A 72,089-nucleotide genomic window follows, 5' to 3' on the forward strand; every position below is an offset into this window, starting at 1 on the left:
AAGTCTAATTTTCTCAAAATTTAAGCTATTTCTTCAGTGCAAATAGATTTGACTTAGACAAGGTTGACTGTAGTTTATATCTGTCAGAATACCTTTACCTCTGTGTCTACAAACATTGCAAAGGATTAGAGTTGTTTAACAGGAAAATAACACTGTAACAGGCTTGTTTACCAGCAAGGTACCTGGGAGATTGTAACACTGCAAATGCATTGTATATGTCTATGCATTACACTTTATATTGTTTACTCAAATTATTGCATGCACAAGGGACAGAACAGCTGTGGCGTTAGATTTGTTTTTGTTTTATTGTCTAATCTATAACAAGAAAGGAATAAATTGTTGGATTATTATAACTGTTGTACATAGTGCAGTGCATACATTTGGTCGGAGTAGATTTGTGGTAAGTCGTTGCTATCAAATTAGTGGGGTTGGGGTGGGGTTGAGGTTTATTTTAATGGCCATCAAGTTGTTACTAAACCAAACTAACAGATGAGATGTACATAATTATGATGTGTGAATGGTGTAGTTGCTGCGATTTGCATAATAATTTATACCTGCAGAACATGTCCAGAAAAAAAAAAAAAAGATTGGTAGGAGATCTGAGTGAGGGCCAAAGAAAATTAAAGACGGCTAGCCGCCATACCTCCGTAAGTAATTCAATTTCAAATCAATATTGATATATAATGGCGGATAACTTTTTTTTTTTTTTTTGATGTTATGGCTTCGTTCGTGTGACTGACTTAGTGTGAGTCTGTGAACTATTTTTTATACCTGTACGTTAATATGGCTGTGCATGTGGTGTGGGCTACAGCTCCTTACTTCACGCGTTTCACAGCACAGTGCAGTTGGAGGTAGGCCTTATAAACGTTGGAAGTAACTAACGTTAGAAGTTCACGGATCTACATGCAGTGTATAGACTCCTGAGTGACCACAATTGCCGCAGAAATATGCTATTATTATTAAGTAAAGTTTAGACATGTTCTATTTTCTGCTAGGGTCTAGTGTGGTCACTCAGGAGTCAGGTAGGTTGCCTAGGCCTAGATATTATAGACGCTATATTAATCATTATCAAGTCAATGTTCCTATGACTTATATGTCAGTCCCTCGTGGACACAGCAAGACTCCAAGAGCCTTCCAGCACAGAGCAGAGGGTCTGAGCTAACCATTAGTAGTCGGTACTTAATAGCAGAATTCTAATAGACTCTCCCCCTTTAGCTGTGTAAATTTACAAAGAGGAGAGCCCCGGGCAATGCGGTCGGGTAAGCTCAGACTCATGAGATCTCACAGACACTGATAAGAAACCCCTCTAACGTTAGTCTACACTGTAACGTATAGTTACTTCTAACGTTTAACGTTAAAAGGCCTACCTCCAACTGCACTGTGCTGTGAAACGCGTGAAGTATGAAGGAGCTGTAGCCCACACCACATGCACAGCCATATGAACGTACATGTATATAAATTAGTTCACAGACTCACACTCACTCAGTCACACGAACGAAGCCATAACGGCCAAAAAAAAAAGGTTATCCGCCATTATATATCAGCATTCATTTGAATTACTTACGGAGGTATCGCGGCTAGCCGTTCTTTGGCCCTTACTCAGATCTCCTACCAATCTTGGAAAAACTGCCGGTGGAAGTATCTATAGATCTACCAAGAGTAGGCCTACTTCCAGGCGCTGCGCACGTACTTCGTAACTGTGTAGCACGCACCGCGCAGCCGCCGCAGATCGAGAGATCGCATGCATACAGCAAGTTCCCCATTGGCCCATGCGGCCCCGCCCTAAGCCAAATGAAAAGTGGCAACGGAATGAAAAGTGGCAACCGAATGAAAAGTGACCATCAAATGAAAAGTGATGATCGATTCACACAGTGACAATCAATCTAAAGTCAAATGAAAAGTGACGATGAAAAAATTTGAAGTGACCACCAAATGGATAGAAACAACCACATCAAAAGCAACGGCAAAAATGAATAGTGACAATCAAAGCTAGAAGAGGTACGTTTCAATCAAATCAAGTGATGATCACATCAATGTGACCACCGATCAAATCAAAAGTGAAGGCAATCAAATGAAAAGTGCTCATCATCAAATGAAAAGTGACCACCATCAAATTAAAAACGACGGCGAACGAATGAAAAGTGACCATCATCACATGAAAAGTGGCCATCATCAAATAAAAAGTGGCTGCAATCAAATAAAAAGTGACCATCATCAAATGAAAAGTGGCCACTATCAAATGAAAAGTGGCTCCGATCGAATGAAAAGTGGCCATTATCAAATGAAAAGTGGCCACCATCAAATTAAAAATGGCTGCGATCGAATGAAAAGTGGCCATTATCAAATGAAAAGTGGCCACCATTAAATTAAAAGTGGCTGCGATGAAATGAAAAGTGACCATCAAATGAAAAGTGACCACCATCAAATCAAAAGTGACCATCATCAAGTGAAAAGTGGCCATCATCGAATAAAAAAGTGGCTGCGATCAAAAAAAAGTGACCATCATCAAATGAAAAGTGGCCACCATCAAATGAAAACTGGCTCCGATCAAATTAAAAGTGGCTGCAATTAAATAAAAAGTGGCCATCATCAAATGAAAAGTGGCCACCAACAAATAAAAAGTGGCTGCGATTAAATAAAAAGTGACTATCATCAAATTAAAAGTGGCCACCATAAAATTAAAAGTGGCTCCGATCAAATGAAAAGTGGCCATCATCAAATAAAAAGTGGCCACCATCAAATTAAAAGTGGCTGCGATCAAATTCAAACTGTCCCTTTCGCGAGCACACTACGAACACGGAAAGGGCAACTTTAATTTGATGGCCAGAACTGATTTGATCGCTGCCAGAAACCATTTGATGGCTGGTGCTATCGAGAGCCACCACATAAAAAGTGACGGTGATCAAATGAAAAGTGACGGTGATCAAACGAAAAGTAGCGGTGATAAAACCGTGTAGGCGACCAAATCAAGGTTGTCATTTCCGCGTTCCATACTTTCCAGACCAATATTAAAGCACTCCAACAGTATTCTTACTTCGTTTCGTACATTCAGACCACAAGATATCAGCTCTTTGCCAGTCACTGACGAAAAAGCTGAAAGTATTTAGGAGAGGGCAACATTTCTTTCTATTGAAGGAAGTGAAAATAAAGTCTGAATTGAATTGAATTGAAAGCCTTCTGGAAATTTCTTAGATTTCAAAAAGGAACACAACTTCTTGGGCCTTCCCAGTAGGACAATAAATACGGAATAATTCCCTGTTTTACACGTGACGCCAACATGGCCACTCGAGTTTTCTTGGGGCCTCTTTGCCTACTTCCTGTCTCTACTGATCTCTCAGAGCTCAGGGCATAATATCCTGGTCAACGTAGTGGGGTTAGGCCAAAGAGGTTCTATATAGAACCTCTTTGGGTTAGGCAAACTGGGAATCAGACCATCTGATAGTACTCCAAGTGGCAATAAACCATAGCGTTCTTAGGGCGGCTAAACTCATTTGGTCTACTATCAATTTCGTCTAATGCTCATTTGGTCTAATCCTCACTTGATCTCATGCCCAGTTGGGCTAATTATCATTTCGTCTAATGACCAGATGGTCTAAGTGTCACTTCGTCTACGTGGATTTTTTCCCACTTCGTCTATTATATCATTGGTCTGTTGTCAGTTCATCTAGATTCCATTTAGTCTATCTATCATAGGTCTACAGACATTTAGGTTAATATCACTTGGTCCACTGCCCGCTTGGTCTATATTTCAATAGACAGTTAGTCTACTTCCATTTCGTCTAATTTCCGGTTAGTCCATTAACCATTTCGTCCAATTAGCATTTCGTCTAATCACCGTTTAATTTGATGTTCATATGGTCCAATTTCCAATAGGGCTACTCTCGTTTAGTCTACAGACAAGATACAAATAGGGCCTATCACAAAATATTTATATTACCAACATTGCAGTGATTGATGTGTAACTAAATTGTAATTTCTTCTGTCTATTCTACATTGTGTCTGTGTAGTTTGTGCTCCCGTGCCTGAATTGTGGAAAGTTTCAGCGCAATCGTATAATCATGGAATCTATGGAATCATGCATAGTGACTGTCGATGAGCTTCAAACAAAAGAGTGAAACTGTAAGTTAATATCAGTCTTACGATTTAGGCCTAATCCTCAATGAGTGATATAAAAATGAAATACTCGTACTAGTGTGTGACCATGGTAGGGTCTATGACCAAGGCGGTTCTAGACGCGAAATATCATACATGCGCGGTAACTGCGGGAGCAAATTTAGCTTTGGAGTCCTGCCACTTGATTTTCTTTGACGAAAACACTTGGGCGCTATCAATTTCAGCCCTGCAAGATCTTATTAAGGAGGAGGTAGAAAGAAAGTATCTCTTGAACCACGTCGCTATAGAAACGAAAACTTCTCATTTCAACCTTTATTGTCGCTGGATTTTATTATCACCTCTATATGTATATCTCTTATGTAGGTATATAGCAACCAGTGTACAGAAATCATGAAAGGGGGGTTATGAAAATGCTATATGCCCAACTTATAGGGCCTAAGCAGTTTTAGCTGCTCGCCATCAAATCACCAACTTAATCCAACCGAACTACAGAGACTCCAACTCTCCCGTTTTCGACGGGAGATCTCCCGCCGAAAACCCATTTTTGCAAAATCTCCCGTTCTCCCGTTTGAGATTTAATTTCTCCCGCCCTGGCTCAATGTCTCCCGTTGTAAAGGATTTCTTACTTATTGCTATCGTATGTTGCAAAAATGAGCCTAAGAAAGCACCAGAGAGCATCTATAACCCTAGGAACTTCGCACTTGGCACACATAAACTTGGAGTCTCCCGTTTGCTAGGGGTTTCAGGCGGGAGAATCTCCAGATCAGAAGGTGCTTGGGGTTGTAGTCTCTGGAACTAGATTCTACAGATGGTGACAGATAATAATATCTCCCTGTGACTTGCAATCTGAATGCAACGTATCTCAAGGAGATCAATTAGTATTGAGTATAGGGCCTATACTACTATATTCAATTTGAAAAACGCAACCGCTCAAATTTGGCCGGATATGCATATTAGTTAGCCCATGTGAACATCGGACGTAGTGTAAATGGTAGTAGACCAGTCGGGCATTAAACTAAGTGGTCATAATTGGGATTATAGACTAAATGGTGGTAGACCAGTTAGGTATTAGACTAAATGGTCACATTCATGAGTAGCCCAACTGGTTATTTATAGACTAATCGATAAATTACCGAAGTGGATATACTCTAATTGGGTGGAACCCAAGTGCAAATTACTATAAAGTAGACGAAATTATATTAGACAAAGTGGATATTAGACGAAATGGAAATAGACGAATCGAGTAGACGAATAGGTGATGAGACCATGTGGTATATAGACCAAATGTAATAGACCAAATGGATATTAGACGAAATGGGCATACCCTATCTGGTAAGTAGACGGACTGGTCATTAGACTAAGTGGCAATTGGACGATAGATGGTAACTATATTATAGACGAACTGATTGTAGACGAACTAGGATTAGACCATGTGGGTTGAGACGAAACGGGTATTGAGACGAAACGGGTAAGAAGTGGAAGTAGACCAAGTGATAGATTCCCGGGGTCAATAATTAGGCTTTGAAACGCGTGTGTTCGAAAACATGTCCCTAACTCATTCGGATAAGGCACGAAAAGATGCGCTTATGCAATCGCCGAGTATCCATGCATAAACACGTAAAATGGGGAAGCATATTAAAAATAAACGCAAAATCGCGTTACGCTTGGCGATCCATGATATCAAAACGGGAAAGCATAAACATAAATCACGAAATTACCATACCTGCATTTTTACACTCAAATATAAGATTATCAATAAATGATTACGTTAGTAGGCCCTAATGGAGAAAATCATACGAGAATTAAAGAATGGTTGCTTTTGTATTTTTGTGTTTGTTATTGCGTTTCTTACAGTATATCTCGTTAGGCCTATCCTATATAGATGTAAGTGTGACACAATAATTATTATGTTTGGTATTATCGTGATAGTCAACAGTCCATGAATCATTTACTGCCGTTTGTAATAATATGCTGGTTCCATTTGCTCCTGCGACAATTGCTCCCATCAATTATCTGCACGCTAAGCCTAACATGATTTCCACCCACAATTATAACCGTCACCCTAATCCTAATCCTCACATCAAACTGAATTTAACCTAGAACCCTATCACAACCCTAACCCTAGGCACTGCTAAGTCCTAGGATAAAAATAAGACTGGAGCAAAAGTCGCAGGAGCGATAATGTCTTGTCACTCCATAGGCGATACACGTGCACAATGAAAATAAAATGTATAGGCACATTCTACGATTAGGCATTCATTTGTACCTTATTTCTTTTTTATTAGTGGAAAATGGAGCAAAGAAAATGGGATTCCATCGGGATTCGAGCCCGAGACCTCCGGATTGCTAGCCCGGTGCTCTACCGACTGAGCTATAGAAAGCCCTAGTTCAGTGTTCGTCTCAGAAACCCTAAATTCTCAATGCTCGAATGGTCAGAAGCTATAGTTAGTGTGTTTGTGTGTGACACACACGTACACACTTGAACCTGGCATAAACCCGAAGGATAATTCAACTTGGGGATAGATGCGAGGGATCACCGAAGTGATGCAGCTTTTTGAGTTGTCTACATCGATTTCAGAATTTGATATAGATTCATCTAACCATGTTTCGGACATACAGATTAAATCAAATGGGTTTTCATAAAAATTATGTCTCAAGTGATCTATTTTTCCTCTTACACTTTTAATATTTATATGGGCGAGTTTCAGACCATTTTCTTTAATCTCGGAAAATAACATATTAGGTTGTATATCTTCTCTGAAAATGGGTGATTTACCGTAGTCAACAGGTTGAAAGTCTCTCACAGAGTCATTCTCACCATTGTAAAAGGGCAATTCTCGAAAAATACAAGTATCACAAATCCAGTCATTATTGCTTTGGAATATTTCAAATGGAACACCGCATCCTACATGACACCACTGTGTGCATTGCACGCATAGTATAGCATTCTGGTTGTGTTTAGCAGATGATTTGCAAATAATACATGGAAAACGAATTGACATAAAGATATATAGCTAGCTTCATTTTATTATATCATTTATTCAAGTTCAGTCAGTGGTGTGCACCAGATTAGTGAATGAATAATATCAGTCAGTTCTGAAAATATAAAGCTCCCTCGTAGAAGGTTAGAGGGAGATACTCCCTCCCATCCCTTCCCTATATAGCAGACAAGTTGTCAGTCTCTGACAAGTACATGTATTATCACGACTCAGTCAGTGACGATCTTCTCAGCCAATCATGCGAAACCAAGGATTGAACTGAAATTAAAATCGACAACTTTCGTGAACGGTGCCCAGATTGTTTACTTTTTTATATAATGATGAAAAGTTGGGAAGATTTGAGGCTTTTATAGAGAATTTTCAAGGTGTTGAATTTGAATTTGGATGAGGCCAGCTCTGCATCCCTGACAGTTTTGAAATATCAAAAATGGCCTCCAAAGATTGACTTTTCATTAGAAGTATTTCCACACAAATGGGACAAAAAGTGAAAATATTATTAATCGTTTTTATCCTTTTTCGAGGGTGCTGTATCCGAATTTACATGGTTAATGCAAGTTATGCATCCTTGAGAGTTTTTGAGATATCAACGACGGCTCCCCAAAAGACATTAAAAAATCATAAAATCTGAAATCCCTCAAAAATGCAAGAGTTGCATCAACCAGATTCGGATTAAGCACTCTCGAAAAAAAAAGGTAAAACCATCATTTGTTTTTATTACGTCAATCCTCATTTTCCTCTTAATTTCTTCAGCGTCATCGAAATCTGTTATAATCGTCAATCTTATTAACTTTTCATTATTCAAAAGCAAAAATGTATCAGCCAGATTTGGATTTGTCAGCACCCAAAAATAGGGGATAATTCAATCGTGTGCCCTTTTCACCATTCATAGGGACATGCATATGAATTTCAGATATTTGCGGCTATTTTGAGGTCATCTTGCATTTGACACAAACAAACAAACGAACAAACAAACAAACCAAACTCAAAGAGGCGGGAGTTGCATCAGCCAGATTCGAATTCAGCTCCTTCTAAATAGGGTTACACCATGAAAAATAAAAGTGAAACAATTACCCCTATAAAGCCCGGGGGCACATTGTGCCTCCACCAGATTTTCATTCGCCACTCCTTCGCCCTCAATCCAATTTTGACCAAATTTGGTGTCTTTTCCTAAAATCTTATTCCGAACATTTTGATATATAATTTACCTATATTTTATATTGCTGGTTGCCATGGTAACCATAAACTGACAACCTTGTCAGTCAGATTTTGTGTATTTTTCTGTTCCAATTCCAATTAACAATATTATAATGTATGAAATAAGCATTTCTTGGCTGAAATTTGCTGAAGAAGCAAAATGTGAAGTAATTATGGCCCTGAAATGTTTTCCCTATTATTTCCTTTGTTTTTCTGTGACAAATGCATAAAACAATAGACATAATAGAGATACTTGAAAATAACAGTATTTTCCAAAGATTGCCGTTCTATTTTGTGCCATTTTGATTCCTTCACCTAAGTTATACCTCTAATCATGGGCGTAAATCCCGGGGGGGGGGGGGATGGGGGATATATCCCCCCCTGAAATGGAGGAGGGGGGATGGCCTGTACAATCATCCCCCCCCCCCTGAATTTTGAAAAAAAAATGGAGGAAGCAGAAATGTGATTGTATCAATTTTGGCATATTGCATGAAGTTTGAGAAGAGAGTAAAGCCTTTATAGCAAGGCAAGTGTGACTTCCGGCCTATTACTGCATACACCGGAAAAAGCAGAGGCAAGTGTGACTTCCGGCCTATTACTGCATACACCGGAAAAAGCAGAGGCAAGTGTGATATCCGCCATACTGCATACACTGGAAAAAAGCAAAGGCAAGTGTGATTGCCAGCATAATGCATACAGCAGAGAGCAAAAATTGGGCTAAGTGTGATTTCTGGTATACTGCATACACTGGAAGAGGGGTAATTAGTGCATCTTCCTGTATATGTTTTGGAAGAGGGGGTAATTAGCGCATCTTCATGTACACTGTTGTATATGATGGAAGGGGGGTAATTAGCGCATCTTCAAGAGTTTGTTTGTGGAGGAGTGAAAGAAAAAGAAAACAATGAGAGTGAATACCAACAAAATACGAATGTGTAAATGAACGATTCCTTTGAGCAAAAAAAACAATGGAAGAGGTAATTAATGAATCTCCCGGATGTTATGATTCGCAAGTCTGTGTCATTGTCTTAGATAGAAAAAAAACAAAAACAAAACATGAGGTATACAAGAGAGTGTGTATATGTAAGCGTGTGCGTGTGCGTGTGCGTGTGTGTGTGTGTGTGTTTGAGCATTGTTTTAGCCTGTACTTTTTGACCAATGAGAAAAGCGCAAGGACAAAATGTCGGAATGTTACGTGGTTTTGATTGGTGGAGAGGAGGAGGGGGGGGGGGGGTTGGGGGGAATGGCGCATGCGTGATTTTAGTGGGAGGAGTTTTGGTGAGTTGGATGGTATAAAGTTCGACGCGTTTGGCCCACTATTTCATCATAGCCACTTGTGCAATTGACTAGTGCTAGCTTACTCCAGCGTTCCTACGAATTGGAAACATGATGGCCACATCATCACCATCTTCGGAATTTGATCTTGCAACCATGTCGACACCACTGAATACACCGTGTGTGAGAAGAATTCCTAAGGACGACTTTGTTTCTGCCAGTAGGCCCATCAGCTATAGGCCTAAACGTGTCGCGGAGAGTCCATCACCGCCTACTTCTGTACCAGAGAACTTCTTGGCATTGAAGGTATGTACAATGAATCTCTTATATTATTATCTTTGTGTGTGTCGTTACAAGTATTGATTTCTTATCACTTAGAAAAAAAGAAAAAAAAAAGCATGAAGCGGACAAACTTTAAAAAAAGAAAGAAAAAAAAAACAGAAACAAAGGCATGTGGCATATATCATAGATTTGCTTTTTGCTGTAATTACGTTAAATATAATTTCTTTTCAATTCTTTTTTTTTTTATATCTTTGATATGTGCAGGATGTAACCTTCGAGAGTAAAGGCAAGAGGTTAAAGGTGCAGGAAGAGGCAGGGTGTCATTATAGTCATGAAGAGAGTTTGGATTTGTGTGAATTCGAATCGGGTTCAAAACCTTTCCATTTGGGTAAGAATCGTTTTGCTGTGGTTAAAACGTACAGAGGAGTAACGTACGTTGCCATACGTGAATACTACAAAAACAAGGACAGAAAGGACAATAGGATGTTACCCGGTATCAGGGGGATCAATCTAACCGCTGATGAATGGTGGAAATTAAGCAGATCTCTGAAGGGGATCAGCGATGCTGTGCGGGTGAAAGAAATGTCCAAGGAAAATGCTACCCGTTAGGGAGGGGTGTTTTAAGAACAGTTTGGGGGTGGGGGGGGGGGGGGATACGTTTCACAAACACAAGTTCAAAAAACAAAACAAAACAAAACAAAACAAATCTTGACTATTTGACACTCATACCCTGCCGTCTTTATACCACCTCTAGTCTGCCATTTCACAATTGGAGGGAGAGTTGGACAACAAACACCCAACCCCGGATGCCGCATCACCCAAGGCTAGCACCTGGGCCCCTCTGCGTCGGACGTACCGTCGGCTGACCCGCAACGAACTGGACCCGGTGAGGAAGACCCTCAATTACGACGAGGGTGATGCAGAGCAACAACAACAGCAGCAGCAGCAGCAGCAAGAAGTTATCGTCATTGAGGATGGGGAAATGGAGGAGGAGGGAGAACTGCCTATCATCAATGTCGAGGATGGGGAGTTGGATGAACTTGCGCAGAAGGACAAGGAGGATGACATCAGCGCCTCACTCCCCGCTGCTCCCATCTTGATGGCAGTGCGGGCACTGTCGTTTAATATGCACAACCTTGCTGTAGAGAACTGCATAGGGTGTATCATGGATTACGGAGGTCAGATGGACCACCCGGAGTGCTTGCTGCTACCATGGGAGGAAAAAGTGGACAGATACTTTCAGAGAGCGGTTGACAATATGAAAGAGCAAGATTTCCTCTCTTTCTTCGACGCTGTGTACAAAGTAGAGGAAATGTTCGATGATGAGCAAGACTTAGCCGTGGGAGAAGCGGTTGAGTTCTTCCACTTCAACATGAAAGAAGACAGAGTAGTAAATCACCTCAAACGGAAACTTTTGGAGCGATAATAACGGACAATTTACCCCCCCCCACCCTTGCAATACTTTTATTAGTCTATGTATCTCTGTCACACATTCTACATCGGTGCCTCTAAATTTTGAAATGAAATTGTCATTTTTTTTTCTTCCGAATGCTACAGAATTGAATTAAATTATGTTGGAGTGAAATGTAAACTTATACTGTCTGATGTTTATTTATTTTTTTTTTTTGCGTAAGAGCATGCGTATTGATAATTTCCGCGGATGTCTGAGGATTGATTAGTGATAGTGATGACGGTTAATGTGAATGAATATATGTATATATATAATAATAATATATACATATTATATGTTTGTGTGTGTGTGTGTGTGTGTGTGTGTGCGTGCGTGATAATGCGTGTGTGTCTGCGTGTGTGTCTGCGTGTGTGTGTGTTTGCGTGTGTGTTTGCGTGTGTGTGTGTGTGTGTGTGTGTGTGTACATGCGTGTGTGATTGTGGATGTTGCGTATAAAATGATGGGGTAAGAGATAGAATATCGTCATTTAGTTTTAAAAAAGTGGTGATAGTGGAGTGGTCAAGTATGGATGAATATTTGAGTAATATTTATGGAGATCCAAACCACGAGGCTGGATTTAGTGGAGCTGAAAAGTTGTACCGATACGTGAAGAAAGAAGGAGTGTACAATTTGACGCGAAGACAGGTGCGAGAGTGGTTGGCCGGTAATGAAACGTACACCCTTCATCGTCCCGTACGCAGAAAATTTGCAAAGAGTCGGGTCATGGCCTATGCTATGGATGAATTATGGCAACTTGATTTGGTGGATATGGCTTCTTTATCGAGATATAACTCGGGGTACAAGTACCTATTGACATGTATCGATGTGTTGTCCAAATATGCATGGGTCGTTCCACTTAAAGATAAAAAAGGAAAAAGTCTGGTGAAGGCGCTCAAGAAAATACTGGAATCTAAACGAGAGCCAATGTACATCCAGACGGATAAAGGGACGGAATTCACCAACAGGGTTTTTCAGTCATTTTTGAAGAAAAAGGGCATATACTTTTACACGACTCACAATACCACCAAAGCATCGGTGATTGAACGGTTTAACCGCACGTTAAAGGAAAAGAGGTACAAGTACTTTACCCATCGTGATACCTCTAAATACATAAACGTGCTACCCAGTTTTGTGAGAGCTTACAATCACTCATTCCACCGATCCATCCAAACCAAACCCATACTCGTGACAAAAGACAATGAAGGGGACGTTTGGAAAACTTTGTACATGAAAAAAAGTCGTGAGAAGACGATTAAGAAACCACGGTATAAAGCGGGAGATCGCGTTCGCATCAGTAGAGCCAAGCAAATTTTTGAGAAAGGGTATCGTCCGAATTGGACGAGAGAGGTATTCAATGTCACGAAGAAAAAGATGCGCGACGTACCCGTGTATAATTTGGAGGATGATCTTGGGGAGAAAGTAACAGGCACATTTTATGAGCCAGAGTTGCAAAGGGTGAAGAAAGACAAAGAGGGTCTATTTAGAGTTGAGAAAATATTAAAGAGTAGAACCCGCAACGGTAAAAAAGAATACTTTGTCAAATTCTTGGGTTACCCACCATCCTTTAACCTTTGGGTAGATAATATTCAAAAGTCATACCACGGGCAGTAACATCCCCATTTCAACCAGCAATCATGGACAGTGAAGACCAAGTTTACATCACCCTACCGAGCAACAGCTCCATGGATTACTTTCCTCACAACACGTTGACCAGTTTTACGACAAAATTGGCAACCCCTCTAGTTTTACGCGGGGAATATGAAGTGGCATTGGTCGATATCATCTATCCACATTCATGGTCAAACGTCAACTTCACAAATAACAAATACAGCATTTCACTAGGGGACCAGGTCATCACGATAGGTCGCATTCCTGAAGGCCATTACAGAGATACGCAGAGCATATGTATGGCATTCAATGAATCTCTGCCACCCAATATGCGAGACAAAGCGCGTTTTAACGTCAATCCAGCAACGCACAAAGTCAGAGCCACGATACAACCCAACAGCGGCGTTTACTTGAGCGAGGGTCTGGGTCAATTGTTTGGGTTTCCGGAAGGAACCCTTTACTCCAGTGAGGAAGCCAAATTTCTTCCCGACATTAATGGTGGGTTATTCGCCTTGTACGTTTACACCGACATTATCGAAAACCAGAGAGTAGGGGACATCAGCGCCCCTCTGTTAAGGATTGTAGCGGTGGACCATAAACGAGCTGGAGAGGTCATCGACCGATCTTACCAAATGCCCCACTACCTCCCTGTGAAGAGTAAATACATCGACACCATACACATAGATATAAGGAGTGACTTTGGGGACAAAGTGCCATTTCAATGCGGGAAGGTGGTCCTGAAATTACATTTTCGTTCTGTACGGAGACATCCATTTAACCTGTGATTTTCACACTGTATTATGGAGTACAGAGGAGGAGGAGGAGGAGGAGGAGGAGGAGGTTTGCCCATCTTCCGTGGAACTCGAATGCAAAGGGGCTATGGATTGGGCAGTATGTTAAAAGGGCTTCTCCGATCAGCTATCCCTATTGTAAAATCAGGGGGGAAATTACTGGGGAAGAAAGCATTGCAGACAGGGGTAAATGTAATGCGTGACGTCGCAAATGGACAGACAATCGCATCCGCCACCACATCCAACCTAAAAAAGTTGGGTCGGGATTTGGCTTCCAAGACGACGGGCGGCCGGGTGAAAAAAAGGGGTAAAAGGAAGCGTCCCAAGAAAAAGACTGTCAGTTCGCTGCCAGCTAAGAGAAGGAGAAGAACTTCAGACATCTTTGACCGCTAGATCTCCCTCCCCATCTTACCACCCAACTTATAAAAGATGGAGAGAATACATCACATGTCGTGTGAATGCTCAAAGTCAGAAATTGACTTATTCAGCATCCCACCGACCCAGACGACGGTGGAGAAGGGGAAATGGGTGCAATTTTTCCCCCTAACAAACATATCGGATGCAACGCCAATCCAGTTCCATCTCCAAGGGTCGACGGAGGAATACACTGACCTCTCACAAAGTTTACTCCATGTACAGGCAAAAGTAGTCAATGGTGATGGCACCCCTTTGGCTCAAGATGCTCAAGTTGGGCCTACCAACATGTTTTTGCACTCCCTGTTTAGCGACGTGGACTTGACGCTGAACGACAGACTCGTCACGCCGTCAACCAACACTTACGCTTACAGAGCTGCCCTTGAAACGCTGCTTACCTACGGGCCCGAAGCCAAAGAATCTCAGCTCACCTCCGCTCTCTTTTACAAAGACACGCCCGGTCAGATGGATGATGGGAACCCCCTGCGCACGGATGGTGGTAACCAGGGTCTGAAGGAAAGGCATCGTTTTATACAAGAAAGCAAGACCGTGGACATGGTGGGTGTCCTCCATCTGGACATGGTCTTTCAAGACAGGCTGCTCCTCGGTGGTGTGGACATTAAACTTAAACTCAATCGCAACAAAAACAGCTTCAGTCTCATGTCAGCCGCCGAGAATGCCAATTACAAAGTTCTCATCACCAGTGCATCGCTGCATGTGAGACGAGTAAAACTAAGCCCCGAGGCAGCCCTCCTCCATGCCAAGACATTGGAAACGCAAACGGCCAAATACCCCATCCGACGTGCTGAGGTCAAAACATTTTCGATACCAAGAGGGAACTTGTCTTTCACCAGAGAAAGCCTCATACTTGGGCAGCTGCCAAAACGACTGGTGATTGGCTGCGTCAGTAACACGGCTTTCAACGGGGACTACACCAAAAATCCTTTCAACTTTCATCATTACGATCTGAACTTTCTGGCCTTGTACGCGGACTCGGAGCAAATACCTTGGAAACCTATCCGTCCAAACTTTTCGGGACGTGACTCAAACTACATCCTGGCATACCAGACACTCTTTTCGGGCATCAATTCCATGTTCCAAGACAAGGGAAATCAAATTACCCGCACCGATTACAACAAGGGTTACACGCTGTATGCGTTTGACATGACACCGGATCTTTCTACGGGAGATTGCTTCAACTTGCGTAAACATGGCAACGTCCGACTAGAGATGCAATTTGCTACAGCACTACCGGAAACTGTAAATGTAATGGTCTATGCAGAATACGAAAGCGTGATAGAAATAGACAGAAACCGCAACGTGATCGTAGATTTTGGAGGTTGAGACAGGGGGGAGTGAAAACAAGGGGTACATTGGTATTCGTTGTTTGTTTGTTTGTATTTTTTTTCTAAAGTGTATACCATGGACACCCAGCAATTGCAATACATAGGGATGTTGGATCCAGCATTAAGCTGCGTCTTTGTAGGCGTTTTCCCATCCAATCGTTTACCCTCGTTCGTGGAAACTTACCCCGCTGCATTGATCGCCAATGTAGATACGCATGACCAAGATGGAAGCCACTGGGTTGCCATCTATTTTACCAAAACCAAAATGGGAGAATTCTTCGATTCATACGGGAGACATCCATCTATGTGTTCTCCTCATTTCGAACCTTTTTTAAACAGGTTTTCCAAAGCGTGGACTTATAACCAAAGGTCCCTGCAGTCATTTTGGTCAGCTGTGTGTGGGCAATATAGTCTGAATTATTTGTTGCGTAGGGTCAGAGGAAATAGCATGGCCAGTATCGTATCTACATTCAATCAAAGTCGTGCTCAAAATGACAGAAAAGTTCACGCATCCATCCAACGACTCTACCCTCGAAACAATCCACCCATTCACGATCCAAATTTCATTCTTAATCAAATATCGAAATCTTTGAACGATTGTGCATGAATGTAATGTTAGTTTGCATGAAAAAAAAATGTGAATGCATGAAATGTAGTTGATAGACGATGTATCGTAGTTTCTCGTAACTTAAAGAAAAAAAAATATGTGAGACTTCCTTGTAATTTACTTTGAAAACAAGTGTGCAAGGTGGAAATTTTTTGTTTGTTTGTTTGTTTGTTTTGGCATCCTGATCATGCGTACGTAATTTTCTCATATTTAGTACTTTATGTATGTATAAAGTGTTTAAGCGTGTGTGTCTTGACAATCCACACACACACACACACACACACACACACACACACGGTCACATGCATGTATAGAGAAATATAACGCAGTCTGAAGAGATAGAAAAAGAAGTCGTTCTTATCGTGTATACATCGATGTCGTATTTATTGTATCGATATACATTTCAATAAAGTTTCTCGGTTACATCGTGAAAAAAAATATTTACATTCGTCTTTTGTCTTCTTTTGTTAACAGTTGTTGAGAGATTCTGGTATTACCATGGGGGGTATATACAATAATGGATAATGGATGCATTTTCCAGTTACACCAGTAGAGAGAATCATTTCATAAACATACACATATGCTGAAACGTACAATTACAGACTGTTTCATCACGTTAAACTTTACAAACACAGAGAAGAATCCAAGGGATACTCGAGATATACTCGACAGTACAACGCGTAGACGTACATTTTTTCTTTCTTAAAAAGAAACAAAAAAAAAACATTTCAACGCATGAAAACAGATGTACATGGATATGCGCGTTAATCATAATGATATCGTTGAAAAGAACAAAATGTAGCAAAAATACAAACAGTGTGACAATATGCATAGCCAAACGTTTCCATATCATTCACATATGCTCAGACCCGTACACAATCGGTCAAACGATATATGCATCGCAAAAACTTGTTGGTATCAATCACATATATACCTAAACCAACATTTTCTTCTTTTTTTTCAATCGTACAGAAGAATGTGGTAGCGATCTACATAAACGAACAAAGAAGATAGAAATAATGCAAGTATTGTTTTGTTGTTCTGAACAATTTCCATATGTTTGCGTACTCATCTCACAGAATTTGTCTAAAAGTTTTCCCATCTCAAAGAAGATTTCTTTGACTTTTTTGAGGGTGGGCGTAGAGGCGTTTTAGACCTCGTGGTAATGATGGGTGGTGTCTGAGGTAACACTCTGGGGGAATTCGCCGCTCTTGCACCCTTCAGTTTAATCTGCTGCAAGATTTCACGGCGTTCCTTATTCATGATCAAAGATTCAGGAACATTGGCATCTCGCAGAACGTGTAAAAAGTATTGCCAACCCGTAGGCTTGGCTACTTTGCGATCTTTCAACACGTCATACATCAAATCGATCACATTAGAACCTCCGATAACTCTACCATTGAAAATTAATTCTCCTCGTGTGTTCCAACTCCATAAAGCATCTTCCGACTTCTTTAAAACATGATCCATCAACAAATTAGCCTTGTTTTTCAATGTCACGGGTAACATCTTTAAAATCTGCTCCCTCACGGAGGTTGTCTTCTCCCTGTCACTCTTTGGGAGTGCATCTTGAACATCATTTTCTGGAGAGGGCTGTTCACTGACTTTAAGGTGAATAGGCGTAGGTCTCGCCTCATGTTCCCGCAATTGAAGATACTTTTGCAAAGCTTCGTGATACAGTACCACTTTATCTTTGTCCGATAAGTCATCTGACTCTAAAATAGATTGAATACTCTGGTCCAATTTGGATAATACCCTACGTGCTGGCTGAGCACTCCCACAGATGCCTGAACTGCGCGTGCCAATTCTTTGGGTACCAATGTCAATTTCTTTGTGTGCTCCATCTATCTAACCCCCCCCCCCCGTCAACAGCCTCAAGATTGGACCAAGTATCGCGCCTAAAAATCCACCCTTTTGTAAAAAGGTATCTCTCCTTGTTTTATGACTGCTCCGTTTATTGGCAGCTTGACGTATATGTTTCTTATACCGCGATAAAGTCTTCTTTTGAGATGCCGTTAGAGGTACATTGCCTTTTAAAGTATTGGCGCAGCATTCTGATAGGCAAGTAATTAAGGACTTGTTAGCGTGCTGCAAAAAAGCTTTCCTCTGCCGAGGAGTGCACTTGGCCAGGACACGCAGTTCAGGCAAATGGGTCTTCACCCTTTGAGTCATGGTGATAGAATGAATACAGAGATGAAATCACATCTTACCTTATACTTTTTGGTACGTATACCGTGGTAAACTCATTTGGAAATACATTTGTTCGTAACCTGTGAGATTCTGGGGTGTTTGCCTTTAAATCAACCAACAAATAACCGTAAGGATTTTTAGTAGCGTCATAGTAGGCCTCTTGTACATATTTAGATTGACCCGGATAGAGTTGACGCCCCAAGTGCGTAATCTGCGATTTGTCTCTGGGGTTTTTGTAAATGACCAAATACTGAGCATTTAAACTGATGGTACGTGTCTCCTTACCCCCGTGAAAAAGGTTTTGAACGATAAATATGACAGACAAATTGCGATGATGCGAACCCCGTGTAAACAGACTTGTCATGTTAGCGTCTTTGGTACATTCAGCCATCAAATCATCGACGACGATCAAGTTACGTACATTTGGATCGATGAGACTTTCGAAATTGCTCGGAAATCCATCGATGAATTCAATGCCTGGTATTTCGTTTAACATTTCTGTATAAGCACGTTGATAAACCCCGTAACACCAAATTATTTTCTGCGGTGGGTTTTCAATCATATCTTGATTGAATTTCAACAGCTTCCGCACAAATACAGTTTTGCCGCTCCCTGTAGGGCCTGCCACTATGCAGGTAAACGGATGCACAAATTTGATGGTCATGGTAACAGTCGTTGACAAACCGCCCACCCTCCTCGCAAGACCTTACCAACTACAAATGAAATGAATGTGGACTGTAAGGGGTTGATGTAGATGATGGCACGAGCGAGACACAGCGTGGTTCGACCAATCCACTCCATGAATTCCCTGCACATACGTACAGTATGGTTATAATAGATAGAGCAGAGGTGTAACCCTCTCCTGCGATTTGTACACAACCCCATCTTACGGTGCAGTTGATGCAAACGTCTTTCGCTGGGTCAAACCCTCTGGCGCTGCAGACGTTGCGATCAAAGGAAAGTCAGTTGGTATCGAGACGAGCAATTGTTCCGTTAAATAGATGACCAATGCGACATTGGCTGTGCACAAAATGAATGAATGAATGAATGATAGATGTTCTAAACCAAATTAGCTAAGCACTACTCCACAGTCAACGTGCTTCTCGCTCGACTGTTGTTGATAAAACTGACACAATGCCCGATTACCCGGGGAATAAATAACCTCCCCCAAAACAAAACAACAACAACAAGAAAGATTGGAGGGGGACTGAACGATAACGTAAGTAAAACAAAAACTCTTACCCCACATATCCGTATGGAACGGTAAAGAAATCTGGTCGGATAATGCGCTTGTCATACACGACTCTATAGTCTTTAGAACCGACACGAGTTTCAATGCGCTGTTTCTTACATTCCCTCGTAATTTGATGGGGATTGGTGACGGTGATTTTTTCCGACTTGTCAGATCCTACGTTTTTCACCATCTGTTTCATCGTGTCAAAGTTCAACAGCTGAGAATTACTGTAGTTCAACGTAATTCCTTTCACTTTGCACGATGTCTTTCCATTATCGAGCTTGTACGCGTAGTTCTTCGGTCCACCGGATATGAAGGTAGTAATGTACCTTCCATCCAATTCATCGGTGAGATCTCCCAAGAAATCTCCGAGAGGCGGACACCAGTCTTGGGGTTGGTTTGCTCGCTCGATGTAAATAACACTGTCTGTGTCGTAGTACAATACACGTTCCCCCAAACGATCCAAAACATTGTACAGCTTCAACCGTGCTTGGGCCGTCGTGAAAGCCGCAAGCACCACGTTGGACCGAGGACTCTGCTGTTCAAACTCATCCCTCTTGACTGAGCGAACTTCTACAACTTCATCGTTTACAAAGTTTAGATCGACCACTCTGATCTCATCCGAGATCAAAAGCTTATAGAGCTCAGCGGGGTCAGAAATCACCCTGATATCTGTCAGATTACTTCTCATTCCAAATCGTCCCCAAAACGAATTTAGCATCAGCTTACTTAGAGATCGTAGCCCCTTATTCTTCACAATCTTGTCTCGATCTAACTCAAAGCCCTCTCTGTCTCGATAATCACTGAGATACTTTTCGCGATCATTTTCAGTCTTGCACCAATCAGGCCAACCTGAGGCTTCCTGCTTTATCTTGAGGAACGTATTTATGTAGGAGGTAAACAAGCCATCGTACTTGCGAAGGTTGTTAAAATCTATTGGCATGTTTGGGATGTGCTGAGCCTTCTCAGGAAAGTGCCAGACGGACTCAATTTCAACCACCCTGTACCCCTTTTGCACAGCCTTCTCAACCTCTAAGGTAACCCACGTGCTGCGAATCACCCGCTCCTCCTCACTGTGCCTACAAGGCATCTGCTCGGCACGTTCGGCGCAAGCGTAGCAGAGTGGAAAGAGCAACTTACCATTGACCTTGCATGGTAGAACGGGATGCAGCAGGTCTTGGGGAGGCAACACTTTGCATCTTACAAGGCCGTAATATTGGGACACATCTTTGAAATTGTGGGTAATGATCTGGGGATGACCCAATGGGTAAGAACCATATTTATTGATGCTGGGGTACAGAGAGGTGAAATCCACGTATTTGATTTTCTCACCCATCTGACACTCGTAAAACAGACAGCTGGCATTGGTGCGACCGCCGTAAAAGGCATCTCGAGGATTCAGGGGGGTGGGATTGGGGAAGGTTTGTTTAATGCGTTGAGGAATGGACCCTTCAACTTTTGCCCACTCACACTCCCACATTGTGACGTACTTCCAATCCTTGAGTATGTTTTGTACGTACCTTTTCTTTTCGAGCGTGTCCAGGTACAGCTCTCCCATCGTCTTCTTGATGCCTGGCCTGATACTGTTTGTGTTGAAGGCATAGCAATTGGGGCATCCATGCCAGTAGCACCCATTGAATTCATACACCATTTTATTTTCCTGGCAATAGCCATCCAAATAGTACTTACCCACTTTCACTTCACCTTGATTCCTAGCGTGCTGAATGTAGACACCATTCTGTTCCGCGACATGTGCCAACCAGCGCAATGCTTTGTTAGACTGAATGTCTTTGGGGGGTGTATCCTAGAGGTGGAATAATACCGATGGTTTTTTCTCGAAGGAAATTCCTCCGAAAAACGAGATGACAGGCAGCGGCGATAGTGATGCAATTGGAGAATGGATCGACACCCCTATCCCCCGGGAAAGCTCTCGTTATCTCTCGAAACAAGTTTCTAAATTTTAGACAACATCGCCTCAAGATATCCACGTCACTCACGCAATAGGCATGGATTTCCTCCTCCATCACAAACTGTCTACCCAAAGCAACCTCCTTCTCATACCATTGAAGAAATTCTTCCCTCTTTTTCGATGACATACCGGATGGATGGTAGTACTTCGCATCCGGCATGGGTCCTCGATATTTGGCATTGGCTGTTGTATTGAAGAAGTGTGGGAAAAATCCCTTCTTCAATTCTTCTACACCAAACGTGGCTGGTAAAGCGGAAAGAGGCATGGCTAGAAAGTTCAAAGAGTCGATAAATTTGACACGATTGAAAGAAACATCCATACTCATAATTTTCCCTCCGGCAAGGACAAGCTTGGGGATGATGCAATTCCTATACAAGTAGTCTTGAATAAAAACGCCATCATAGCCCTTGAAATTATGAGCGATAAAGAGAGTGCGAGCATTCTTTTTGGATCCAAAAATCCACTTACAGAATTCATCGCCCGTATCTGGTCCTTTAAAAACCACTTGTTTTTCTTCAAACTTTCCACAGTATTTACAATCTTCTTCAAATGGCTTTTGCGCACAAGCAGTACACGCCCTTTGTGCCACGCAGTAGTTGGGCACGTGCTTACCCGTTTCCTGGGTGCACTCAAAATCGAAGAACACATATTTCTTGAGATTTCTTTGACCCTTGTATTTGTTGCCATCATCATCATCATCATTATCCACATATATTACCTCCCTTCTTGTCTTCTTCTTTTTTTTCTCCTTTCCCCTCTCTTTACCCCTTCTCTCACCCTTCCCACTTTCCATAGTTTCCTCCTCCTCTTCCTCCTCCCCATCATCATCATCATCCTCATCCTCATTATCAGACGGCTTATCCCGCGTTGAGTACTGGTACTCCGTTTGCATATAGCATTTATGTCCAGGATCAACAAACATGACGCATAATTTGCAAAACATTTGGCCACAAATGTGCTGGGTTTTGTGCTTCTTGAGTAGTTCTGTGCTACACAATGTCTGACACTCTACACATTGAAAATACAATTCACATACCCCATTTTGCTTGTGATTTATCAAGCACTGTTGATTCTTGAAGTTACGATCACAGTCGGTGCATCGTTCGTATGAATCAGATTCATTGGTGACTGGGCAATTTTTTCCTCGGCAGAGTTTGCAAGTGTGGATGCACTTGTGTTCGAGTCTGCCATCATATCCTTTCAAACACTTTTCGCAAAAGTAGGATTTATTGTAAAAAGCGCTCATTGATGTAATGAGGTCAAAATGATTGTCATGGATGTAGAGGTAGATGGTATGTTGCCTATCTTCAGGACCCGTATATGTGACAAAATTCAAGTGTTCCCTGGAAACAAGCACCACTCTGTAATTTGCCATGCGTGGCGTATTCTCAAAGAGTTTTATCTCTTCGATACCACATCTGGTGTTGACGGGAATCCCAGCCTGCTTGTACAGGTCAATGGCATATTCCCTCTGTTCTTTGTACCCCTGTCTAATAGAGTTCCAATTTGGGTGCTTTTCGATACGAGCAATCCCCGTCACTATGGCCCTAGGGCAGCACATGTTGTCTGCATTTTTCATCCTAATAATACATCTCTTCCTAAACAACATGTCGTCAATCGATAAACACCTCACCGACGACCCACGACCATTAGGCATTGCCATGTGTATGATGTTAAACGAGACATTTTCATCTAGAGTTACCTCTTCATTTGACTGAATGGTATTCTCAAGTTTTGTTGCAAAAGCCTCGTGGTTCAACTGATCCCTCCTTACGAATGGCATGCTTACGGGTCTATCTAACTGTGGCGTATTAAATACAAGTCTGACAAAATCCCTGTCGTTCACCCCTTGAACCATCTCTTCAATAATATTCTCAAACATCTCATTCACTCGTGGCATCATATTGATTATGGGAACACTATTCTCTATGGGTTGAAATGACACTGTATAATCAGTAACATTGGCATTGTACTTGCGTACATGTTTCTGGCTCACTTTGGTGATGTGATGGGTAGGCAGAGGGGCATCTCTCGCAGGGATAGCATCTGCAGCACGCTTCTTGGAAGCTACGGTGGAAGACCCACCAACGTGCACAGAGGAGGAGGAGGAGGGTCCGGCCACTGCCGCTGCCGGTGGTTGGCCTCGGGAGGGTCCGGCCACTACCGCTGCCGATGGTTGGTCGCGGGAGGGTCCAGCCACTGCCGCTACTGATGGTTGACCCCGGGAAGGTCCTGCCACTGCTGTTGGTGATTGGCAGCGGGAGGGACGGACTTCTACAGCTGCATAATTCTGATATCCATGCTGGCGTTGCTCTTCATGATTTTCCCAAAGCATTTCCAGCAAATGCTCATCTGGAATACCTGCGAATATGATTACACACACATACATACACTTAAAGCTGCATATAGATGAATACAGACCCATGTTCCCTCCATTAGATTTCCTTCATACAAAAAAAAATCAGAAAAAAAAAGAAAGAAAACAAATGCAAAGTGTGTATTTTGTAACTTACCATCATCATCAAAGTCTGGAGCAACTTCCTCGTTTGAACAACCATGCTGCAGCTTTGTTATTGGAGGAATGTGAGGCTGTGGTTCTGGCTGATTTTCAACGTCCACACGCACCTCCAGCAAATGCTCATCGGGGATGCCTGAGGATATAACAAAATCAAAGTTAATAACTTTTAGGCATTGCAAATGCACTATACGAAAGGTTTAATATATGTATATATTTCGTTTTAGTGGTGGACTAATGTTTGAACCAAATTGCTTTTTTTCCAGATGGTGATTTATATATATATATATATATATATATATATATATATATATTATATATATATAGTCATACAAATATCTATTTCATAGTGCAATAATATGTACATGTCCTAATACTTTAGAGAGAAGCAAACAAACAAACAAAACAAAAACCAAAGTGAAAATAAACACTTACCATCTTCAAAGTCCGGCAAACTTAAAAAGTACGCTGTTCTGGAAAATACCAATGCATGCTGCTCTGGTTCAAGGTCCTCGTAAAGTTCCTCTCGGAGATTCGACACATCTTCCAAACATGTACACGCTTGAAGCTTTTGTATCAATTCACACGTAGAAATCATGATGAAGTCCAAATAATTGTCAAACAAACATGTTGATTCAAGGACAGCTTGCTTGTAATATCATGCTTGTCCCGCCATGCCCTTTTATCCTACCTATTTCCTCTACCCCCATCACCCCTGCTCATATTCTCATTGGTCGAAATACACACATCCTCTACCCCCCCATCCTATCCCCTCCACCAATCAAAACCACGTAACATTCCGACATTTTGTCCTTGCGCTTTTCTCATTGGTCAAAAAGTACAGGCTAAAACAATGCTCAAACACAAACACACACACACACACACGCACACGCACACGCACACGCTTACATATACACACTCTCTTGTATACCTCATGTTTTGTTTTGTTTTTTTTTTCTATCTAAGACAATGACACAGACTTGCGAATCATAACATCCGGGAGATTCATTAATTACCTCTTCCATTGTTTTTTTGCTCAAAGGAATCGTTCATTTACACATTCGTATTTTGTTGGTATTCACTCTCATTGTTTTCTTTTTCTTTCACTCCTCCACAAACAAACTCTTGAAGATGCGCTAATTACCCCCCCCTTCCATCATATACAACAGTGTACACGAAGATGCGCTAATTACCCCCTCTTCCAAAACATATACAGGAAGATGCACTAATTACCCCTCTTCCAGTGTATGCAGTATACCAGAAATCACACTTAGCCCAATTTTTGCTCTCTGCTGTATGCATTATGCTGGCAATCACACTTGCCTTTGCTTTTTTCCAGTGTATGCAGTATGGCGGATATCACACTTGCCTCTGCTTTTTCCGGTGTACGCAGTAATAGGCCGGAAGTCACACTTGCCTCTGCTTTTTCCGGTGTATGCAGTAATAGGCCGGAAGTCACACTTGCCTTGCTATAAAGGCTTTACTCTCTTCTAGTTTGTACGCCGGCCTTCAGACAGGTAACAGAGCTGAACAGTATTCTATCTTGTAGGAAAATGTATACATCATTTTCTCAAGCGCTCGCTCGCTTCGCTCGCTCGCGAAGAAAGTAACATCGACATACACTGTAAGGTATGGCTCAGACGTTGACAACATCAAATAGTATAGGCCTATATGTAAACATGCTATGACGCGAGTAACTGGGGACCATTTGCAAAATATGTACGAAAACAAACAAACAAACCATAACAAAAACTATATCGCCATAATTGAACCCCTCTCCATTTCCTGAATCATTCCTGAGAAACGACAGTGACTGGTGACTCAGTCAGGATACATCTATGAGCATACCCATGGAAGATCAGGGGCGTCGAATCTATCTCGGGGGGGGGGGGGGGGGGGGCAAAGGGGCATTTGCCCCGCCCCTACGGAAGTGTTTAGGCAGACAAATCATTTATCCCCCAAGCAATTCCCAAGATAAGGACAAATCTCGAACTTTCTTAATGGAAAATCCAAATATCGCCAGAACTACGCACCAGATCGTTGTATTGCAGTCATAAACATGCAAAAGCTCCGCTATACAGGATCCCTTTCGATAGACTTTGTACACTTTTGAGATTGACGTATATTTCCCTAATTTATCAAAGAGTGTGCAGCAGATCTTTCACTTAACAAAAGCACCCTCATGCAGAGGCGTCGATGGGGGGGGGGGATGGTTCCCCCATAAAAGTGGGACAAACAAAAGCGAAAAAATAGCTACAAACGGCAGTGTTTGGAGTGTAAAATGTCAAAATTTTAAAGCTCGCTCGCATTCAATCGCTGTGCCATTCTCCTGATGCTGCTGCCAGTGAATGGCAGCAGTTGCGCCCGGTGCGCCCCGGCCCGCGATTTTTTTTTTTTTTTCCGTAACCCTAACGCGTCGAAATTGCCAATTGTGTCACTTGAGCAAAGGCTATCAGCGTACTGGCTGGTTTTGTACGCATGCGCTCGGACTTGGACGTTATGCATACTGTACTGATATACAGTATGTACACAACCAGTGGCATGGTCGTCTGCTAACACAGAGTCAGATTTGAATGTGAATGGCACGCCCTTCAAACATAACAACGGGTTTGTGTGTAGGTTTGTGCGTGCGTGTGTGTGTGTGTGTGTGTGTGTGTGTGTTTAAAAAAGAAGGTGATTCAGCAGCACAAGACAGTGTGTGCGTAAGGCAGATATGGATTGGCTTGAAGTTACTAAGTAGAGAAAGCCTTTTCTGAGATATTCATGCAGAATTCTATGTCAAGTAATACGCTACGCATGTGATAGGCCTATATTGTACTGTGTGTTAAGAAAAATATGATTTAGAAGCACAACAGATAAGAATTCAGCTGCTTATTTTTGTTCAAATTAATTTCATTGTAAACATGGGCCTGATATCGATGAAATTCTAATAAAGAATATCCTTTAAAAAAAAGTTTTTTCTTGTATTATTCTGTTCGCACTGCAAGTATACACTCAACAGTAACACGTTCCCATTAATCGAAGTTCCAGAGGAAAATGAGAAGTGAGGACACAGGTCGTACATGGTAAATTGGAGCTTTATTCAAAGATGTTTCACATGAGCAAGCCGTTTAGCAAGTATATCATTTTACAAAACTCAGCACTCGGTATATTGTGTACAACATAGAATAAGCAGGGAGGTGACTCACCTTGCTGGTATAATATTAGCAGGGAGGTGAGACTAAAATTTTCTCACCTCCCTGGTACACTGGTACACGGGAGGGTGCCTTTTTCAATTAAAGTTACAAAATCACTGGTCACTTTCACTGACAGCGATCACTTGTGTTCGGATTATTTATGGGCTGCCTTATACCAGGGAGGTGGAGTTCCTCTCACCTCCCTGCTTATACGCGGCAGCCTGAAAAGTGGAGTGAGCGTCAGGTGGTGTCCGTTGACAAGCCACGAATGATTTTTTTTTTTTTTTTTTTTTTTAGGGGGGGGGGGGAGTAGGATAATAGTGCTGCTTTAGATGTGTACATAGGCCGTGAGGTAAAAGAAATTTCATTTCAATTCAATTCAATTCGATTTTATTGTCCGTTTCTGGAAATTTGTTTTGTTAGCATGCATACAAGTTACATCGATACATACATATACAGAGTACACGTTTAACATGGATACATAGACATGATAAACACGCAAGAGATATACAGCAATACAATGTCAATGTCATTGTCAGAAATACATAACATTAAAGAAATATTAATCTGTTTAAATTATCGTTGTGTTGGGTGTGGTGTGCATTATACACAAGTGTGTAAATATGTATCAGATTTATGATAACTATATAAAACTTTTAAACAATATAAATTAATACATCTTTACGTCTAGTGATTGTATATATAAAAATCTCGAAGGCTATTTACGTGTGTGTGCGTGTATGTGTATACGTGTGTGAACGTACAAAAATGTAAGTCTATGTCTTTTGACAAAACCGTATAAATTGCATCCATACGATTGTTCTTTTGTTTTTGTTTTTTACAACAGCTAAGATACTGTATAATATAGTAATTTGCTAGTCAACTGTTAGGATGGCGTTAACAGCTGTCTGTGAAGGGTTAGTGTATAGGATCGCATTTGTATAACATCAAAAATCTACGGTTTAAAGATGTTAAAAGCAATGACAGTATTCAGTGAAACATTGTGCAGACATCCATGTGACATTTACATGAATGGTTAGTCCAGCGTGGCACGACATAACTATGTGCATGTATAAGGTTGACCTAACATTGGTTCGAAACCAAGATGTTGACTCCACTAGGAATTAAATGAATCTAAAATGGAATACAAACATGTATTTTAAAGGTCCGTTTACCGTTGAGAACAGTGATTTAAAAAATGTTCAAGATATCACTTTTGATGCATATTATGTGTATGTCATTTCGTTGTATCACAAAACATCCCACCATATAAAACGTTTTCAATAAAGCATGAAATATAAGGAGATATCACTATTTTTCTCACTAAACCATAACTGTAGACGGTTTAATCTGGAAACATTTTTTATTATAACTATTGTACACATTTTGTATATCTAAAAATACATAACATCGATGATAATGGTTCAAATATTTACATTGGTTGTTTCTATCCCTGACGCACATTTAAGAACTATTTTGAAGTACCAATGCTGGGTTTTTGTTTCATATGCAAAAGGTAAATGATGCCTTTACGTTAGAATATGAAATTTTGCATACAAGTATACATATACTTTCTTTTCTATTCTCTTGTATAGGAAGTCGCTGGAAACGTCATAGATTGCCTGATTTTCGTGATCGATTATAATTTGTTGAAAATTAGAATGATACCTTTTCCTCAAACTTTAACCAATAATATTTTCTTATTCGCCAAGGTTCTTTTTTTTTTTCTTAGAAGTTATCTTTAGTTTGGACTTCCCCTTACTTTAGGTTTCAAACACAGACCTGTAAATTCATCTATTTCAACGTTTGACGTTGTATCTCAGATCAGCAAAAGTTGTCGATTTCTACAGCCTGGATGCATTAGGATGCGTGCAGAAAATGCACAGAAATTGGTGAGGAAAAACATATAGCACTAATACTAAAGTAGTCATATGAGCGGTTGAATTGGCAGGAAGGGATGGAACAAACTTTATGAACATCCCAGCTAGCAGACGGAGGTCAAAAAGACGTCTCAATTTGGTCGCAACTACATGGTCAAAGTTTGTCGCAAGTCTGAAAATGACCAGAAAATGACGTGATTTCAACGTCTCTTTGAAACGAATTTATCACGTCATGTTGTGTACCTCCTCATGTGTTACGTCAGTTTTCCGACATATTTATTAACTAACATTGGCAATATATTGATGACGTAAAATTTACGTCAATTTTGCGACGTCATTTTTACGTCATAAACACGTATTAATGACGCAATCTACGTTGGTTTGCAACGTATTCATACCGTTATCTAAATGACGTCTTAATACCGTAATCTATACTTTGTTTTACAACGCATTTATGACGTCATATGAGCGACGTATTAACGTGAAATTTTCTTCAGTTTTGCTTCAAATTATAGCGACGAACTAAAGACGTAAAAATTCAAGTCAATTTTGTGACGTATTATTCACGTCATATTTACGACGCATAAGTGAAGTAAAATTTACGTTGCTTTGCAACGTATTTATCACGTCATATTAATGACGTATTATAACGTGAAATTTGGGCTACATTGTTTTGGGACGTATTTATGACGTTAGATTAGCAACATATGAACGTTATGTTCCCGTCAGTTTTGCGAGGTCTTTGTGACGTCATATAATTAGGCCTATGAATTATAGAGTTTTATTGTTATATCAGTTTGCTTTGCGACGTGATTATCACGTCATATTAATAACGTATTATAGCGTTAAATTTACGTTGTTTTGCGACGTATTTATGACGTTATATTAACGACATGTGAACGTTATGTTCACGTCAGTTTTGTGACATCTTTATGACGTCATATAATTAGGCCTACGAATTATAGTTTTGTAGAGTTATATCAGTTTGTTTTGCAACGTATATATCACGTCATATTAATGACGTATTATAACGTGAAATTTAGACTACATTGTTTTGGGACGTATTTATGACGTTATATTAGAGACATATGAACGTTATGTTCACGTCAGTTTTGCGACGTCTTTGTGACGTCATATAGGCCTACGAATTATAGAGTTTTATAGTTATATCAGTTTGCTTTGCGACGTGTTTATCACGTCATATTAATGACGTATTATAACGTTAGATTTACGTTGTTTTGCGACGTATCTATAACGTTGTATTAGCAACATATTAACGTTATGTTCACGTCAATTTTGCGATGTCTTTATGACGTCATTTTATTAGGCCTACGAATAGAGTTTATAGAGTTATATCGGTTTGCTTTGCAAGGTATTTATCACTTCATATTAATGACGTATTATAACGTTAAACTTACGTTGTTTTGCAACGTATTTATGACGTTATATTAACGACATATGAACGTTATGTTCACGTCAGTTTTGCGACGTCTTTATGACGTCATATAATTAGGCCTACGAATTATAGTATTGTAGAGTTATATAAGTTTGTTTTGCAACGTATTTATCACGTCATATCAATGACGTATTATGACGTTAAATTTACGTTGTTTTGCGACGTATTTAAGACGTTATATTAGCGACATATTAACGTTATATTTACGTAAGTTTTTCGACGTCTTTATGACGTCATATAATTAGGCCTACTAATTATAGTTTTATAGAGTTATAGCAGCTTGCTTTGCGACATACTGTCGTCAGAATGACGACATTTTCACGTCATTACTGTCGTCAGAAAGACGTCGAAACTGTCAACAATAAGACGATTTTTTGTTCAAATGGAAGATATAAAAATGACGTCATTATTTAGACTTCAGAAAGGCGCAATAATTGTCGTTTGTTTAACGTAAATAAGCAAAGAAAGCAGACGTCATTTACACGTCTTAAACTGACGCCAGAAAGTCGTATTTCTGCTCAAATGGATGACGTCTAAAAGACGACATATTTGTGACGTCTTTCTGACGTTTGGGTTGTTATACAAAGACGTCATAAAGACGTGTAAATTACTAATTTAAGGACGAGACTGACGTCAAAAAAGTCTTTTAGACGAAAATAAACAAAGATACTGGACGTCATATAAACGTTTCAAACTGACGTCAATATGTCATATTTTCGCTCAAATGGAAGTTTTCCAAAAGACGTCATTGGTGGTCATATAAGAGTCGTCTTAATGACGTGTAAATCACAACTCTTAAGACAAGATGTACGTCAGAACGTCATGAGCACGTCGTTTACACGTCAACTCATGACTTTTTAACGTATATTGGAAAAGAAAACAAGGAATACATCTGAGAGACGCCTTTTCTTCAAGAACAAGGGAAATGGACGTGATTTTGACGTGATTTTGAAGTCGTGGCCAATTGGTTTATCAGTATTTTGGTTTAAAATTTAATAAAGCGCTTGTGAGCATGCACCTCAAGGTACAATCATGATAAAAATCTAACCTACCCTACTCCTGCAAATGTCCTAAGCCTTATATCTACGTCTACCACCTATTCATATATAGTTGCTAGGACTGTTGTATCACGTTTAAGGGGGAAATTTGTAATGCTTTATGACATGGTTACTAAACTAGGTCACAGCAGGCTCAATCTTGAAATATATAAATATGTGTTCATAAATGATTTTATAATTATGACCAGAATCATGAGATTGTTTACTTTTTCAGACGTGAACAACGACCAGCTGTGACCTCGCTTTCATTTTCTTTCAGAATAAATCTTGATTACGTTTTTTTTACGTTAGCATACACGAAACGATATACTGCACACCTACCACACCCACACAAACACATAAACACACAAACACACAACACACATTGCACGCACTCGCACATACACACAAAGACACACACACAAAGTGCATGGAAGGTGCAATCATTGCACTTTCAGGCGCCCGCCCTCGAGTTTTCGGTGCAAAGAAAAAAAACAAAAACAAAAAACACACACACACATTGCAACATTGCTGATATATTCCGTACTTTTGTCCAGGCTTGGTATGGAGCTATATACTACGGACACCATAATATGATGGCTATCATCGTTTAAACGTATAGTGATATATCAGTTTCCTATAAATGCATACTATAAAAACGCGTAAATAGCGTCTGTGACTCTGAACAGATGCTTGATGTTCCAACTTAATGAAAAGACCTTAAATTTGGCTAACATCGGGTAGATTAATTTTCTTTTGGTTATCCTTCACCATTAGAATAAATGAAATTAATTTGTGCCAAATAACAACACATTATAAAACGATCGTTTCAAGTCGCTTCCACAATGTGTATTACTCATAAACTCATGAACCCACCTGGGAATCTGATACCAGTTAATGCCAGGTGATTGTTTCTATAATATATCGATCATGAAGTTTCATAAAAAGTTACGAGTATAACAAGAACTCGAGTTTTGGAGCGCGCTCGGTAACCAGCTAACACGTGTGAATGCGGCTAGCGTTCTTACAAACAAACAAACAAATCAGTGTTTTAATATTCAATCATTTATCTTCATCATTTCATTGAATCGACTTACAATAAGGGTGCTAGGCCATGTGGGCATTGAAAAGAGGGATCGAGTAGGAATATATTGATAGTCGCAATGCTTATTTGGACTATGATGAAGCTGAAAATATGCAAGAGATTTCGTGAAGTTGTTGATGGATTGGTGACATGAAAAAAAAAAGTATTGATAGTGCAATATGGTGGAGGATAGATTGCTTGTGTTAATAAGTATACGATGGTAAAACGAGTAGCAATCATGGTGATGATGATGATAAGATGATATCCAGTTGTGAAATGATAGTAATGATGTTTATGGTCGATCCCACAGAACTCTTTTCTGTGATCGATCCCTCAGTTTTATAATCTAATTGAAGCAATGATGGTAGTGATGACTGCTTGATATTAAAGGAAACCAAAACCCAAAAGAGCAATATGGATTGAGTGGACGCAGCAACATTAGTGAAAGTTTGAGGAAAATCCGACAATCGATGCAAAAAATATTCAATTTTATAGTTTTGGTGTTGTAATCACTGGATTGGACAACAATGAAAAGAAAACATGAAGAGAATTCCACAAAGAAATCATTTTTCATGAAAATTACACATTCCATCAACTTAATTGATACTGACATAAGTTATGCTAAAGGCAGTAATCATTCCCCCTACTTTCTGAAAACGGTTTTTATAGTCAAATGTTCTTTCATTACGCAAGAAAAGTGAAAACATGTTTTTATGATTTTCTTTATATTTTCTTTATGTTGTTGTCCACACATGAAATCATGAACTCAAGTATCACCTTATCCAGTTGTACCACCATCAAAACGTTAAAAATGCATAACTTTTGCATCTTTTACAATTGTGCGATTTCCTTTAACTGTCACTGATGTGTTTTACTAATGTTGCTGCTTTCACTCAATCCACATTTCTCTTTGGGTTTGGGTTTCCTTCACTGATGGTCGTTTTGATAGAGGTAACGAGGTACTTGATGAGGAGAACTATTAGTTTGCAGGCACAAACCCTTGTTGGTCGTAAAGGAGTCTGCGCCAAGACTACTACATGCACCACTTTGACACTGTCCCATAGGCCCTGTGTTGAAGCTTCTCCCAACAAGTTTGGAGAGGCTGCAGTGTAATGGTGCGTGTATTAGTCTTGGCGCATGCAGACTCCTATACGACCAACAAGGGTTTGTGCCTGCAAACTAGAGAACTATAGGGTTGGCAATGATAAAGTGAACATCAAAAAATATAGACCTATACATTTATATTGATAGATCAATTCAAACCGTACGTGATATTAGAATTTTAAATGAGAATGAGTTGCTGTTTGCTTTATAAATGCTATTTCAAAATGCCTTTATAAAGCTGATTGAATTTTATTGATATATTAATATAGAGATTTTATTGATAGAAATCGATGATTACTCTCCCCCAGCTTCTCTTCCCTCCCCCATCTTCATCTTGGATGTTAGTGCATGAGAATTTAATCATATATCTTGATCTACATGAACCTGAACTGAAAAGGAGCCTACTACGCCTTTCTGAATCATTTTTTAAAGCACAATCATCGTGAGGTTGGAGAAGTATAAACCCAAATTAACCAAGTAGTGTATGCCCACTTTGAATCTGATTCTGCGTGGCTTAATAAACATGACCAAACAAAACCACAGGAATACCAGTAGTGTAAGCAGACGGCAAAGCCGAACGCGATGCCGATGGCGAACTGGAAACACGCACACACACACAACACACACACACACACACACACACACACACCCCCCCCCACACACACACACACACACACACACACACACACGCACACACACACACACACACACACACACACACACACACACAAAGCCGTTGTTATGACAGTTCACAAGGCGGCGTGCTATTCTCACATTCTAATCTGATTCTGTGGTTAGCAGACGACCATGGTACTGTATACAAGAAAGCAACACAAGTATCGCAACCATGTACCAGTTGTTGTTTTGTTGTTGTTGTTTTTGTATTTGAGGCGCGTCATTCAAATGTGAATATTTACGCCTTTATCTTTATAATATGATTATTTTACATCTAATAAAAAAAAAAAAATCAGTGTACCAACGAGTACACTGATAGTCTTTGCTCAAGTGCCACAATTGGCAATTTCGACGCGTTAGGGTTACGGAAAAAAAAAATCGCGTCCCGTTTACCTTTGGGAGCGGTGAGATTAAAAAAAAAATGTTCAAGATATCATTTTTGATGCATATGTGTAGATCAGGTGTGTCAGACACAAAATATCCTACCATATATATATATATATATATTTTTTTTTTTTTTGCAATAAAGCCTAAGATATAAGAAGATATGTCACTGTTTTTCTCATTAACCCATAACTGTAGATGGTTTAGTGTAGAAACATTTTTATTATAATATTATTATATTAGGCCTATATTTTTTTTCTTCATATAATCAACAAGAGAGACATCCATTGTACTGGTTCATCTTTCTACATTGGTCTTGTTTCTATCCCTAACTCACATTTTAGAACTATTTTGAAGTACAAATTTAAATGCTTGGTTTTTGTTTCATCTTCAAATAGTAAATAATTGTTGTGCCCGTTAATGGTTACAGATATAGGCCTAAAAAACAAAGGAATCCTTTGTTATTTATTTCATCTTGTATTATCAATGGCTACATGAAAATAAAAGTCTCCAAAATCTTCATTTTCACTAGAAAGTTGTTAACATTGAAGACACACACAGCATGCCTTTTTTTTCCCCTGGATATTACTGACAAATGGCTATGAGCTCTCATGATGTACAAAATACACAATAATCTTACTCCTCTTTCAGCACAGAATAAACATGTTACTCAGTTGACGAGAGCCTCACAACCACATTCCTATCAGGCATAGGCGCCGGAAGTGGGGGGGGGGGCAGCCGCCCCCCCCAATCCAAAAAGTGGGGGGGCAAAACGCATTTTTGCCCCCCCAAAAAGCCCCCCCCCCCCCCAAAAAAAAAAGTAATAATAATAATGATAATAAAAATAAATGAATAAACAAAGAAAATAAAATAAATATGTATATATATATGAATAAAAGGGAAAAAATATGGCTACAAACGGCAGCTTTTGGACTGTAAAATGTCAAAATTTTCAAGCTCGCTCGCTTCGCTCGCTCGCACCCAGCAGTTGAGCCCGGTGCGCCTCCCCCTTAATTTCTAAAGCGAAAAACATAGCTACGACGGCAGTTGTTGGACTGCTTGATAGAATGTCAAAATTTTCAAGCTCGCTCGCTTCGCTCGCTCGCATTGAATCGTTATGCCATTCTCCTAATGTTGCTGACAGTAATTGCCAGTAGTTGCGCCCAATGCCCCCACCCCTTAATTTCCAAAGCGAAAGATGAATATAGCTACAAACGGGAGTTTTGGGATTGTAAAATGTCAAAATTTTCAAGCTCGCTCGCTTCGCTCGCTCGCATTGAATCGTTATGCCACTCTCCTAATGTTGCTGCCAGTAATTGCCAGCAGTTGCGTCCGATGCCCCCCCCCTTAATTTCCAAAGCGAAAGATATAGCTACAAACGGGAGTTTTGGGACTGTAAAATGTCAAAATTCTCAAGCTCGCTCGCTTTGCTCGCTCGCATTGAATCGTTATGCCATTCTCCTAATGTTGCTGCCAGTAATTGCCAGCAGTTGCGCCCGATGCGCCGCCCCATTAATTTCCAAAGTGAAAGATAAAGCTACAAACCCCAGTTTTGGGACTGTAGAATGTCAAAATTTTCAAGCTTCCTCGCTTCGCTCGCTCGCATTGAATCGTTATGCCATTCTCCTAATGTTGCTGTCAATAATTGCCAGCAGTTGCGCCCGATGCGCCCCCATTTATTTCAAAGCGAAATATGTAGCTACAATTAAAACTCCAGTTTTGGAACTGTAGAATATCAAAATTTTCAAGCTCGCTCGCTTCGCTCGCTCGCATTTTATTGTTATGCTATGCCATTCACCTTATGTTGCTGACAGTATATAATTTGTCGATCGTTTCACACCGTCATTCCATAATCCATGTAAGGAAAACTTACAATGTTCCTCAATGACTGCGTTGTTGAATTTATCACATTCCGTAATGTATTGTAGTCCCATTATTGCTCACGCACACACGCACAAGCATACAGACCGTCAAAATTACTTTATGGTTCCCCCCATGTTTCGACCCACCGTACGCCACTTTATATATATATATACACTGTATATATATAGTAGATGTGTGTGCGTGTGTGTGTGTGTGTGTGTGTGTGTGTATGTGTATATTGTGTAACATATGCATGGTCTAATCTTGAGCCCCCTCCAATGTTTGCCCCCCCAATCCAAAACTGCTTCCGGCGCGCCTGCTATCAGGTACCATACTCGAGAACTAAATCGCATCGCCATTCGTTCTTTCCAAGAACTGTAAGGAACTGGAATTCCCTTTCGTCAGAAATTGTGAAACAGTGGCTAGTTATTTTCTCCAAATTTTCTATGTGCTAGTAAATATCTGTAAATTAACTGTATTATAATGTAAATAGCACAGTCTGCAATAATCCTTCAGCCTATTCTGAAGGAGGCAGACTTAATCAGAAGAAGAAGAAGAAGAAGAAGAAGAAGAAGAAGAAGAAGAAAAGAACTCGGACAGACTGATACCAAAGACGCCTACTATCTTTGCTAATACAACTGTACATTTTTATGGACACTTTTTTTTTTTTTTTTTTTTTTTTAATCAGAGTAAAAGCGCACGCGCACGCAGTGTATTAAAGGGTGTGTACAGTTCTGGTCGAGGTGAGGATTTAGCTTTTTACGTTTTGTGAGATATCAATTCAGAAACCACTCTATGAGATGTCAAAGAGCATGCGATTCTAAGGGGTATCAAAAGTTTATTTGATGAAAATCAGTTTTGAAATGGCTGAGATATCCAAAAACAAGGTGAAACAAAGAGATCCTAATAAAGTTGTGGCATGTCGCCTTTTATTATTATCACTTTTTTGGATATCTCAGCCATTTGAAAACCATTATTTTCATCAAATAAACGTTGAATCCTTCTTAAAATTACATGCTCTTTCATAATTATTTCACAAGAGGTTTCTCATTATCTCACTTAAGAATGTTCAAAACAAGAATCCCCACCTCAACCAGTAACGACTCTTTGCTTTTTATCTATAAAGTTCGATCTTCGTGAAACACCCCCGCGCTGCATGAACGCCAGTGGCGAATGGAATGGTAATCTATCACATCACATCACATCACATCTGATACGGAAGTAGAGGACTGGTCCTGTTATTCCGGTCTCAACATTCCGAATTATCTTCAAGTTTGTTGCTTTATGTGCGTTGAGGAGCAGAGGTTTTGAATTTTTCCCCCCTCCATAATGTCTATCTAATAAATCTTTGAAATTATTAATCGAGGAAGCTTCAACAACACGTTACTAGTCTAGGCGGCAATCTGTTCCAATCGGCAACTAAACAGGTAAAACAGGGAAGAGTGATATTATCGATGTCTTTGATGAATTTGCAATTCATGTCCTGTAAGTATAGATGTTACGGGTGCATTATATAGCTCATGATCTATAAACGTGATATAAAGGGGCTGCTGCAACATTAATGAAGACTTCACAATCTGCTCAGTCGTGCATCAGTACATAGACCCGTCTACTATAATTTGTGTTGGAAAAAGAATGCCCACGGTCTGTAACACATGTGAATGTGATGTACTGTGCAAATGCTGTGTAGATTTAGTGTATCGTTTATACCTGCTGTGGCCTGTGCATTCGAGATCTAGGCCTAGACCTATTAGTATTACGTAAGAATACGATTCAAGACTGCCTCACCAATATTCACCACAAATAACAATCAATGCAAGTTCAAGTAGATCTAAATTTATTCATTGTGAAGGCAGCTACGGCAGGGTTATTCAACTGTTAAAAAAACCAAACTTTACTGTAACGTTAAAAGGAACTAGTAGTAGTGTCGTGAGTAGTGTAGTGTAAATTTACACAGCCAAGTCGCTACTGCACTGGGCTGTGTAAAATTTATAGTATTACTATTAACAGTAAGGTATAAAGGGTAAATTATCTTACCGCGTATTGGCAGGGTACCTTCACATTGACACCCTGCATATCATAGCTGTTACCATAGAACAATAAAGACAAAGTATGCATTGGATTAAGCGCTGTAAGCTATGAGAATAATGATATAAATTGAAGACACGAAAAACAAACTCATGGGGCTCTCTGGTAGGGCCTACAGTAAGCACCTACTACTAGATCAGACCTAACTTGTTATTATGTTAATTCCTCTCGAGTCTTAAATGTAATTTTTGGCGGAGGGGCACTAATGGGTTAGAGAGAGAAGTAAACCTCTATTTCCTAACATGCATTACAAGTACAGTAACATGTTAATACATTCAAGAAAAACATAAACTGTACAGAGAAGTTGGAAGCTAGAGTAGCGGACCCAATTTGCGACAGGTTAAGGCCTTTTCAAGGGTATTTTTTTTTTTTAGTATTCTGGTAAAACAGGCAACAGAAATTAAATAATTTTTTCTTTTATTGGAAGAAGTACCAAAGGCCTTTGACACTGCATCACAATTTTGTATGGTGGACAATTACCCTAGGGGTCTAGTCATAATAATCAATTTTATGCAAAAATTTTGCAACCACCAAGAGGACCTGGTTTGCGGCAGGGGGGTCCAGTTTGCAGCACCCCACACAAAAATGTCCCCTAGTTTCTTCAAACATTAAAATTTTGCAAAAACCAAATATTTTCTGATGGTCCAACTAGTTTTCAGCTTGTTAGAACACTTTATTTGGATGCATTATCTCGATCCTTCACGATTTCATAGTTTTTCAAGATCGCATGTATTTCATCAATTTCCACCCATTTTGACATGTAAAATAGCGCTATGTGTGTAAATCCCATAGGGGTGCCGCAAACCGGACCAATCCCCGACATTTTGGTCACTGTTGCAATCCTCAAAACTGACAAAGGAAATGAATTTTAGAATATTTAACACAGTTACACGAGGAGTCCTTACCATGCCAGGCCTCCTTTCATAGTAAGATTTTGTATAAGATACAAACAAGGGATGATGGTGGTTGCCTAGTAACTGAACAAAATCTTAACGTTTTGTTAAGAAAGTCATACTTTTTTAAAAACAGTGTGACACAGACGGTTTTAATTGGAATTATGAAGGCCACCATCCGAGTTATTTCATGATTCTGGTATCAAAAGAAAGCTCTTCAGTTGCTCTTCAAATAAAATAATTTAGAAAAAAAAAAAAAAAAAAAAACCTTCTACTTTTGAAGATATAGTTAGATATTCCTAGGGGTGCCGCAGACTGGACCCTAGCCTTTAAACAAGGCGACTCGCTCTGCGTGCCCCCGTATAGCGCGTTTACCCCACAAACCTGTTGGCCGGCGAGTGGAGCGAGCCGCCTTTATCCACTCGTTCATCAGGGATGTGTACTTTTGTCGTTGTTGTTGCTTTATATTCTTTGACAAATTTGTGTACAAATTTGACGCAGAAAATACACACGGCACCAAGGCAACCCGCACGCGCTTGCTAACAAATTTATATTCTTTGACAAATTTGCGTACAAATTTGTTAGCAAGCGCGCGCGGCTTGCCTTGGTGCCGTGTGTATTTTCTGCGTCAAATTTGTACGCAAATTTGTCAAAGAATATAAAGCAACAACAATGACAAAAGTACACATCCCTGAACGAGTGGATAAAGGCGGCTCGCTCCACTCGCCGGCCAACAGGTTTGTGGGGTAAACGCGCTATACGGGGGCACGCAGAGCGAGTCGCCTTGTTTAAAGGCTAACTGGACCCCTGCAGCAAACTGGTGCCCCGACTCTAGTACCATTCAAGAGCAAAACAACTAGAAAGGTTCTAGAACTCTAGTACCAGTAGTAGAGTTCAAGTTGTTTTGCTCTTGAATGTGTAAGGGTAATTCCGTGAAGTTGGGGCACAAAGTGTGACATTTTGGCATAACTCAATACTAATTATGCTATACATATATTGTTTATAGGCTTTACATTTGTATTGAGACCATACATTTTCCTGGAAATTTTGTGCCATTCAGACTCAATTTTGATGAAGTTATTAAAACGATATGTAACAGTGTCCTGTAGCATCGTGACGTGTCCATGTAGCATTGTGATAGTTAACCCTAACCAGGCCGGGCTATTTAGGTAGATGATAGAGCGGGGGGGGTCGATCACGACGAAAATTGGCAGACACATTGCCTATTATGTAATATAAAGTACGGTGAAGTACATTTTTAAAAAAATTATAATTTATGCTAAATTACGCTAATTTATGCATAATGATGCATGAAATCAGACAATTTGGTATAAATCACTCAACAAAACTCCAAACAGGCACATTTTTTTGTGTACATATTCTCTTAAATAGTGTCCTTAGCAAATGTAAGAGAAAAAAATTGTGCCATCAGATAAAATTTCTTTGAAGTATTTTATTGTTTTTTCGACTTTATGTTTTTCATTGTTTTTTCGATGAAATTTGTCCGCGACATTGTTCCGAACAAGAAAATATGTTATTTATTGATTTTAATCAATAAAACCCCAAAATAATCATGCTTTTATGAAATTTGCCTGTAAGCACAGTTTGCATTGAAATTGTACACAAATTCATGTTTTTGAGCAATTTTTGGTATGACATGCACGTACATATTTATGCACAACTTCGGAACCACGTGCCCGGGCATCGCAAATTTGGTGTCAAAAGATGCGGGAGACTCAAAAGAAAAAAGTCATGAAACGTCGCGGGGATAGCTTTTCGCGATAGTGATACATCGCGCGGAACGTTGAGGCCCCCCCCCCCCCCCCCCCCCGGCCTAGTTGGGGTTAAAATCTGGTCCTAAAAGACAAATTAATGCAATTAGCTTGACCAAAATTTGATATAGTATGCATAATTACTAGATTAGTCAGATAGCTAAATATCTTAACTCTCCTTTCCACAGTTTTACTTTTACAAGAAAATTACACAATGTGTCACTATGCTACGCGGTGTGCACCAAATGTCACAAAAAAGGACACCGCATAGCATTGTGATACATTTTGTATTTTTCTTAAAATTAAACTGTCTACAGGAAATTTGAAATATTTAGCTATCTCATTCGTACCTTGTAATTCTATATGCATATTGCATCAAATTTTGGTCAAGCTAATTGCCATAATTTGTCTCTTAGGACCAAATTTCAAAATATCACGATGCTACATGGACACGTCACGATGCTACAGGACACTGTTATATATTGTTTAGTAACTTCATCAAAATTGAGTCTGAATGGCACAAAATTTCCAGGAAAATGTGTGGCCTTAATGCAAATGTAAAGCCTACAAACAATAAATGTATAGCATTATTGATATTGAGTTGTGCTGAAATGTATTTTTTAAATATCACGATGCTACATGGACACTGCCCCAACTTCATGGAATTACCCATGAGCTTGCAGGTTCAGTGCATATATCACATTTCTTTGAGTACAACATGGTACTGCATCATACATCAGCATTGCATTGCACTACAATTTGTTAATGCAATCTGAAAGAAGAAAAATACAGTCCTTAATGTGTGACTGAATGTACAAGTCCATGCTGCAAGTTACATGTCATATTTTTGTGCAGACAGAGTTTAGCGCAGGTTTATCTCTTGCATTTCTTTTCTTCTGATCTTGTTTGTTAAAAGAATTCAAATCTCTCACCACAGATGTATTACAATTTGCATCGACAGAAAGATGGACCTTACATTTGTATCCATTCCATTTTTTTCGCCTTGGGTAATTAACGTGCAACTGTAATATGCAAGCAGTTGACATTAAAATAATTACAAAAAGTTATTAACCCCTCATAATGATATTCTTTTGAAGTGGCCCTGTATTTTCTTAGCTGAAAGTAAAATCACAAACATAATGTATCAAAATCTTTATAGGTTATGTTTAAAATGTTTGCACTGAGGCAGCTGTAACTGTGTTAATAAGAAAGTGTTCTGGAAGTCAGCTGTGGAAAGAGCAAAAGCCAAAACTCGTGCTGCAATTTGTATCATTTAAAAGTATCAGGTTACTTTTTCCCAGCAGATTTTTCCGTGTGTGGGATCCTCCAAGTTGGCCATCTGTTTGCAGGAATGAACATACAGTACATGCATCCGTTTACAATGCTGAGATCAACCGGGCAAGAAGATTAAGTGGTTGTGAGTCTCCGACAGGATTTGCTTTCTAACCGTACACTTGTCCATAATGGCAGACATTGATGCTGCCATTGGAGAGCTATTGGCTGGAAAACCTCCAAGTATACCTCTCACAAAGTAAGTATTCGTGACCCGCTACAACAAAAGGATCCTAAAGTTGCTCACGGGTGAGCTGAGGAAATCGAGTTTGAGGTCTGATCATCAAAATCCGTCAAAATGTTCGAATTTCTGTTTTTGACATAATTTTGTAGTCTAATGTATCTTCTATCATCTGTCAAAATTTCGAAGCTAAATGATCAAAAGAAAGGCAAGAAAATAGCGTTTTTCTGGGCCACAATTTTCCGACATTCATCGGAACACAAACGTGTCGGAAGATTTGGATTTAGCGCCGCAGCTAGACTCCGCCCCTAGCAACAAGGGAGTGATCTCATTGGTCAGTGCGTAGCATCCTGGTTACTGATTGGTCGAGCGTAGACCACTTGCGCTAAGCTTGAATGAACATCGCGAAGGTTGCTAGGAGTGTACCTTCTATTGTCAAACGGTGAAAACTGTCGTGCTTCCCCTTGATCATGATAGCGTCAGAAGGAAAACTTTGAAGGCTGTTTTCTCGAAACGCTGATTTCCTAAACCACTCAACATGCGCTAATAAAATCATTGATATCTCAGCAACCAAGTACTTTTATGAGTCAGGTTATGACATTAAAGTAGAAGAGAAAATTGTCCTCCCCCGACTTTCAGATCCTTTTGTTGCATCCGGTCACATTTAATGTCTTGAAGCCTGAAGGGGAATTTTCCCCAAATGTATGGGTTCAGTGAATGAGCAACTTTGATCCGGGAAACTCGGGGTTTCACTGAAAAGTGAAATGCATGCATAATGCTAACTATACACAGCCCTGTCGCTGTACACAAGTGTAAGGCGCTAGCGCATAGCTTCTGGTCGGGCTAGTATAATGCATGCATGATGCATGCAATTTTTGTTGATTTCATTGGCCATCCTTGCTGGCTGACAACTCTACAATCATTGGTTTTGTCACACTTAGTAGAACATTAAATGATTTTCATGGAAATCAGAAGGGAATTTCATACAAAATTTCTAGGACTTTGAAATACACTTGATTTCGCTCCTTCAGAAGGCAGATGTATGTGTACTTATATTTGCCATTACTGTTAAAGTTGAAAGTTGAAAGTAAAAGTTGCACATTTCGCACAACTAGAAACTAGTGCAGAAATAAAAGCACACAAATATTTTTGCTTGCCATATGTTCCAGTAGTTCATGTCTTGATTCCATGGAATTAAAAACATGCGAAACTCTTCTTACCAGGCCGAGTGCAAAAAAAAATTACATGTAGTCGCGCAAAAATATCAACCTTTACAGTATACATTCATAGCTCAGTAACAGATAGTGGGAATATAAAATCTCCCACTCATGATTCTGGACTATCTATTTCTGTCCTGTACACACACAAAAAAAAGAAAAAATACCTAGACACATTTCATAAATGTTGAATAAAACTCTATGAGGTGACAGTTTTTCGTGACTGAATTAATGAGAGTGTTGACAGTATCAAGTATTTTGAATTCTAGATATAGGCAATTGTACATCTGAAACCAGATCCTAAATGGAAAGAAAGAATCTTTATTTCCCAGATTTTCAATGGGACACTCACAAATGTGCTCTAATTTACTCTTAAGTGTACTTTACAGACAAATGTACTTTCGAATTCGTTTTGGAAATTTAGAAAGTTAAGAAAATGCATTTAAAGAAGCCTAATTTCATGATATAAGATATATTTCCCTCTGTGAGATTGCAGCTTTATGAACTACTTGCAACAGTTTCCGTTTATGGGGAGGGGAGTGAGAGAATCACACACAGAAAAACATGAATGAAATGTGTACTCATTCATGCATGACTCATCTGGACTTCTCAAATATTAAGTCTTTCATGACTAAAGACTCCAAAAACTTTGTTTTTTTTTTTTTTTACCATTGTAGTGTGTCTACTCCCTAGCTTTGGTACCTGTGAGATCTAACAAACATTTTCAGTTCTGTTTCTTTGTAGAAACAGATATAAATGACTGCAAGAGAGAGAGAGAGAGTATGAGAGACAAGACATTATTCGTACATTGCACAGCTGAAATGCCATTTTTAGTTCTCAAACACTCACAAACTGTTGTCCAATCAGACAATTTGCCAATCATGCATACATGTACAATAATGTACGTTATACACATTGTGGGTACAAAAGTTTCTACCACTGTTTGCCGTCTTCCCATGCTAAGTTTCATGGTGCATCATTTGCATTATATCACCTTCCCTCGATCGATCAGCTGTACTTGGGGATTTTCCTTGTTCTTGTCCTTGTTCTCTTGCATTCATACCATCATTCATTCCTTTGTCGTCATGCGCCTTCACCTTGGCGCGAACAGCTATGACATATATCGCAAGCCAGTAGAAAACTCAAAACCCACCATCCTGGGCTACAACGCCATCATCATCGTCGCCGCGGTGATCCTGGATGAAGATGGGCGGGTGGTGATGATACAGGAAGCCAAGGAGTCCTGCCGGGAGAAGTGGTACCTGCCAGCGGGTAGGTTGGAGCGAGAAGAAACGCTAGAGGTAAGTGTCTCAATGTGGCCAGTGCAAGAGCCATTCCGCACACTGACTGCCTGTGTAGGTCATTGACACTTCGAAAAAAGAGTGCCATTGCACGAAGATGGTGCATTGTGGGCAGAGACTCCAAGCACCTTCTGATCTGGAGATTCTCCCGCCCGAAACCCCTAGCAAACGGGATACTCTAAGTTGATGTGTGCGAAGTTCCAAGGGTTCTAGATGCTCTCTGGTGCTATCTAAGGCTTATTTTTTCAACATACGATAGCAATAAGTAAGAAATCCTTTCCAACAAAAGATGCAGAGCCAGGGCGGGAGAAATTAAATCTCAAGTGGGAGAACGGGAGATTTTGCAAAAATGGGTTTTCAGCGGGAGATCTCCCATCGAAAACGGGAGAGTTGGAGTCTCTGTGTGGGTCACAGTCGGCCGTGAGAATCGAGTCATGTGATTTACACATTAAGGAAAAACAAATCTCGCTCTTTCTGAGCATTTGTGGAAAATGATAAAGGCTATTTTAAAGATGAGTGAGCATGAAGGAAGTGTGTTATGATGCTTTTTAACTTACAACCCTCAAAACTGCATTATTAGTGTAGTCCTTGTATTATTGTCTATATCTGTGGTTAGTTTTTGCAGTGCCTTGATAGCACTTCTTTCCCATTCCATCAAGTGATCTCTCATCATGGAAATTCTCTTAGTAGTCTCAGTGTACAAAATATACAAAATACGTGGCACGCAGTAGACTGACATTTCGATAGTTTATATTCGGGAGCATTTTATCACCATTGATATGCATGTGATGATATATTTTCCTTTTGCTGCTGAAGAGATCTTGTACTTAAAAAATGAAGGGAAAAAAAATACCACAATCATAGTATGCATAGAATTTGTATTCAGCCATTCAGTTGTTGGATAACAGAAGTTAATACGTACATCATATGACTTCAAAAAAAGAGATTAGATGTGCATTAGGTGTTCAGTATCATTTTAATAACTAGGTTGGACTATCTAGATAAATAATAGAGCTGTGGCCCCCTCCCCCTCCAAATGTTAGCTGTTGATCACGCAATCACAATCGGACACACACATTACCTGCGACATAATCTACATAATCGCAGAGTTGATGTTTCAGAAAACTTATAATTTCAAATGCTTAGTTATGCATAATGTACTGTATATACGTACAAACAGACTATTTGCTATACATGTAAAGCACTATATAGTGACTCAAAGAGGAGCATATTTGGTGTGTATTTGTAGTGTCCTTGGCAGAACTTGTGCCATCCCCATCCCCCCAAAAAGAAAAGTTTCTATAAAAAATGCATATCATTGTTTTTTTTTCTTGATTTTTTTAATGTAATAGTGTATTTCTGTGTGTGTGTGTGTTTGTGTGTGTTTTGTTAGGTTTTGTTTTGTTTTTTGTTTTTTTGCGAAACTTGTCAGCGACACTGTTCCAACCATGAAAATATATTTGTAATAATTATTGATTTTAAGTGATAAAAGCAAAAACTAATCATGCGTACCGATATATGAAATTTGACCGGAAGCACAATATGCATTGAAAATGCAAGGTTTTTTACAAACCCTTTTTTACACACTCCTCACTTTCAGTGCTTATAATGTTTGAAACTATTGCTGCTGCATTTAAAGTTGGTATCAGTCATGAATAGAATTGGCTTAATAAGACAGGAAATCTAAATCGTTTAAGCTGATAATCCCTTCATTGTGGTTGCTACAGACTTTTCTAGAATGTTTTTTTTTTTATCCCATTCATCGCATAGTGCTCAGCTCTGTGAAATTAAGTACTTAAAAAGACTGTAGATTTCAAAGCCTCTTTTCTCAGTGAATATTCTTCCAGAATTTTTACTTTCTTTTAAACATTGTTTAGATAGGTTACGAAAGTCCATTTGCATTGAGTTGTACATCATTTTAAAGCCAAGAGTCGGCTCTTTCCGAATCTACCCTTAAAGGGATGGTATAGTATTGGTGGAGATGAGGATTGGGCTTTTAAATTTTTGCAAGATAACAAGAAACCACTTATGAAATAGTACAGAGCATACAAATTCAAGAGGAATTCAAAGTTTATTTGATAAATTCGGTTTTGGAATGGCTGAAAATCAAAAAACAAAAACAAATTAAAACAAAGATATTGTAATAAAAAGTGGGTCTCACCTTTTATTTCAAAACCAGTTTTCATCAAATAAATGTTAAATTTCTCTTGGAATTACATGCTCTTTCATAAGAGGTTTATAATTATTTCACCCCAAAAATGTTAAAAACCTGAAGTTAGGTCTCAACCAAAACTATACGATCCCTTTTAACTAAAGTCCACGTCTGGCAACTTTTTGAAGGTTTTGTGATGCAGGGTTAAACATTAAATTGCATGTTTCTTCCTGTATCATGCTGCATTCTTGTCTCTGCACAGATGGGTGTAAAGAGGGAGGTTAGAGAAGAAGCCGGCTTTGACTTCCAACCAACAAGTATTGTTAAAGTGGAGTGTTCTCTTCTGGCTGGCTACTGGATTCGGTTTACATTCATAGGCACCATTACCGGTGGGTACAACTGGTGTAGCTGTCGTGCATGTGTAGAACAAAAGGACATATAAACACAAAAAAAACAAAGAACCGAAAAAAGAAAATAGTTTAAAAGTGCAAACCTCCCCATTCATATGCTCTGCCTGTTGCCACTGGTAACAGGCAAAGAAATTTGTTGTTAGGTATGAATTATTATGCAGTGTATGTGTGCCAAAATCTAGTATCAGATATTGTGGATTCTGTTTATTAATCATCTATAGGCCTACACTTAGTATGTTCGAGTTCCAGAATATTCTTTGATTAATAATGGTGTCTATTTATGTTATCTGCTGTGTGAGTGGAAATTTTCACCTATTTCATGTGACCAGAAACTAGCACAAAAGTAAAAGCATGTGAATATATTTGCTTGATATATATCACTGTTAATGTGGTGATGTCAATCAATCCAATACCATGGTATTTAAAAAGACATAAATTATCTTACTGGAGCAAGAATGTCAAATTTTACAGCATCTGCTTTTGATTTAAACAGTTAGACTTGTTTGCATGTGAGTAACAAGTGTTGGTGTGTGCAATACCATGCACAGAATGAAGGTAAGTTTATACAAGCTCTTGAGGGCAGTAATTACGTACACACACACACACACACACACACACACACACACACACACACACACACACACATACACACATACAAGTGAATGCAATTGTAAAGATTTCTAAGAAAAATACAGAAGTCTGGACTCGGTGTAGGTAAAGAAAGAAGAAGAAGAAGAGAGAAAAAAAAAAACAAAAAAAAAAAAAACCAAGCATCTTTTCAGTGTGTAAGTATGCAACATGAATTTTATGTGTGGGTTTCTTTGTATTGGTTTTGCATAATTGACCTTGCACTGTATTGTTTTTTTTCTCCCAAGACCTGAATACATTTTTATGACAGGCTTTAACAGATGAGACAGAGAGATAAAGTCATCAAAAATTCTGATTGACTTTGAAGGAAATTTCATTTTTAAATGCAAAAAAAAAGAGGAAAAAAAATGATAGATTCAATGAAAAAAGGACATTACATCACTACAATGTATTTATTGTAAATTTCTGCCATGAGGATGCAAAGCAATTTATTTCATTTTATGTCTGTTTGGCCAGCATGAAGTGCTCTCGAATTGTGTTTGTATGGCGGAAGATTGATAATAATATGCATTTTTTATTGCAAAACAAAATGAAATACTTCATGGCCCAAGTTTATGACGTGATTATGTGGTAGGGAGCCATTCAATATTTTTTTTTTTTTTTTTTTTTTTTTAAATGAGTCGGTTGTTGATATTGAGTAATAATGACTTTCAAAATTCTGAATATGAAATTTTTGTGTACGTGTGTATACAACATGATTCTTATCTTGTAACTTGTGTTATTGTTCTTATGCCTCCGCCACGAAGTGATGCCGGAGGCATTATGTTTTCGGGTTTTCCGTCCTTCCGTCCGTCCGTCCGTAATGAATTTTGTGGCAAGCGTAACTAAAAAACCTTTCGAGGTATCCTAATGAAACTTGGCATGTATGTGTATTAGGGGGTGAAGTTGTGCCTATCAACTTTTGGGTGCACATGCTCAAGGTCATAGGTCAAAAGGTCAAGGTCAAATACATAAAATTTCACTATTTCCACCATATCTCTTCAACGCCTGAAGATATTTTCTTGAAACTTAATGTATTCATGTATTACCCAATTAAGATTCTCTGGTGAAAGTTTGGGGTCATGAGGTCAAAGATCAAAGGTCAAAAGGTCAAGTAAAAATATTAAAACTTCACTTTTTTCTCTGTACCTTGGAAATTGTTCGAGGTATCTTCATGGAACATACATGTACTGACTGGCAGTGATTATCTAGAAAATTTAGGGTTCATGGGGCCAAAGGTCAGGGTCAAAGGTCAAGGGCAACACTTCAAAATTTTACTATTTCCCTCATGTTTATGCAATGCCAGCAGGATTATTATTTTTTTTTTTACACTTTGTGTATGCATGTATAACCTAATAGAGATTCTCTGGAAAGTTTTTTTTTTTGTTTTTTTTTTGTTCTTGCTTCAAAGGTCAAAAGGTCAAAGATCAAGTGAAAGTGCTGAACTAAGTTTTTCCTCCATATCTCGGAAGTGGCTCAAGTTATCTTTAAACTTTCTACATATTCATGCATGTTCTACCTGACAGTGATTATCTTATGAATTTAAGGGTCAAAGGCCAGATGAAAATGGTAACAATTTACTATTCAATACAGAAATTACACTCTTTCTCCATACCTTGGAAATTACTCAATGCATAAACGTATGAATTGGTCAAAGTCAAGTTAAAGTCCTTAAATCCCAAATCATACATGCTCTCCTATTCATCCAACTAAACCTAGGTCAAGGAAGGTGAACATTCAACACATTTGTGACAAACTTGTCATTTTAATATTTAGCCAATTTTGTGAAAATGTAATCACACATTGTCCACATGTACTATCTAGACCTATAAGGAGAATCATGCATCATGGCGGAGGCATACCAGTCGCCATAGCGACATTTCTAGTTATATTCTACAATTACTAGCACTCATCCATGGATGCCTTACATATCCACACATTACCCGAAAATGGTGAAGTCACCTTCAACACTGACTAATTTTCTTGTATTAACCCTAATCTCACCAGGTTTTTTGAGGGACTTGAAACCTCCGGGGGGGGGGGGCTTTTTTGGTCCCCCCTTCAGATCTCGGTATCCTCAACAATGATATTGAAGCAAAAATTCGGCTTCATAATTATTTCTTATGTATTTTGTTGTTTATTGAATTTCTTATATATTTCTTTATTTTTTCACTTTTTGTTTTTGTTGTTTTTTGTCAAAATTTGTCGCAGAAACTTTTTAAAGCATAATGAGGCTAAAATAAATCATTATCAGCCCCCCCCCCCCCCCCCCCCCCCCCGGAGGTTTCAAGTCCCTCAAAAAAAACCCCGGTGGGAATAGGGTTAAAGGGAAATGATGCCTGAATATTATTATGTAGACTGAGTGAATGCAGTAATATCAGAACACATCAGATACTTTTGGGTGAAAATCTGACAATCTGTCAAAGATGTAACAGTTTTAAAAGTCTCGGTGCCATCGAAGGCAGGATGAGAAGACTTCAGCGGTTTTGTAGCATCAGCGTGGAAAAAGGATAGAAGATATAAACAGAATTCTAGCAAAGCTAATTTTTGTTATGAAAAGTAGACATTCCCTTGACTTGTAATACTGGCTATACACGCATGTTATGGGTAATATTATTCCCCCTGATTTCTGAATGAGGCTTGTCAAGTGCTCTTTCATTTACTACAAAAATGAAATAAGTTAACCTTGTTTAAGTCGACCTGGCATAAGTTGAATAATCGCCCAAGTCAAAGGCCTTTTCAAGTCCTCTTCTCTTTATATTCTATTGATTTTAATCCCTCATATTAAAACTCGAATTTTCCAGAAATCAAAGCTATTTCTTCAGCCCAGATAGATTCGACTTAGGCAACGTTGACTGTATATTGACATTGCCTTACCGATATATTTTCTTTATGTCATCGTCCTGCAGTGACGTCACAAAGCATTGTAGTCTTTTCACCCCGTGATGGAGGCAGCAAAAAATTCATAACGTTGGGAAGAATTGTTCTGTTTTCCTCAATCTTCACCACTGTGTTCTTGGTAATAGTGCTGCATTCATTCAATCCAAATATTCTGTATATTTAGGTATCATTCTCCTCTGATATTGCTTTTGTGTAGTGTTCTCGATCTTTGGCAGCAGCCTTTTTTCAAAGACTTCTTTTGATGTTCTCCTCATCCCCCCCCCCAACCTGAATCCTAGGTGGATCTCTCAAGACCCAGAATGAGGCAGACTCGGAGTCACTCCAAGCGAAGTGGTGCTCCGTGATGGAGATTGCTAATCTCAGACTCAGGTCTGCTCAGATTTTGGTTAATCCGTTGGGATGCAGTTTTGTAACTTATGCCATCACATTTGTTCTGGATGTTGTGCTCGTGAGGCATGTTTCCATCTCAGAACACTTAGTAGAGAGAAAAGATGCGTGTAGTTAGGGTTAGGGTTAGCGGTTTTTGTTCAGTACATTTTGTCTTTATTTCTACCTGATCTTTGTCTCCTTCTTCTTCACATCTTTTCGTTGTCTTGATTAAGGCTTTAATAATGACATTTTTATTATTATTATTATTATTAGTAGTAGTAGTAGTAGTAGTAGTAGTATTGTTATTGTTATTATTATTATTATTATTATTATTATTATTATTAGTAGTAGTAGTAGTAGTAGTAGTAGTAGTAGTAGTATTGTTATTATTATTATTATTATTATTATTATTATTATTATTATTATTATTATTATTATTATTGTTGTTGTTGTTGTTATCATCATCATCATCATCTTTATTATCATCAATCTTGTCTTCATATCTTCATCAACATAATTTGCTTCTACTGCTATTACAATTATCATAATTACTAGTTTTATTCATCACCTCTATTACTATGGTCATTATCATTTTCATTACCCATCCAAAAATGATTAATTGAATCATTGTGTGAATTCTGATTTTTTTTTTTGTGTGTGTGTGTACAGTGTATGTGTGTGTGTTTTGTTTGTCTGTTTGTTTGTTTGTTTTTTGAGGGGAAGGGAACTAAGGAAATCCATTTGTCATCATGTGGTCAAAACATTCTATGATGTGGATGTTACATCATCATTGTGGATCCAACATTTGATGTGGGTTCTCATAGGAGGTCATATTGAAGCTGTTCTCAGTGTATAGTCTCTGCCAGTATATCATGCATGAAGGTTATTTTGTACTCACAGTGCAGCTTTAAAAAAGAAAATGTAGCTGTATATTCTTTTGCAATCATTCAGAAGCAGAAATTGTTTTAGGTATGCAAATGAGTGGTCAACTGAAATCAGATAAGTTTTTTTGATGCAGATGCATGTTGACAATTGCAGTGACTGAAGACAGTTGGTGAATAATCGAATATCAGTTAGTTTTGTTTTGAATATCCATGTTGATATCTTTAAGCCAACATTCTTCTGGATATTCTCGTTCATAAAGATTTGTAAGCAAACACTCTTGCACATTTGAGCAAGTTTATAAGTCTGTGCAGTTGCAATAGTTCAGATTTTGAATGCTTGCCTATGGTTTGTGGTGGGAAAGCTTTGATAACTGTTGCTGGGATTTGTAGAATATGGCCTTTACAGCATCTGGCATGTCATCTTATTACTGTTTGTCTGTTGTTGTTGTTTTCAGATCTAGGGATATTCTTCCTGTCATTGAGTTGGCCCGGGTCTACCAGCAGAACTCGGCAACAGAGAGGCACCCTGCCCTCATGCCGGTGCTTCACCCCCACAAACACATGTGCATAAGGATCGTTATGGTTAGACAGAGACAGTAAGTTGCATCCCATCCCTTCACATTCCTCCCCATTTCACACTAGGGAGCTTTAGTTGTGATGTGGACATTGTATGAGGACAATTGCGTTGGCTGTTCTCCTCTCTCCCTGTGTTGTGTTGCAAAGTAGCTTTAGATTGCGCGAGGACGCAACCTATTCAAACTAAAATGAGCCCCCCATATAATGGCAAAATCATGAAATAGCCCCCACCGTAGTGTGCATTTGTGCAGCATTAGCAAGCAAGGTTAGGTTAGGTTTAGGATTAGGTTATAGTTGTATCTGTGGTTAAAGTAGTAGAGGAATGTTAGGAAGTCTTTCCAAGAACATAAGGGAGAATGAAAAGAAGAAAACAAAGGAGAAAAGAAAAAAAAAATGAAGAAGGTTGCTTTGCTGCAGAAATCAGCCCCGCCCCTGTATCAGTCACGTGTAGCCTAAACGCCGTTTTGGTGGGGCAGCATTCACAAGTATTATACCCTGAAAGAAAGCCCCACCGCTGTGCCTAGTATTATACTCTGAAAGAAAGCCCCACCGCTGTGCCTATGTACCTTTGAATGCCATGCAATGGGGCTGAATTCTTGCATATTAACAGGAAAGCCAGGGTAAATACAGACAGGCAATGGTGGAGCTTACAAATTTTTTGTTTCACAAGTATGCCCATATGTGACCCTGCACCACAAAACAAACAAAAAGTCGCCAGACATGAAATTTTAGTTAAGAGCATATTCTGAAAGAAGAGACTTTAAGCTTTAAAATGATGTATAACTCAAATCAAATGGACTTTCCTAACCTATCTAAGTATTGGAAAGAAAGCACACTTTCAGGAAAAGTGTGAACTGAAAAAAGAGGCTCTGAAGTACAGTGTCTATTCAAGCGCTTAATCTTCACCAAGCCGTGCTGGCTGTGCGATGAATGGGACAAAAAACGGGATGTAAACCACTGGAGTAACAACAATGAAGGGATTATCAGATCAAACTGAAATTGAGCATGCCTTGTTAACACACTCTGTCCTTAATGCCAAATTTCAAAGTAGTAGCATCATTCTTTAAAAAGTCATAGGAGTTCAAAGTGGAGAGTCTGTACAAGGTTTTTAAGAAATGAAAAGAGGACTCTAAAGACACACTTAATCACACTATTCTGCCAAAAAAGATGTTCGAGATAAACTGCTAGAAACTACACTTTCCTGCCCGTTTTATGATCCCAAATTTTAGCATAATGTAGAAGAAGACTTGCTGTTCCAGAAAATATGAAAAAGTCAAGATCGGCTCGGTTGACCCATTTCACCTAATTTCAGTCCTCACACAAAATCCAGTGTGTGCGACTTTTTGTTCGTTTTGTGATGCACGGTCACATATGATCAGTGCATCAAATTGCTCCCTGCATCATGAATCATGAATTGAGCCGACACAAAAATTGCCCAGAACGCGTCTTGAAAACTCAGACAATGCGAAATATAAATAAATCGATTTTGCACAGAACAGGGTTTTTTTTTTTCCTCTGAACGTCCATGTTGCGACAATCTGAAGCTCCCTCCTCTGTAAATATGAGTTCTCTCAACGTGTGTACACAGTGGATTTTTACATAGATGTGAAAGGGGACAACCACCCAGGAAAGCATGATATCTACCAAAATGGTGTCAGTGCTACCATCCGTAAATATATATATATATATATTATATATTTTTTTTTTTTGTAAATGCCTCACTTATGTGTATGCAGTTGTTATTTTATTCAAGTAGCCCTTTCATATGGAATCCAACTTCTGATGAATAGAGCTATCCTGGCAGGGGAATAAATATATAAAAATACAAATAAAAATTGTGAAGCCAGATCTTCCCGGGTGTACAGAAAGCTCTGACTTTCACAGCCCCTCAATGAATAATACTTTTGGAGGCACTGAGGCCTATAGCTTTAACCAGAAACTCAATACCGTATTGGGCAGAGTATATTTGTTGTATGTTTCGGATCAAAATTTCAAACATAAGAAAGGGAAAATGTAAGGTGAGATCATGTGGTGGATGCGATATTGTGGAGGGATCCTATACTGACCTTTATACGAAGCAGCACACAATGTCAGAATTGCTTTGTTATAACAATAGAAATTGTGTGTATGTGTGTGTGTTTGCATTTATGAGTGTTCATTTTGTTATACGATAATTGTAGAATTTTTACTGCTCTGTGAGGAACTACTTCCCACACATACTTGCTCCTTGAAATACGTCATCTGAAACCTGCCTTTAGTCTCCTATGAATAGTGTTTTGCACTGGCACGATGTCGCGATTATTGAAGCTGTAAGCAATTGTTTGGTGAAGGTAAGCGAACCAGCTTTCAAGGTAACCACCGACTGAATTTGTCCATATTGATAGGTGTGGCAGTTTGTGTTCTGAAAGAGATTAAATGTCAGTGGAATGCGATCAATTTAGGAAAGCATGTTGCCTCCTACTACATGTTGTGTGCAGAAATACTAACAGCAACTTGTAAATGGTGCATATGTGAAGATGGCAGATTTGATTTCCATCTTTTTTTCACTGGAATGTGGACTCTGTGAGCAAATTTGCCCCATCAACATCTTTCTACAAATTTTGATCCATGTTTAGATTTTGCAGGAATAAAGGTGTCATGTACTTTTTTGAAGGTCACCAAAATATCAGCAGCATTCATGAATGTCGGCCTTTTTTTTTGGGGGGGGGGGAATGGGAGGTGGTTTAGGGGATGAGGAGAGAGTGTGTTAAATATGTAGCTTTGTTTGCATTGTTTGCTTTGTCTTGCATCAGGCTTGTGTGCTCAGAATGTTGGTATGTTTTTTTCATTTTATGCCTCGGCCCTCCTCCACAAAGTGTCGCCGGAGGCATTATGTTTTCGGGTTGTCCGTCCTTCCTTCCGTCCTTCCGTCCGTCTGTAATGAATTTTGTGGACACCGTAACTAAAAAACTGTCTGAGATATCCTAATGAGACTTGGCATGTATATGCATGAGTGGACGCAGTTGTGCGTATCAACTTTGGTGCGCACATGCTCAAGGGCAAAGGTCAAGGTCAAGTGCTCACAATTTCATTATTCTCTCATATCTATGCTATGCCTGAAGGTATTTTCTTGACAGTTAGGGTATACATGTATTACTCGAGAAAGATTATTTAGAAAAGTTTGGGATGTGAGGTCAACGGTCATGTGAAAGTGCTAAAATTTCATGTTTTTCTCCATATCTTGGAAATGGTCAAAGGTATCCTCATGGAACTTAGAACATGTGCATGTGCTGCGTGACACTGATTCTAATACAATTTTACCTGTTCTCTTAAACAATGTAACCATTGATCCAATTAAACCTACTTCAAAGAAAATGAACAATCACCACATTTGTGACAAATATGTCATTCTAATTTTTTGCCAACTATGTGAAACTGTCATCACGCATTGTCAAGGCGCACTATAGACTTATTGGGAGAACCATGCATCATGGCGGAGGCATACCAGTCGCCATAGTGACATTTCTAGTCTCTCTTATGGGTTGTCTGTTTAGTAGGCCAACTTTTTTGTTTTTTTGGGGGTGGGAAAGAGAACATTGTAGCTTAGAGACAGACAAAGTATTTTCTTTCTTCTGCCAACCTGGTTTTAGCTTGTTTATCTTTGTTTTGTTTTTGTTGTTTGTTTCTTTCTTTCTTTCTTTATTAACCTGTTGAGGATGGGCTGATTTTGCTACAACACACATTTCCCATAGACACTTGCCCAAGTGTACTCAGAACTCGTCCTTAACGGGTTAATGCTGGGTGTGTGGTTTTTATGTGGAAACATCTGTGCTTCCTTCCAGTGATCAGGGAGTCTTTGTGTCTTATTTTTAGAAACTCATTTGATGTGCTGATGAGCACCGAGGGTGCTCTACACTTTCCCGTCATCCGAGATGGTTGGCAGGCTGAAGACTCCTTGCATAGACTGGAAAAGGTGAGGGAGACAAATTGGGTACAGAAGAACCTTGTTATATTGAGCTGCTTTGGACCGCTGAAATGTCTTTGTTACATCAGGGGCCCGTTGCATAAAAGTTGCAATTATGGTAACTTTGCCATCCAATGGTAACTTCCATGGAGTTCTTGATTTTGATTGGCTGTTGAGTATTGTTGCCATAGTAGTTACCATTGGATGGCAAAGTTACCACAGTAGTAACTTTTATGCAATGGGCCCCCAGGAATAAAAAACAAGCAAACAAACAAACAAACAGAAGAACATGAAAGGATTGGGACCTGCAAAATTTTCTCGTTACACCTGGGCACCCTTTCATGAAAGATGTCAGTTCTGACAAGTTCAGAAAAATCCTTGGTTTTTGATTACCTGACTGTTACTATGGTGATTGTCAGAGGCTGACAACTGTCATGAAACGGTGCCCAGGTCTCTCGCAATATCGGATCTCCGATCTCATTATAACAAGGTTCCACTCTGTGTCAATTCGCACTACACACAAAGCTATTAGCACAATGATTTTGTGTGTGTGTGTGTGTGTGTGTGTGTCTTTGTGTGTTGTGTGTGTCTTTGTGTGTGTAATATGTGTAAATGTGTAGAGTTCTTGTAGATAGAGATACAGAGATGATATATAGATGATAGCTAAATGGATACTTAGATAGATACAATAAATATAAATTGTACTTATATATGGAGGGCAGACTGTAACAGATTGCTGTGTTCACTGAATTGAGCCACTTTGAAAGAAAAGTGCTGGTGCTCAAACACGTGGTCTACAGTTCCACCAAAGCATCTTACTTTCCTAAACTGATAAACAGACTTTAAAATTTATGAAAAATGCCTGCAAAGGAAGTATAGTGCTTGCCCTGCATGATTGAGAGTTTGATATTTGGGGTTAAGTGCAAGAAAATTTTTTCCTGCCACATGCAGAGATTGTGTTCTGCTTCATATACTTACCCAATTGCATCAAATTCTCGTCCCCCTCGCAGGAGGCATTTAAAGGGAGGAACACGTACGGTCCCCAGTACATCGTGTGCGTGGAGCACTGTGGCACGCCGCACGGGGAGGCAGATGGTGTTTGCCTCAACCTCCTTGTCATGGCCGAGGTGGACCGCGAGCTAAACAACCCCAAGTATGCATGGCACGCGATCACCAGCAACGACCTCAAGAGACAGCTCGTCAGCAGGACTCGCTCCGGGATGAGTGTCCTCTGCCCCTGATGATGACCCTCTCGCCTGTCGGGTGTCATCTCGTCCCTGGAGCCGATCCTTTGTCCTAGACGTAGACCTTCGGACACCAACTCATCACCTGCGTTCTTTCTCTCCGTTATATCTAGTGAGCAACATATGTCGAGGAGGGCCCTAAAGTTTCCAAATCTGAAGCAGTGACTATATCACTGCATGTATGGTACGTAGAAGTGGGATTGTACAGGTGTGTGGATGTCTCCTTTAAATTCTTCTCTGTTCAACAGTTAGTGCTGCATTAACCATTAATAAAGTTACATGTAGGTTATCGAGTACACCGGTATCAGTACTTCCAGGATTGAGAAAAGCATGTCTTGATCTTACCATTTTTTATTTTTTATTATTTAAAGTAATTGTAGGAATCGCCATTTTTCCTTAAACATCCATCTCCAAACTGTCTGAGGATTTGTATGCGATGTCAAAAAAACCAGATGACAACATTGAACGAAAAGGTCAGACAAGTGTCGTGCTTTTAAAGCAGTGAGGAACAATTATATAGTAATCCTTTTATTTTTCAACATGAATAGGCATCCTTCAATGAAAGGGTCACTGAGATTTTAATCCGTTACTTCCAAGGTAATGCAATCCTCCCCTTAAATATTATGCATGGTACAGCCAGTTCCCCAAATGAATTGTTTGTTGTTGTTTTGTTTTTTTTTCCCTGAGAGATAACATTGAGAAGGCCCTGCCATATGGTCTGATGGGCACCTGTAGTGGGTTTCCAAAATTACGACCGCTACACTTTATAAGATTGTCTTTCCATGCTATTTGCTTATTTATTTTTTTTTTTTTTATGTGAGTATTGAGACAGTGACCTATAGGATGAATTAAGTAGGAAAAAAAATGCTATGTGTAACTTTATGCAATTTATATTTGATTATTCAGCATTTCGTCGCGTGAGAATGATAAGGGTGTTACGGTGCCTCGAACACTGTGGCTTTAGTGACAATTTAATGCCCTTATTCTCAACTGTCCATTTATTGTCAATTTTCAAACTGACCAGAGTCTATTAAAAGTAAGATACCGGTACCTGGTCACGTAAAGGGAAGAACAGTCCCAATACATCAATGGCTTCATGTAGTATGGGGTAAAGTGAAAGTGTGGCCATGGATTGAGGATGACATAAAATGCTATTGTCATGTGAGCATAACTCAAAATCAATCAAGAATATTTGAGTGAAAATAAATTTTGTTGCGGAAAGTGCTGAAGTCACGAGTTCTGGGATATGTGACAGGCCCTTTTGCATGGAATTACAGCACAGCATTGGACCCACAAAGACAGGATAGGTCTCCCATGTTATCTTTCGTATCTAAAAAAAGCATCTCAAAGCACAAAAACTGGTCACTGCCATGACTTGGTGGTATTTCACAGAGAACCACTTCCCTCTGAAAGGTTGTTTAACCCGCTGAGGATGGGCTGATTTTGCTACAACACACATTTCCCCATAGACACGTGCCGGAGTATACTCAGGACTTGTCTTCATTGGGTTAAGGTCATTACAGACTCCAAACTATCCTTTCCTGAAATGCTTCCCCCAAGAATATACTATGCACTGCCCCAAAGAAGCATTTTTGGGCATTTCTTGGTTTGAGTAGCGTGACCCTGCATCACAAAATCAGCACAAAGTCACCAGACAGGGTTTTTAATAAAAGGCAGATTTTGAAAGAGCAGACTCTAAAGTTTAAAATTACTTGTAACTCAGTACAATTGGACTTTGCCAGCCCATCTAGATAATGGGATGAAAGTACAGTTTGTGGCAAAGCATTTACTGAGAAAAGAGGCTTTGAAGCATAAGATCTATTCAAGTGCTTAATCTCACCTAGCAATGCTCTGTGCATTGAATGGGACAAAGAACGGTGAATAAATCCCCAGGGCAACTAATCTGAAGGGATTATCAGATTGAGCTGAAAGTTTGCACATTCTTTAACCCTATTGCAGGCATGGCGATACGGTGCAATTAACTCGGCCAAAGCATATGACCTCGAAGCCTCATTTGCATAAAGTAGACAGCTTGTGTACGCAAAACTGCTGGGGAAATGTTGCAGGACAATCGCAGTATCTCGCCTCAGAAGCCATCAAATGATAAAATCTATATAGCAAATTGAAGGAGAAACTATTCTCTTACTGGCAATGTTAGTTAGCTTGGATTTTATTGAGGATAAACCTGTGAAAATTATGTTGAAACTTAGCCTCCGAAAAAGAACATTTGGTCTCTAAAAAAGTGTTAATTTATCACATTCTTCTTTATTGCCCAAAAATGAAACTTCAGTATATGACTTGAGGTAGTATGTCCATACTGTGTTCCAAATATTTTTTCTGTAATATTTGGCGCACGGTGAAGTCGTGGGAAAAAACCAAGACCACCGTCATTTCTGACCCACGTAAAATCCACAGCGTAAACAGTATGCAGTCCGATGTATTGGTTTTCGTGCTGCATGAAACAGTTGAAGCACATTGCAGGGTTCATCTCTCGCCCACTCACACCACCCTGTGGACCGAAACCGAACCCTGTCGCCGTGCGTCGAACCTGACACCACTGATTGGCTAAGCATGCGCTGACCAGTAGAGAACGAATGCGCAGAAGAATGATCTAGTTGTGTATGTCCAGTATTTTCTCCTAAATTTGGTTGTCTTTTTGCTCTGATTTTCTCCTAACTACTAATTATGCAAACACGAAACTTCGCAGGTAGTGAGTCTGGTGGATACAGACTAGCAATATGTTAATGAAATGCATATTCATGCTGGCGCAGACTTGTGTCAGGAAATAATCGTAACCCTTTCCCACGGTTGACTCAAACAGAAAAATACAGATATCTCAAAAGATACATCAGCATTTTCGCCCAAAAATCATATGAAGGATGACATTTCCATATTAGATATACATGTACGTGTGAAGTTTCAAGGGATTTGGTGATAAAAAAAATAAGGGAGATATGAGGAGGTGAACTTTCGAGAGTTTTTGTCCTTCGCTTTGCACAGTGCTTTGATGACCGACACGAATTCAAAAGCTTTGGCCTCTTTAATCAGTGAGTTAATTGCACCCTGGGGGGGGGGGGGCCTCATTTTTTATTGTTTTTCAATGAAATTTGTCCGCAACATTGTTCCAAACATGAACATATATTATTGATTGAGTTTAATCAATAAAACCAAAAAATAATCATGCTATTTGTGAAAATTGACTGTAAGCACAATTTGCATTGAAATTGTACAAGAATTCACGCTTCTGAGCAATTTTTCGTCTAACATGCATGTAGATATTTATGCGTAACTTTGGAATCACGTGCCCGGGCATCGCAAATTTTGTGTCAAAAGATGTGGGAGACTCAAAAGAAGAAAGTCGTGAAATATCGTGGTGATAGCTTTTTGCGATGGTGACACATCACATGGAATGTCAAGGGGGGCTCCGAGGCACCCCCCCCCCACCTTTAGTTTGGGTTAAGCTATTCTATTCATGACTGATACCACCCTTCAGTGCAGATAACATCATCTTATTAAAAGTTATGACTTTATAGGGAAGAGTGTGCATAAACGGTTTTAAATTCAAGAAAGCCTACATAAAAAGAAAGTGTTCTTCAAATAAAATCTGCAAAAAAAGACAATTCCCCATTCCTGCGGCAAGCCCAAACTTCAGGTTGATAAAGACCACAAAAAGTGTGCTTTCAGGGGAAAAAACAACAACTAAAAATGGACTAGGTTTTACCAATTTCCACTGTTTTGAGTCATCATGTACAAAAATATGGTCATGTGACCTTTTGTTGGTTTTGTGATGCAGGGTCACATATAGTGTCTCTGTGATGATCCTTTCACATGAACTGGGAACTGAGTATTTTGATCAGTTATGTGTAATCAGGAGAATGAAAACCTCAGCATAATCCTTGTATACTCATCCTCGAGTTTCAATCTCTGCAGATGAATGTCCAATTCATGAAGTGTTGCTAGAATCAGACTTTAAGGCCTATGTGTGGACCTGCGGATTTTGCAAAAATCTGATCATAAAGATATACAAAGCATGAAAATGTCAGGTTTAATCAATTTCTTTCATGCGCTTCAGAGATGCAGCTGAGTCTTCGAGAGTGAATCCCACCACTCTTGCAAAAGATATCAAGACAGTAAGTAGCCAATGAGCACACAAGTTGTCTTTCAGTCAGTGTGTCTGTGCTTCCAAGTCTTTCCCGCTAGCCAGACCAAACTTTACCATGTTAGATTAACTTACGGTTTCTTTTTGGTTTGAAGAGGCACATTCTCAAGTATTGCATTTCTTTTTTCATTGTTAATGCAACGCTTCTTTTCTGTAGAAATGTTCACAATTCTTAATTATACCGAGCCCCGTCACTGCACAGAAGTCGCGAGAGGGCTGTACAATCAGGATCTGAAATACCAACCAACTAACATTGATAGCGTTGATTTTGGATTTATGACATTGTGTTTGTTACCTCAGACCCATTACAGTGTATTAACAATCTTTATCAATTAAGTGTCATTACGTGTGATCAATATTCGCATATACGCAATTCACAACTTACTTATGTACCAAAAACGAAGATTTAATGCATTGCGTGCACACTGTAGATCACATTTCTCCGCACAATCAATCGCTGATAGAGCTGGACTGTCATCGGGTTACACTTTCAAAGGTCGCACTGTCGATTGTGAGCACATGCAGCGGTACACTTCAGCAGAGCACGCCACAGAACTCTATGTGACGCACGCAAGGAAAATGTTTGTAGTATGACTGGCAACTTGCATTGTCCAAAGCTGGTATTTTTAACTGTGCAACAATGGAATTCGTGGTCAGGGATTGCGATTAGAAATTGCAATTTTTTGTTCCATGGACATAGCGCAAGGGCTCGCTATTGACTGATGTACCATACTGTAGACCAAGTATATACTTTACATGAGCATAACATACATGGAATTTGTGATAGAATGTATAAATTTTCTTCACTTTTGTAGTTGTGGTTTTGCAGTGTTGGTGTGGGGTCTGTTTGTCTGACACCGTGCTTTGCACAGAGTCTGGTCAGGCTAGTAATTCCCCAGGTATTGCATAGTCTGGGAATAAGAGGGTCAGAAAAAGAGTAAACCAAAAACATACCAACAAAGAACAAAAAAAAAAAAAAAGGAAAAAATCCTAATGTCCAGATTTTGATTGGCTGGATGACAGTAGTGGGATAACATGAGTTCAACTTCTCATGTTTACGTGGCAATCAAAGTATTGACACAGACCCTTTCTCTCACCCTAATTCACTGGGCACTACTTCTGCAATATTTGGGCAGTTTCCATTCTGTTGTGGATGGAAAAAAAAAAAATCTGCCCATGATAAAGTGTTACCACTCTCGAAATTTGTCGAAAAAGATTGCACTCCATTTACCACAGTGATGAGTAGATCTGAATGTAATGAGAAATCTTCATTAACAGTGGCAGATCCAGGGGGAAGCGCACTGGGCGGGCGCCCCCCCCCCCTTTATTTCTTGTTATCTTAAAAACAAAACAAAAAAAAAGAAAAAAATGGGGAGTGCGTGTACCCCTTTTAATTTTGTAAAGGTGCCCCCTTTTATGGAATTCCTGGATCCACCCCTGATTAGGTTGCTCAGGAGAGGAAAGATTCCATTCTATGTATCTTGTCTTTTGAGTAAAGGACAGAGAGTTACTGTCTGAAAAATCTCAGAACAAGAAACCCTGTGGTTTGATGACCCCTGCTCACAGGACTCCAGTTTTACTGCACCAGATCTGAATTTGGAAACCACAAGAAAAGAAGAGAAAATCTCAGAATCTTGCTTTACTATCACAGTCATGTATATTAAAAAAAAAAAAAGGCACCATGTAACATAGGGAAACTAGAGGATTTTTTTCCCTTTTTTTTAAGACCAGAATGTTTTGTGAAGCATAAATATTTTGATATCAAATCATCAACAAAATGAGAAGTCATGACCAGCACCCCAAAATGATTATAATACACTGTAAGTTTGCTGCTCTCACTTACCATTATTTATGAGACATACCCCAAACATTTTTTTTTTTTTTTTTGATAAGGCATTGTCATTTTTTTTTCCAGCATAATCTGGTTCTTTTTGGTCAGAGCAAAGAGTGCTAGCTTTAACAGATATCCGTCATTGCAAGAATACAAAATACAAGCATTGACCAGAAAGGATACAAATACACTGTATACAGAATATAGGGCTCTAATATACACCACAGTTACTCAAAAGTGATTTTTAATTGATGTTTGTGTTTGCATATGTTCTATCTACCTTTAAATCAATGTAATGTCCACAGTACTGTACGAGCTGAAATTTTCGCGTACAGATATTTTCGCGAATTGCTACTTGGAGGACATTAGCGCGTGTTGTTAATTTCGCGGTTGCGACGGTCTAACTGAACGCAAGTATTTGCGCGTTGTTATTTTCGCGTGTTGTTATTTTCGCGGTTCAAAGGCGATTCGCGAAATTCGCGAAAATAAAACCACTGCGAAAATTTCAGCTCGTATAGTATCCACAAAGATGTTAGTTTCCCCTTGTGTGAATATTAGAGACGACGATTTAGGGTGATTTGACAAGGTTTAATGATTGTTTATGCTGTCAACTCAACAGAACTTGCCAAAGATATGTAGTAAAATGCTTTTCACGGAACAAGCATATAGCTCATTGCCACCGTGCAATTGTAGATAAGAGTATACATCCTGTACTTGATAAATGAAAGAGTATACTTGTAAGCTCAAACATAAAGATATCACTTAGATGACTTGTTATGGCATTCTTAAGAAACTATTACCTGTCTTATTATTGATAAATACATGTACTAAAGAAATTCTCTACATTCTTCCAGTGATACAGGATTATCAGCCTCATGTCTTTGGGGAATTTTTGTTTCACCCATCTGTATGTGCACATGATGTAGAATGCAGATCTCTAGGTCCCCCCGCAAAAACTGTATACAGAAGTAGTAGTATATATTCATATGTACATATAAAACACTGTCATATATTTGTCTCCTTATCTTATCTAATGAGACATTTTTATTTTTTTGATGGTAATCAAGAATCACCAAATTAGGAAATGAAAGCTCTTGTCATTTTTAGTTTTTCTTTGGAATGTCGGATATGCAAATAATAATAATAATAATAATACAATACATTTATAAGGCGCTTAATACAGATGTTTCTAAGCGCAAATGTTGTCTATGGGGCATTTTATCAATATTTTTTTTATCTGATAAAGTTTTTAGATTTGCACAGATATCTTTCTCGGCACAGCAAATCTATAATTGACTTTTCATATATACTACACATTGTCATATAGTGGGTAAGCCTCTCAATAACTGTTCAACATGAGGTCCTAGGTTTATTAAGTCATTGCTTGCACCCACATCTGTGAACCTGATGTTTTGGCCGAAATGTCCCTCTGGACACCGGTGCATAACTTGATACAATGTACTAGGTACTTCTAGTGTAGTAATATCAGCAGCACCATTGAAAAGGCACTGCTAACCAGACAGTTAAGAACTGACAGAGTTTAAACACAATGTATTATTATCACTATCATTGTTATATTGTGTCGAAACTACTGCAATCCCAACTGTTACACCAGCAAAGAGACAGACAGACAGACAGACACACACACACACACACACACACACACACAGATAAAAAGAGAAAGTGAGAGGAAGAGAGAAGGAAAGTGGTATAATAAGATGAAGATAAGTTTTGTGTCACCAAAAATGATGTGCAGGTATTTTGCATACGTAACAATTAATAGCCACATCACACATGCTATAAAAACTGTTGCTATTGGGTTTAATTATCACAAATTTTATGACTCACTGTTGGGCCATTAACCCGTTGAGGACGGTTTGATTTTCCTATAACACGCATTTCCCATAGATCCTTGCCCGAGTATACTCGGGACTCGTCCTCAACTGGTTAATTTAACCACGCACGAAAATCTTGCAAATGGACAGGTATTGGCGCATTTTTACAGCCTTGGCATTAAATCACGAAAACAACATCTCATGAAAATGTCTGTGACCCCATTCGCCAGAATACTGTCTGCAAAAATTACAGCTTTTACAGTAATTCACATTTGCTTTGCTGAAGGTATTTCATGGAACGATTTCAAGGCCACAATATTACAAAGCCAAATTGCTCTACTAAAGTAAAAGTTTGTGAAATTTGGTTTCCATTTAAGCAAAAATTAACCTTTTCCACCTCTTATACATCAATGACTCCCAGGATTTCAGGTCATATTATATAAGTATAAAATCCTTGCATTTTGTCTACATGATTCAGACTATGCAGGAATATTGTACTCTTTATGCAAGGAATAAAGTTTTTTTTCCACATTTCCTGCCATATGATCACAACTTTTCATGGCTTTGACCAAATAAAACAGGTAAACGTAGTGAATGATTTGATTAATGCAGGTCTCCATTGTGTCTTTCGTATCTATGACTTACCAAAAAATACACTCAGAAAGAAATCTAATGCAGCATGCATAGTGTATACTTTTTGTATAATGTGCTGTGCCATATACATTGTACCTTGTCCTGTACTTGTCGTAGTCATGTGTACTTAAACCAGAATAATATACATTTGCTGCGTATCATTGTACAGTGATATACTTGGGTGTCTTGTTTACAATTAGCCATTATGAGTGACTTCAAAAAGAAAAAGAAAGAAAAACTGAAGTCACTTGAACATTTGCTTTTGATTCACATAAATATGTGAATTGCTTTTATTTCAGGTTTACTTGAACTGTTAAAATTGTTCCGAGAAAAAGGGCCCAGTTATGTGACTTGTAATTATGACCACCCAGCTCAAAACTCACATAAAGTTTCATAGTAGGATTCTCTCTAATGGACCAAGATATGTCTTTTGGTTTGACCAACTCAATTTTTTAAAGTTTATCTTACCTGAGGGAGTAGTCTTTTTTTTTTTCTACCTACAAATTGTGTTGGCTTAAAACAAACTTGAGATCAAGATACATTTATTAATAGTGTTTTTGTTGTTGTTGTTGTTGTTGTTTTTTGACCATTTTTTTTTGTATTGTTGACACTTCTGGACAGCATACCTGAGTGACCCTCAGATATATTTAAATATATTTATATTCATTGTAATATTGCTATTTTAATTCAGTTTTATATTATTATTATTATTATTATTATTATTATTATTATTATTATTTATTTATTTATTTATTTATTTATTTATTTTTTATCATTCTATTTGTATATTTTTATTTTTATTTATTTTGATATCTAAATCCTTCTTTCCCCTTTGTATCAAACTGCACCTCTTGATTCTCTCTCTTATTTCAGTCACTTTTTGTATGGGTTAGAATGAGCCTGTTTTAATAAGTTATTTATCATTTTGAAGCTTAAGTGCTTACTCTTTAGCTCTGTAGAAAAGTGGGAGTTCACTTCGGCCTACTTTTTGTGGGTTTGGAGCTAGGCGGTCATGATTTGTTCGTATATACAGTGTAGGGGGTCAAAGTGAGTATTGAACAGCAGTAGTGCATGGCTAACCCTGACTCCCATCACTGTCTTCAGAGCATGCATGGAGAAGTGGGTGTTAAAAGATTTTGAAGGTACTTGTGAATAGTGAATGAGAAGTGAGGAAAAAAAAACACACACACCAAAAACAAGTCTGAATGAATCATATGAATCTGTGTGTAGAAGTGCATTCTACCTACCTATTGTCAGCCTGCCTATTGTCAGCCTGCTTAGGCAGAGCTGGGGAGACACTTATGACAGGGCTCGACACTAACGGTGGCCCGGTGGCCCGGGGCCACCAAAATTGAAAGTCGGGCCGCCAAATTTCAAAAAGGGGCAAATTTGGTGGCCCGCCTCGGGCCACCAAATTTTTTTGAAAAGTACGTCAATTAATTCGTAACTTTTTTGCGCCGGAAATTAGGAGTTTTATTTGTTTAAAGGATGGATGAAAAGGACTGAATGAGTGCCTGAGAGTGAGTGTTGCGAGTTTGTTGAGGTTTATTTATGAGTAGATGTATGTCCAACTTCCAATTCTTACTATGACTGGATAAAACTTAGATATTTGACTCATGAAGAAAAAAAAAACAGGACTCTTAATGTTTTTTATTGTTTTTTTTTCGGGGCCACCAAATTTTTCTCTCGGGCCACCAAAAATTTGAAATTGAGGATTTTGGTGGCCCCATTGGGCCACCAAACAAAAAAGTTAGTGTCGAGCCCTGCTTATGAGCTTATACATTATATTCTATCAAGTACCATGACCTCTTTTATCCTTAACCAGTTGATCATCTGCTGAGTAAATTGCCTTGTTTCATCTTCTTGGGCATAAAATCTTTCCCTGCTAGAGTACATGTCATGGTGAACAGTGACCAAGGTGGATCAAGGTGTTTCAGTCCAGAAAACACTCAAGAGTTGCTGTGAAAGCTATTCCAAAAAGTATAAGAACGATATATGATACGAATGATAAGAGTGATATTTTCTTGTTTATGGCATCGTGCAGCATTTTTCTTGGTATGTGATCATAGTGCCAACTGACATTAAGATTATTCTAGAGTTGGTTTTGTCATCTCCTAGAAGTACAGGAATGCCATTACCCAAACAAACTTGCAATTTATAATTGCTGAACACTATTACATAGGTACTCATATTTATGGCATCTGTATGCATTGTTCATGATATTAATTGCTGTTAAGTGCATCTGGGGAAAAACTATTGCTTTCAAGACAAAGATCACTTTCATTAGCCCAAGTTCAAAGTTTTTCTTATGGCTCTGTCTTTGTAGCCCTTTTGAGTTATACCAGAATACATCTAATTGACATGGCATTTGGTTATTTGTGCGCTTAATCAAGGTCAAACCACTTCTTGGAACTTGCAGTTTGCATTGTATGCTAATACAGTGTAAATCTTCCACCTCCTTCCATAGGAAGTAATTGATGAATGAATTAATCATCATTAAATGAGAAATAAGTAGATGAAGAATGAGTGAGCACCTTACATATAAACAGATAAATCTGATTTTTATGTTACACTGTGATCATGTATCAAGCATTACAGTTTGCTGTCAGTAAAGCTACACTTCACTGATTTGTTAAAGGACAAGTTCACCTTCATATACATAAGAATTGAGAGAATGCAGCAATATCAGTAGAAAACATCAATGAAAGTTTGAGGAAAATTGGACAATTGGTTCAAAACTTACGAATATTTTAAGTATCTGCGCAGTCACTGCTGGAAGAGAAGACTACTACAGTGTATGATGTCACATGCATACAACTATATAAGGAAAATAAAAAGAGAATTTCACAAAATTTTACTTTTTGAATAAAGTGCACAGTTCTTCGACTTGCTGCTGACGTATGTTAAGGGTAATATTATTCCCCCTGCCTTCTGAAAGAGAGAAGTCGAGTGTTCTTTTGTTATGGGAGAAAAATGGAAATAATGTTTAATTTTCTTTATTCTTTCTTTATATCGTTGTACTCATGTGACATCACAAACTATAGTAGTCTTTTCATCCAGCCGTGACTGAGCAGAAACTTAAAAAATTCATAACTTTTTAACAGATTGTCCGATTTTGCTCAAACTCTCACTGATGTGTTCTTCTAATATTGCTGCATTCACTCAACCCACATGTCTATGAAGGTGAACCTGTCCTTTAATGTAGGACACTATTTAAGCATGATGCTAAGGAGAAACAGCCTTCGACAGTACTTGTAGGAACATGAAGGAATACACTTATACCATACCTGTACTTTCAGGATGGAAAGGATGAATGGATATGTATTTGTAATATTAAAGATGGATTGATTGGCAGATTGACTGTTGCCATTGCCGAAAGAATTATTCATTCCAAAGAATTAACTAGCCTCTTTGTAATACTGCTCCATTGTATCTTTGTTTTACAGTCATAAATTGTCAGTTGTTTGTTTTCTATGTACAGTACCTCTGTAAGTTTTACGTTACCATTGGTGTAGCTATATGTACGATGTCATTTGTCAGTCTGTTACTAGATAAGCTATGGCAGTTTCCAAGTTCCGTAACAAATTCTTGTGCACAGGCTTGTCTCTGCAACCATGTAAGAGCTGTACAGCAGTTTAGGTATCGCATCGTTCCAGCATATACACATTATATCCTGAGAAAGAGCTTGGTTGGGCATGATATAGTTTATATAGTTTGCGTTACAAATTTGTCTTATGTAGTAGGACCTACATGTATACATGTGTGTAGTGCAATGTGAAGTCGTAGGTACATTTGTATCTATGGTGCAATTAGGCTGACGCGGTTTGTGTCGTTGCATTCGGACGGGTCTTCCTAGTTTGGTATACAGTCGTGTGATTATGTAGTAGTACAGTAGTATTCAAAGTCCGTGTGCAACCCCCCCCCCCCCCCCACAGGACCTCGGACCAAGAGGTGGCAGTAAGAATGGTAGCGATATATTTTGGTTGAATCCTAGTTTTTGCTTCCTCTGCATTTAAAAGGGAGGAATGGAAATTGATGTGTTGATCATCTGGCAATTTTCTCTGGATGATTAAGGAGCTCGAAGCATCTTGATATTTTCAGTTAAAATGTTGACACTGACCATGAAATTTAAATGTGATCACGCTTACCTGCGATGCATATCGTCGATGAGACAAATGTTTGGAAACTACTTGAACATAGTGGAAGGCCTGTAATATGACATGACTTCGTAGAATTATCCCAGTATTGGAAAGCAGCAGAATTTCAAGATTTTATTCTTGTAAAGCAGATGGCTAAATTGATTCTTCAATACTCACTTATATATATATATATTCACAGATTTCTTCCATTGTCATTTTATGATAGCAACATTCTGCAAGTCTTATCCCTGGCAGTGCTGCAATAAGGTTGTGCATAAAAACTTAGTGTATGATTACCAACAATATCGCAATGTACAACGTGTATGTCGTCATAATGTTGACTACTGTTTTAGCACAGCCAGAGAGCTTTAATGGCTCCAATTTAAGCAAGTGTCATTAAACAGTAAGACCAAGAAGCTCCTACCAATCAAGGTTTTTTTTTTTTTTTTTTTTTTTTTTTTAATCCGTACTCTTGGATGAAACCAGTTGATTTTCGTCTCCCAGTGCTAGCGTATGGCTACGAAGCGATGCTATTCTGAGATAGCGGCACGTTCAGGTGTTTAGCTTGCAGTTGCCAATTGCATTTATACGTATGAAGTACCAAACATAGTCGAATCAATTGTTCTCATGCAGAGGTGTAATTTTCCATCAATTGTAGCCAAATATGTCGACTCTTATGTTTGGAGAAAAGGTGACTTTTAAGACAATGTAGTGAGTAGGCCTATACAGTATTTGGTATTGAAAACGACAGGCATTATCATTTACTATCTGCTGCTGCTGGTGTATTATATTGGATAACAAAGGAAAATTTGTCTGCTCCCGAATTCCAGTTTAGTTTGGGGAAAACCGATATCTGTACTATGAAGTAGTGTGTTGAAACATGTGTTGATGTTTATTGTTCAAATATAAGTATGTATATATACATAGCGGTTCCATCGTCTGAAATATATATTTTATAG

The 72,089-nt window shown here is 39.1% G+C and overlaps 5 protein-coding genes across 5 annotated transcripts; 3 read left to right on the forward strand and 2 right to left on the reverse strand.

Annotated features, from left to right (window-relative positions):
* The first annotated feature begins 9,734 nt into the window (after window positions 1-9,734).
* Window positions 9,735-11,286, forward strand: LOC140237714 (uncharacterized). The gene is made up of 2 exons (XM_072317638.1): window positions 9,735-9,884; window positions 10,615-11,286. Exons 1-2 carry the CDS (start codon window positions 9,735-9,737, stop codon window positions 11,284-11,286), a joined length of 822 nt encoding a protein of 273 aa, XP_072173739.1.
* A 2,852-nt stretch (window positions 11,287-14,138) lies between these two features.
* On the forward strand, window positions 14,139-15,467 carry LOC140237720 (uncharacterized protein F54H12.2-like). The gene has a single exon (XM_072317651.1). It carries the CDS (start codon window positions 14,139-14,141, stop codon window positions 15,465-15,467), a length of 1,329 nt encoding a protein of 442 aa, XP_072173752.1.
* Window positions 15,468-19,504: 4,037 nt separating this feature from the next.
* LOC140237732 (uncharacterized) lies at window positions 19,505-21,151 on the reverse strand. Its single transcript, XM_072317662.1, has one exon. The coding sequence runs from the start codon at window positions 21,149-21,151 to the stop codon at window positions 19,505-19,507; it is 1,647 nt and encodes a 548-aa protein (XP_072173763.1).
* A 124-nt stretch (window positions 21,152-21,275) lies between these two features.
* Window positions 21,276-24,582, reverse strand: LOC140237741 (uncharacterized). Its single transcript, XM_072317671.1, has 4 exons — window positions 24,420-24,582; window positions 23,983-24,120; window positions 22,553-23,830; window positions 21,276-21,712 (listed from the first exon to the last, which is right to left on the reverse strand). The coding sequence occupies exons 1-4, from the start codon at window positions 24,580-24,582 to the stop codon at window positions 21,276-21,278; spliced, it is 2,016 nt and encodes a 671-aa protein (XP_072173772.1).
* Window positions 24,583-42,859: 18,277 nt separating this feature from the next.
* LOC140239078 (8-oxo-dGDP phosphatase NUDT18-like) lies at window positions 42,860-58,530 on the forward strand. The gene is made up of 7 exons (XM_072318978.1): window positions 42,860-42,927; window positions 45,238-45,427; window positions 47,842-47,968; window positions 51,796-51,886; window positions 53,226-53,366; window positions 57,199-57,298; window positions 58,300-58,530. Exons 1-7 carry the CDS (start codon window positions 42,860-42,862, stop codon window positions 58,528-58,530), a joined length of 948 nt encoding a protein of 315 aa, XP_072175079.1.
* Window positions 58,531-72,089: the final 13,559 nt, after the last annotated feature.

The sequence above is a fragment of the Diadema setosum genome, chromosome 2, assembly GCF_964275005.1.
Source record: "Diadema setosum chromosome 2, eeDiaSeto1, whole genome shotgun sequence".
NCBI classification, from domain to species: domain Eukaryota; kingdom Metazoa; phylum Echinodermata; class Echinoidea; order Diadematoida; family Diadematidae; genus Diadema; species Diadema setosum.

What these genes read in the sequence shown, in the direction of transcription:
- LOC140239078 (XM_072318978.1), top strand. Translation starts at nt 42,860, where the DNA reads ATGGCAGACATTGATGCTGCCATTGGAGAGCTATTGGCTGGAAAACCT. An exon ending in ATTGCTAATCTCAGACTCAG is followed by an intron (nt 51,887 to 53,225) that starts GTCTGCTCAGAT and finishes TGTTGTTTTCAG; the next exon opens with ATCTAGGGATATTCTTCCTG. An exon ending in GTTATGGTTAGACAGAGACA is followed by an intron (nt 53,367 to 57,198) that starts GTAAGTTGCATC and finishes TCTTATTTTTAG; the next exon opens with AAACTCATTTGATGTGCTGA.
- LOC140237714 (XM_072317638.1), top strand. Translation starts at nt 9,735, where the DNA reads ATGTCGACACCACTGAATACACCGTGTGTGAGAAGAATTCCTAAGGAC. An exon ending in AGAACTTCTTGGCATTGAAG is followed by an intron (nt 9,885 to 10,614) that starts GTATGTACAATG and finishes TACCACCTCTAG; the next exon opens with TCTGCCATTTCACAATTGGA.
- LOC140237720 (XM_072317651.1), top strand. Translation starts at nt 14,139, where the DNA reads ATGGAGAGAATACATCACATGTCGTGTGAATGCTCAAAGTCAGAAATT.
- LOC140237732 (XM_072317662.1), bottom strand. Translation starts at nt 21,151, where the DNA reads ATGGTGTATGAATTCAATGGGTGCTACTGGCATGGATGCCCCAATTGC.
- LOC140237741 (XM_072317671.1), bottom strand. Translation starts at nt 24,582, where the DNA reads ATGATTTCTACGTGTGAATTGATACAAAAGCTTCAAGCGTGTACATGT. An exon ending in TTTGCCGGACTTTGAAGATG is followed by an intron (nt 24,121 to 24,419) that starts GTAAGTGTTTAT and finishes TTATATCCTCAG; the next exon opens with GCATCCCCGATGAGCATTTG. An exon ending in TCCAGACTTTGATGATGATG is followed by an intron (nt 23,831 to 23,982) that starts GTAAGTTACAAA and finishes TCATATTCGCAG; the next exon opens with GTATTCCAGATGAGCATTTG.